The sequence below is a fragment of the Schistocerca gregaria genome, chromosome 4 (genome assembly GCF_023897955.1).
Source record: "Schistocerca gregaria isolate iqSchGreg1 chromosome 4, iqSchGreg1.2, whole genome shotgun sequence".
In the NCBI taxonomy this organism is placed as follows: Eukaryota; Metazoa; Arthropoda; class Insecta; order Orthoptera; family Acrididae; genus Schistocerca; species Schistocerca gregaria.
Genome location: NC_064923.1, coordinates 284,985,858 through 285,057,946, shown reverse-complemented (window position 1 = coordinate 285,057,946; position 72,089 = coordinate 284,985,858). Strand labels below are relative to the sequence as shown.

The 72,089-nt window shown below is 42.0% G+C and overlaps 1 protein-coding gene across 1 annotated transcript; it reads left to right on the top strand.

Moving 5' to 3' along the window:
- Window positions 1-32,414: 32,414 nt before the first annotated feature.
- LOC126267187 (uncharacterized) lies at window positions 32,415-68,671 on the top strand. The gene is made up of 5 exons (XM_049972155.1): window positions 32,415-32,489; window positions 46,363-46,482; window positions 50,657-50,949; window positions 56,550-56,732; window positions 68,353-68,671. Exons 1-5 carry the CDS (start codon window positions 32,454-32,456, stop codon window positions 68,393-68,395), a joined length of 675 nt encoding a protein of 224 aa, XP_049828112.1. The 5' UTR covers window positions 32,415-32,453; the 3' UTR covers window positions 68,396-68,671.
- The last annotated feature ends 3,418 nt before the right edge of the window (window positions 68,672-72,089 follow it).

The window sequence follows — 72,089 nt, the reverse complement described above, 5'->3', positions numbered from 1 at the left end:
CTGCTATCCGTGCCAAAGGTGGACATACAGTCTACTAGGTACACTGGCTGATCAGTCTATTTTCATGGTCTTTGATATATACTCAAAATTTGTCTGGACCTTACAGTGAAAACAAGGACGGGGAAGGTAATTGCACATGTACTTGATCAGCTGATGCAGATGGTAATCAGGCACATTCAGGCAGTCTTAAAACAGATTATGGTAGGAAATTTTATAGCAGATGGTAAGGGAGCAGTCGGGACTACACCACTACACAGGATGAAGGTAAGTATCACAGAACTTTTCAACGGTTATATAATAGCACAAATGTGGATGCGTATTTACCTTTCTGGTTCTTACAAATAGACTGTTGTTGTTGTGGACTTCAGTCCTGAGACTAGTATGATGCAGCTCTCCATACTACTCTATCCTGTGCAAGCTTCTTCATCTCCCAGTACATACTGCAACCTACATCCTTCTGAATCTGTTTAGCGTATTCGTCTCTTGGTCTCCCGCTACGATTTTTACCCTCTACGCTGCCCTCCAATACTAAATTGGTGATCCCTTGATGCCTCAGAACATGTCCTACCAACTGATCCCGTCTTCTAGTCCAGTTGTGCCACAAACTCCTAGTCTCCCTAATACTACTTAATACCTCCTCATTAGTTATGTGATCTACCCATCTAATATTCAGCATTCTTCTGTAGCACCACATTTCAAAAGCTTCTATTCTCTTCTTGTCCTAACTATTTATCGTCCACGTTTCACTTCCATACATGGCTACACTCCATACAAAAACTTTCAGAAACGACTTCCTGACACTTAAATCTATACTCGATGTTAACAAAATTCCCTTCTTCAGAAACGCTTTCCTTGCCATTGTCAGTCTACATTTTAAACCCTCTCTATTTCGACCATCATCAGTTATTTTGCTCCCCAAATAGCAAAACTCCTTTACTATTTTAAGTGTGTATCCCTCAGCATCACACGGCTTAATTCGACTACATTCCATTATCCTCGTTTTTCTTTTGTTGATGTCCATCTTATATCCTCCTTTCAAGGCACTGTTTATTCCATTCAACTGCTCTTCAAAGTCTTTTGCGGTCTCTGACAGGATAACAGTGTCATCGGCGAACCTCAAAGTTTCTATTTCTCCTCCATGGATTTTAATACCTACTCCGAATTTTTCTTTCGTTTTCTTTATTGCTTGCTCAATATACAGATCGAATAAAATCGGGGAGATCCGAATGTGGGACTATTTTACCTCCGGAATATTTTACCCAAGAGGACGCCATCATCATTTAATCATACAGTAAAGCTGCATGCCCTCGGGAAAAATTACGGCTGTAGTTTCCCCTTGTTTTCAGCCGTTCGCAGTACCAGAACAGCAAGGCCATTTTGGTTAGTGTTACAATGCCAGACCAGTGAATCATCCATACTGTTGCCCCCAAAACTACTGAAAAGGCTGCTGCCTCTCTTCAGGAACCACCTTGTCTGACCTCTCAACTGATACCCCTCCGTTGTGGCTGCGCTTACGGTACGGCTATCTGTATCGCTGAGGCACGTAAGCCTCCCCACCAACGACAAGGTCCATGGTTCAATGGGAGGAATAGGCTAATATCCTCCCGTAAATATTTAACAAGTATAATGGAACCCTGTATCACTCCCTTCCCAACCACTGCTTCCCTTTCATGTCGCTCTACTCTTGTGACTGCCATTTGGTTTCTATACAAATTGTAAATAGCCTTTCGTTCCCTGTATTTGACCCCTACCACCTTCAGAATTTGAAAGAGGGTATTCCAGTCAACATTGTCAAAAGCTTTCTCTAAGTCTAGAAATGATAGAAACGTAGGCTTGCCTTTCCTTAATCTATTTTCTAAGATAAGTCGTAGGGTGAGTATTGCCTCACGTGTTCCAACATTTCTACGGAATCCAAACTGATCTTCGCCGAGGTCGGCTTCTACCAGTTTTTCCATTCATCTGTAAAGAATTCGCGTTAGTATTTTGCAGCTGTCAGTTATTAAACAGATAGTTTGGTAATTTTCGCATCTGTCCACACCTGCTTTCTTTTGGATTGGAATAATTATATTCTTCTTTAAGTCTGAGGGTATTTCGCCTGTCTCATACATGTTGCTCAGCATATGGTCGAGTTTTGTCAGAACTGGCTCTCCCAAGGCTGCCAGTAGTTCTAAAGGAATGTTGACTACTCCCGGGGACTTATTTCGACTCAGGGCTTTCAGTGCTCTGTCAAACTCTTCACGCCGTATCGTATCTCCCATTTCATCCTCATGTACATCCTCTTCCATTTCCATAATATTGTCCTCAAGAAGATCGCCCTTGTATAGACCCTCTATATACTCCTTCAACCTTTCTGCTTTCTCTTCTTTGCTTAGAACTGAGTTTCCATCTGAGTTCTTGATACATAAAAGTAGTTCTCTTTTCTCTGAAGGTCTCTTTAATTTTTCTGTAGGTAGTATCTATCAACAAGATAATGCATCACGTTACAAGGCTTGGAATGTGATGGAGTGGTCCAAGGAACACAATGGCGAGCTCTAACTGATGTGCTGTGCTGCCCCTCCCCCCTCCCCCCCTCAACTCACCAGATCTGGGATGAAATTGCGGAATTAACGGGAATTAAGTCACTTTTATAAGCAGATGCGGTGCGAACTCCCTCCAGCACTTACCAAGGCCTCATTGCTTCTATGCCACGACGAGTCAATGCATCCTTACATTTGTTTTCTAGCCATCCCTGCTTAACCAGTTTGCACTTCCTGTCGATCTCATTTTTGAAACGTTTGTATTCCTTTTTGCCTGCTTCATTTACTGCATTTTTATATTTTCTCCTTTCATCAATTAAATTCAATATTTCTTCTGTTACCCAAGGGTTTCTACTAGCCCTCGTCTTTTTGCCTATTTGATCCTCTCCTGCCTTCACTATTTAATCCCTCAAAGCTACCCATTCCCCTTCTACTGCATTTCTTTCCCCCACTGCTATCAATTGTTCCCTTACGGTCTCATTGAAACTCTGTGCGACCTCTGTTTAGTCAATTTATCCAGGTCCCATCTCCTTAAATTCATACCTTTTTGCAGTTTCCTCAGTTTTAATCTACAGTTCATAACCAATAGGTTGTGGTCAGAGTCCACATCTGTCCCTGGAAATGTATTACAATTTAAAACCTTGTTCCGGAATCTCTGTCTTACCATTATATAATCTATCTGATTCCTTCTAGTATCTCCAGGCTTCTTCCATGTGTACGACCTTCTTGTATGATTCTTGAACCAAGTGTTAGCTATGATTAAGTTATGCCCCGTGCAAAATTGTACCAGGCAGCTTCCTCTTTCATTTCTTATCCCCAATCCATATTCACCTACTACGTTTCCTTCTCTTCTTTTTCCTACTATTGAGTTCCAGTCACCCATGAAAATTAAATTTTCATCTCCCTTCACTATCTGAATAATTTCCTTTATCTCATCACACATTTCATCAATTTCTTCGTCATCTGCAGATCTAGTTGGTATATAAACTTGTACTACTGTAGTAGGCGTGGGCTTCGTGTCTATCTTGGCCACAATGATGTTTAGTAGTTTAGTAGTTTACCCGCACTCCATTTTTTTTATTCCTTATTAAACCTACTCCTGCATTACCCCTATTTTATTTTGTATTTATAACCCTGTATTCATCTGGCCAAAAGTCTTGTTCCTTCTGCCACTGAACTTCACTAATTCCCACTATACCTAAATTTAACCTATCCATTTCCCTTTTTAAATTTCCTAACCTACCTGCCCGATTAAGGGGTCTGACAGTCCATGCTCCCATCCGTAGAACGCCAGTTTTCTTTCTCCTGATAACGACATCCTCTTGAGTAGTTCCCGCCCGGAGATCCGAATGTGGGACTATTTTACCTCCGGAATATTTTACCCAAGAGGACGCCATCATCATTTAATCATACAGTAAAGCTGCATGCCCTCGGGAAAAATTACGGCTGTAGTTTCCCCTTGTTTTCAGCCGTTCGCAGTACCAGAACAGCAAGGCCATTTTGGTTAGTGTTACAATGCCAGACCAGTGAATCATCCATACTGTTGCCCCCAAAACTACTGAAAAGGCTGCTGCCTCTCTTCAGGAACCACCTTGTCTGACCTCTCAACTGATACCCCTCCGTTGTGGCTGCGCTTACGGTACGGCTATCTGTATCGCTGAGGCACGTAAGCCTCCCCACCAACGACAAGGTCCATGGTTCAATGGGAGGAATAGGCTAATATCCTCCCGTAAATATTTAACAAGTATAATGGAACCGTGCACTGAAAAAAAAAAGACTTTTGTAACAGTGAGTTTCTAAATACCGTATAGAGTCATATTAAAATGGTAGAGTCACACAAACAGAACAGTAATTTAATGTAGGTGATTTATTATTATTTAACGTATGTATTTGGAGTTACCAAAGGGCAACGAACCAACAAAGGATAGCAGCAGTGGTGAATTAGTTGGTAAGTTTTGCACACAGGAATTACAGAGAAGCAGTGAATTGAACGACTTACTCGAAGGGTGTGTCATTAAGTTATGGGTGAATAAGGATCTTGTTCAATGAATTTCTGCCCTGCATCACATACAGTTGTGTGGATGCCATTGATTTACTGTATAACAAGGCACTAAAACCTCGAACTACTCAGTAGCATAACATGCATAATAGATAGTGCATCAACACAAGCCGTGATATTCCGACAAGTTACCTATGGAGCTTCACACCCCGACATATAACTATTGCAGCCTGGGTACAAAGCTTGAGAAACAACAAACATCTGGTGAAAATGGACTCAGTCTACCAGGCAAGGTCTGCAAAAACATGGTGTCATGTACGTAGCAAATTAGGACCTCTCCGGACATCATGCTACAGATCGAATTTTAGCCGGCACACCTGTGGAAATACTTTCAAGATGGGATACCAGTATTGCCGGGATACCAAAGTTATGTCAACAAAACTTAAATCAGATGTAAAGTTCAGTTTCAGTTGAGTAACAAATACAGTTCATCATACGCTGAAGCCGAAGAAGAAATAGCGGACGAAGGCCACGTCAGGGTGTTTGAAAAAATCCATTCAGCTGTCACTGGTGGCAGCTAAAATGGCCTCAAAAGTAAAACTGACTAAAGCGCCAATAGTCCTACCACTATCAACACACGGATGGAATCCTTCCTTTCACAATTCCAGTACTGACGGGACTTCCATTAACTGACTCTTTAGCTGGCAATATGTCAGTTGCCGCCAGAACAGTAAGAAATGTGGAAAACGCGCAACAGAAAATAGACGAAGTGAAGAGACGTAGTAGGTCCATGGGCATTGACTAATGGGTATGGACTGTATTTAAAAGCAGGAAAGGGCTGCGATTGTTCATCAAAAAAGTTACTATCTGTACTGCCAACAGAATGCTTACGAGTACTGATCTGATTAAGTTCATCAGAAAGTTCTTTATTCCAAGTTTTCGTGAGTGTGTATGCGGATTACACTACCTAACACTATGTGGAAATCTAAGGAATGTGGAATTGTAAATTTAGACATTGAGGGAGGATGTGGAACTCACTAGTCGGAATACGTAAAAGAAGAAACTGAAATAGCACCGACTATTTCGATTTATTTGGAGACTTTTAGCTACCATAAGAATTACACCGCTTCTTTACTAGTAATCATTTTGTTACAAATTTTCAATTCTTCCAAATAAATTCATACCTTTGTGGACACCTATGTCTCATGTTCCTCCTGGCACCTGACAGCTACAAGAGCAAGAAGGTATAAAAACAGTCAACAAGCACATCAGTTTGTAAGTTGAGCTTGGAGAGTCATGTCGTACAATTTGACTTTAAAGCAACTATCATCAGTAATAGGTGTGAATTACTTTCCACCAGTAGATTTAAACAAAGGGTACTAAAGTATTGCGTTGGTAGGGTTAGATCATAAAAATTATTCCTAATATCACAGCATCAAACTGCAGTCTACATCTGGTAAATGGCACAGTTGTGCAAATAGCCCATGGCGCATACGACGTCGCTGGTTTAAACGTATATACACTCCTGGAAATGGAAAAAAGAACACATTGACACCGCTGTGTCAGACCCACCACACTTGCTCCGGACACTGCGAGAGGGCTGTACAAGCAATGATCACACGCACGGCACAGCGGACACACCAGGAACCGCGGTGTTGGCCGTCGAATGGCGCTAGCTGCGCAGCATTTGTGCACCGCCGCCGTCAGTGTCAGCCAGTTTGCCGTGGCATACGGAACTCCATCGTAGTCTTTAACACTGATAGCATGCCGCGACAGCGTGGACGTGAACCGTATGTGCAGTTGACAGATTTTGAGCGAGGGCGTATAGTGGGCATGCGGGAGGCCGGGTGGACGTATTGCTCAACACGTGGGGCGTGAGGTCTCCACAGTACATCGATGTTGTCGCCAGTGGTCGGCGGAAGGTGCATGTGCCCGTCGACCTGAGACCGGACCGCAGCGACGCACGGATACACGCCAAGACCGTAGGATCCTACACAGTGCCGTAGGGGACCGCACCGCCACTTCCCAGCAAATTAGGGACACTGTTGCTCCTGGGGTATCGGCGAGGACCATTCGCAACCGTCTCCATGAAGCTGGGCTACGGTCCCGCACACCGTTAGGCCGTCTTACGCTCACGCCCCAACATCGTGCAGCCCGCCTCCAGTGGTGTCGCGACAGGCGTGAATGGAGGGACGAATGGAGACGTGTCGTCTTCAGCGATGAGAGTCGCTTCTGCCTTGGTGCCAATGATGGTCGTATGCGTGTTTGGTGCCGTGGAGGTGAGCGCCACAATCAGGACTGCATACGACAGAGGTACACAGGGCCAACACCCGGCATCATGGTGTGGGGAGCGATCTCCTACACTGGCCGTACACCTCTGGTGATCGTCGAGGGGACACTGAATAGTGCACGGTACATCCAAACCGTCATCGAACCCATCGTTCTACCATTCCTAGACCGGCAAGGGAGCTTGCTGTTCCAACAGGACAATGCACGTCCGCATGTATCCCGTGTCACCCAACGTGCTCTAAAAGGTGTAAGTCAACTACCCTGGCCAGCAAGATCTCCGGATCTGTCCCCCATTGAGCATGTTTGGGACTGGATGAAGCGTCGTCTCACGCGGTGTGCACGTCCAGCACGAACGCTGGTCCAACTGAGGCGCTAGGTGGAAATGGCATGGCAAGCCGTTCCACAGGACTACATTCAGCATCTCTACGATCGTCTCCATGGGAGAATAGCAGCCTGCATTGCTGCGAAAGGTGGATATACACTGTACTAGTGCCGACATTGTGCATGCTCTGTTGCCTGTGTCTATGTGCCTGTGGTTCTGTCAGTGTGATCATGTGATGTATCTGACCCCAGGAAAGTGTCAATAAAGTTTCCCCTTCCTGGGACAATGAATTCACGGTGTTCTTATTTCAATTTCCAGGAGTGTATCAAATGGGTTGTAGAACGTTTCGAGTTACATGTGAATGTCAGTATTATTAAAACGAAAGTAAGAATGACCAAGGAGGTTATAGGCTTTACACAGGAAAATTCAATCGAATAACTACGATGTTTCTCTAAGTATCAAATTCTGCAGAGGGATCAGAATAAATTTTACAAGCCAGCTCATTCTGAGAATATAGTACTGGGTGGCATAGTTCGAGCCAAAGTGCAATATTGTGGCGAATCCATATTTCAGTGATTAAATGACAAATTGACACAGTCTACAGATTCTACGCTACATATAGTCCAGTACATAAAATTGTAAGGAGCTAAGCAACGCCATTTAACTCCCAGTGAATGTTCAGGCATTAGATCACTTTGAGGTGAACTTTGTGGACGAAAATGGTCGTCTCATCATTTTTCTCGGTGAAGAAACCATGATATGGCTCAATTTGAAGCAGGAGGAGCCTACAATATAAAAAGAGCCCATTTAGCCAACAGCATGTCACTTTACAGCTAAAGAAATGACATGTTAACGCCAAAGAATCACGATTTTCTTCAATCACTAGTCTTGAATCCACAGAAGAAAGACGTCGTCACTCAACATAACCGCCCCAGTCAAGTATGACGAACGAATAACTCATCAGAAATACTTCTCGGATAAACTTTTTGCTCTACTGACATTCGGCAACAACGGCAAAATCCGAGTTGTGGTCCTGTACCAGTATACTCTGACTATTCCAAACAACAGTTTCCTAAATTTGGAGGTGAAATCGGTCAGAATATGGAGCTCCTACAGCAACATCCCATTTTACACCTAATGCATTCACTTTCCTGTTTCAGGAAACAATACACGAGCTGCATGGGGTTGAAATTTACTACACACATAGTGTAGGTCTCACATCAGCCTTAAAGACGTATGTTTCAGCGTCAAAATTGGGTTTGAACAGTTCAAAATGTGCAGGATTGTTTACAGAGAAAGTGGCATCAGCAGACAAATAGAGAAGATTTAGTCCATGTGAACCTCTTGAGATGCTGATGTGTTATTTTGAAGACATGAAATGCATTTCAGTTAATGTCAAGTAGAAATTTACTTTAGTGTGAAGTGAAATGTGCAGTGATGGATATATCCAATGAGTACGTGGGAATCCGGAAGAGAACAAGATCTGCTGTAGAAATTAGTTTAGAAAATCCCCCATATCTCAGTAACTGACAAGGAATACTTGAAATTCCAAAAAGACGTAAAGTTGGCATTCAGTTACCTTTAAATTTTAAATCATGGGAGATGTTTTAATATTCTCTACTTCCAAGCACACCCTGATGGTCGTGGACTCTTAAAACATCAGTTCAATTAGAAACACCACAGCTGATCACACTTGCATTTCTAAATGACAGGATTGCAAACCGGAAACACGATTTGAGTGAATGCTACAGTTTTAACTTTGACAAACACAACAATTTACATTTATTCAGAGTTCTATAAATATGACAACATACGACAAGATTGGGTTAACATCGTCTGCAGGGTTGAGCCATGCGTGACTCACGATTGTGACCTGTGTTTCTTGCAATCCTGAAACGGCGAGAATATTTTTTCAGTTTTCTGTTAATGTCTTCTGTCGCCGCTATCCTTGCCTACCCTCGCTGTCCGCGACTGGCAGCATCATCAGCGTTATCGATAGTAGGTTCGTGTTACCATCTGTGGAGAGACCGCGAGTGTTTTCTGGGTTTTGCTCTGTCAGGAAGGCGGTGTGACGGAGTCGGTGGAGTGAGTCGGTGCAGTGAGTCGGCAGAGTCACTCGGAAGGCAGACAGTTGCATGTTAGTCAGTCGGCTCTGAGTCTCAGCCCCCTTTGGATTGTGGATTGAGTCGGGTTCGTCGTTACTCGGCTGTTGGGCGAGTTGGCAGTCAGCAGCAAGCAGGTCCACACCGTGCTAGTACGCGCCGGGGCCGTGGTCGACCAGACGGAAGGCCGTTGGTCGGTCGGTCGGCTGGTCGTCGGATGGCGGCACGCGGTCTGCTGAGCAGTGACACCAGTGTCAGTCGGGAAGAGTTGGCAGCCAGCAACGATCGGGTCCGTATGATGTTAGTATTCGCCGGGGCCACTGTTGGCGAAAGAGGGCTGCCCTTGGTCGTTTGCTAGGCCGGTCGTCTCTCTCGACGACGTCTTGGCTCCCCAGGACAACATTTTCCGAGTAGGGATGTGGTTGGACCTTGTTGGTTCGTTGGAACTGAGAAGCGACGTAGTCTCCACAGTACGAAGCCAGGCCAGGGGTTTGGCGACGGGCACGCACTGTTGCATTTGGAGGCGCTAGCCATGTGAGCGATTTTTCGCTTTTCTCCGAAGCAGGATCCTCAAGTTGAGTAATTAGTTGCCTGTTCTTAAAACTCAACTGTTACGATTTCTTAGTTTTTGTGGATTGTTCTTTCCTCATCCGTTGGCGCATGTGATAACAAGTGGCGTGTGTTGTTGCCTAGAATCCGCAGCCTTCTTCCGTAGTGATTTGACAGTTGTGAATTGTGTTTTGTGTATTCTTTTAAACTTGTCTTGAGTGGTGTTTGATGCCTTGATATTGGTGAGGTCATGTCCGAAGCTATAGGTATCTTCGTTTACTCGTCATCGGCCGATATTTTCTATTATTTGTGCAGTTGGATCTGATAGTTGGAAATCGGTCAGATTGTCGGTCGGTCGTGACCGGGCCTAGCTTGTGCTGTCTTCTCTTATGTGACCTAAAGCCTAGACTGCCTGTCTCACCTAAGCGAACGTTAGTGTTTGAATTCCAAACCAACGTTTGGAAACATCTGAGCGCCGTTTGATGTGCTGTATTTTTCTTATTTGTTCTTGTTGTTTGTTTGTGTATGGCTTCTAGCCGATTTTGAATTAAAGTTGTTTTGCCCTTAAGGCGTGAGATTGTTTGGGCCTTCAGCCTAATTTAGAGGAATGTTTTAAGATGAGGCCTTTTGCCTTTTGAAATTCAAATTCTTCTTTTTGAGCCTTAAGTCATTGGCCTTCAGCCGGTTTTAAATTAAAGTTGTTTTGCCCTTGAGGCGTGAGATTGCAAGGCGCATTTAACCGGGAATTAAGTTCTAAAATTGATGTTTGGCTTGCTCTGTTTTTAATATTTTCTTTAGTCTTGTAATGTTTATCAAATCAATAAAGTAGTATGTTCGAGTGTAACTGACAGCCACTCATTTTGGCCCCTTTCCACAAATTAAACTAATTGTCCTGTCCTGCTGGTATAGCAGGAGATCTCAAGGATGTTATTCAATATATTGAATATATTGAATAACATATATTCAAGGTTTCATCAAGCGTATTATGAGAGTGAAGAAAATAATTATTGTCTGCTAACTCCAAAGCAATTTAGGAAGTTAGCTGTAATTATCATCATAGAGTGCTCAAAACACAACGAAAATGTGAAGGATGGAGCATTCTACATCTATACTGAATTTGAACTTTCCAGCAAACATAGCAGCATTCACATTAATACTAAAGACCGCATCATTAACTGTTCCCCACTTACTGGAACTGGGTAGAGACGTGTAAAAATTAGTAGGTGCAGTATTACATTTAAACAATTCCATAATGGTATCTCAAACATTATAATCGACATCTAAGGCCTCCATGATCTACATGTACAGTTTGTATTTAAAGACATTAACTTCATTGCCTCATGAATGATGGACGAGGTAGCACAAGAATTCTCTGCAATCGTTGCTTTGAGAAAATTTTTCGGAGACGTGAAATGTCTCAAAATGTCTCAAACTTTAAATTTTCATTCAGTGAACTGGAACAATGACGGAGATACTTTTGAAGGTATAGGGATTTTACTTCAAAATTTTGATCATACTGGCTCGATTGTTTACGTGAAAGGTAGTGGCAGATTGTTATGAATGTGTGATATTTACAAATAGCTAAAATATGAAATATGTGTACCCACTGCACACCCATAGACAGAAGACTAAGAAGACGTAGAATTGTCTTGTGTGTAGCGTAGATAATATAACATTCTTGTTAAATTGGGCGACAAATAAATGATTTTTATTTTAAACCAACCCATTATGTCTTATTATTTCACAAACGCATCCTCAGTGGTCGGCCTCACTCCTCCAGAAGCTCTCGTGTTACACGTCCACTCCATGTGGAAGGTGCACTACTACTGCCTGAAACCTACATAAAACATCTTCCCCCTGGTCTTGACTATGTACGGAGTCCTAGGAGGAATGATCAGTATTCAGTGATATGACAGGATTGTGCATTTGAAGCAAAAACTTCACATGGACACATACAACATTCCAAAATATTTACAAGATAGAACACATGCAAATCACGGGATAGGGCAAACATTTAATGTACAGGATGAGGCAGATAAAAGTAGCCTGGAGAACAGAGCTCCATGGTACAAAGAAACATGCAGAGGAAAGTAAATACAATACCAACTTAACTCTAGCTGTGCTGAAAGTGACAACCATTCATCTTCTGGCACTTTTGGGCCAGCAATTTGCTGAAGGATCGAAGCTGGACCACTTGAATTGCTGCAGTCTCGTCTAAAATGTTCTGCTGCAGTTCTTGAAGACTGTGGGGATTTTATCACTGGTTAAGCGAAAATCGTCATCTGCATCCATTAATACTATTCGCTGATGACGCCACATTTACCGGGAATGGAATCAACAACACACATAATAAACATCGATGGTCGCAGGAAACACAGTGGAAACCAATTTTCAAGTTCGATTTTCGATCAATGTTTGGTGTGAATGATCGGTAATATGTCCATAGGTCCAGACATTTTATAAGGACGCACTGAGGATGTCCATTTGGTCTCGCAAATTGTAATAACTTCTAGCAAGACGCAACTTTTCTACATTTTATCAGAGGTGTGAAGAAACATCTTCATCGCATTTAACCTAGTACCTGGATTCGTCGTGGTACGATTAATTAGCCACCAAGATTGCCACACTCTACACCATTAGATTTTGTTTGTCCTGTTAGAAAAATTCTAGGATTTACAAAAGGAGAGGTAAATACGAGAGTTGGACTGCTTCGTCGGATTATGGACACTGCTGCATTGATCAGGGCACCTTAGACTAGTATCACATCGGCTTCTTCCAAGAGTGCACAAACGCAGTGAAGCTGATGTTGAGTTATTTGATCATTTATTGTGAATTATACAACACTGCAATGTGATGTGTACGATCAAGCTTAGAAGTAAATGTGTTAAAATACGCATTTATCAACTGATACTTCGTATAATGCATGTTGTAATGTTTACTAGCTAATGTACATGTGTGCATGTGTAAACCTGACAATGTAATGAATACTACAGAAAATAAATAACAACTATGTGTCTTAGAAACCATCTGGAATAGGGCAATGCCCATATGAAGTTTTCGATTCAAGTGATGATTTATGTCTTATCCATGGATATTGACCATTCTTCTTGGGAACCTTGCTTAAGGAGCACTGTCTGGTCATATCTGACTTCAAACTACTCATCATAAGCAGCAGAATTATGAAATGATTCAGCAGCAGGAACAGTGGCAGTGGCACTGACAGCGGGTGTTTTCGTTTTGAGGGTGACAGGGATGATAGCATGATGAGGAAAAACTTGCACTATGAATGCAGCTGTTATTGAGGAGAATATTACATGTACGTCCAGTTATTTCTTCTAATTATATATGTGTCTCTTTTTTCATTCACACTTTACATATGGAGTGTGTTGTTGTTGTTTTAGGAATATAGGATGATAATGATTTGATAGAAGCTACTGTAGATGTGATTGATTTAACTGCATCGTATTAGTATCATTATGATGATGGTGATATGTATAATATAAGGAATATGTTTTTCTTCAGTCTCCGACCGGCATGAAATTAAAACAACAGCGAAAATCCTATTTATCTTTGTACAGATGTGTTGCGTAGTGGCTCTTGTATGCCCGTTGACGGCCTCATGTCGCAATTTAGAGTTCTGAGCACACAGTGAGCATGTAAATGTGGTTTAAAGAAGAGTGTCTCCCGCCAAATGTGAAGTTTCTGCTGGAAGGTTATGCCTGATTTCATGCAGCCTACAAAACGATACTGGCATGGATTTCCTTATTCGTGAGAGTGTTCGGGCACATACTGTAGGTGTTAAAAAGATTCTCCTGCATCGATTTCGATGGGAAGTGTTTGATCACCCACTTTACAGCCCAAATGTGGATCCTTTTGGACCGGTGGCTATGAGGACAGCATTATGGCACAGACAGCGAGCTGCAGACTGGGGTAGAGAACTGGCAGAAAGTACAAGCGAATTCTTCTATGAGAGGCTATTGCAGAGTCGGTACTACATTATGACATTTGTCTAAATCGTAGCGGCGACTACGCATAGGTCATACCACACACAGTTCATTGCATCGACAGTGCCAGAGGGCTGGCGCCTTGACATTAAGCTTTGAAGTTGCGATGCTGTCCAAGCCATCTCAAGGTGAGTATCATATATCTATATGCATGCTAGTGTCTGTATTTTTCCCATTGTTTTTTAGGTTCGATGAATGTTGATATTGTACCTCCCGATCCGTTCTTGGCTTTGTCAGCATCAGAAGGTTGTGACGTTACATTAATCCTTGCGTAGAGGTACTGGCCACACCTTGCCAAAACCCTGATAACGATGATGATGATTATGATGACAATGATGGTGTTTATTTTATTCTGTTGAATCATACAAAAGTCCTGCAGTTATGTCATGGATCGTTATAGCCCAGTGAACCAGTTCACATCTCGCCCGGACCCTTATGATGGTGATCTCACCACAGAAACACAGAGTCTTACCACCCATAATGAGATTGTGAACATAGTTCTAAATGAGATTAAGAGATCGGAAGCGAAATAGAGTGATTCATGCGAGGGAGAGTTTTTGAATAAGTGTCCGTATATGTGGAAGTGTATAAATCTTTCCGCATGATAGTGTTGTGCTGTGGGAAATGTTGTATGAAATTTTCTTGCCATCCCTATCTCTTTGACTTACACCCGAGCTTTCATGATCGGTTCTGATGATATTATCTGCAATTGCTGCCCAGGCCTGCATTGATGACATACTTACCCACACAGCCAGTCACCACGACACAACACGTGCCGAAACTACGGAACCAGCAGTGACGGTGTTAGTAATTCCCTGGCTGTTGCATACAGCACCATTGTCGCTGACACCAGGATCATTGTGCGCAGCAGAGTTGTCTCTGTGACCGGGAACAAGTATCTAGGTCACCTACTGGCTAGCACCTATCTGACAGCGAGGGGAAAGATGAACAGGTATGTCACACGGAATTGCCAACCCTGTGTTTCGAGGCGCACTTGCGGACAGCATATTGTTTTCCCGCATTGATAACATGGTCAGGTGTAATTATTTGAACTTGTGCCTACCCGTTTTGGATAGGGAACTCTCAAGATCGTGAACGATCCGCTTTTTCCCCTATTAAGGCATTGTTTTCACAAAGGCAGTACGGTATGTGATACGATGCAAGATTCAGATAACACTCGACAAGATTAAGAAGCAACACGAATCGGTGGAGTGCATGGAAAAATAGTTGAAGCAACATTACTGATTCACACTGTAGTGACAACGATACGACACTAACACAGACCTCTATCGTATCGGTTGACGCAATATGGAGTTCTGGTCCTCCGTGCAACTTGTGTCATGCGATACACGGCGAAGGAAATCTCAAGTCATCTGATGTGCTTCAAAATATTGTTTTATGTAGATGAAGCAAAGCTACATCAGTTTCTCCAGTTAGTTACTCAGTAATACTTCCACTTTTCATGTACTGTCAATCTCGAAACTATCGGAACGACCCCATTTGCGCCTGAATTCTATGCAGCCCACATAACGTTTCTGACTAGCGGGTCCTCTAACAACGTTTCGATACAGTCGCTTGACTATACAAAATGGTTAACACAAGTCACCAGTAGAAACGCAGCTCTGAGTGGCAATTACACTGAAGAGCCGAAAAAACTGGTACGCCTGCCAAATACCGTGCAGGGCCCCCGTGAGCACGCAGTGCCGCAAGTGGTGCTCTACTGGTTTTAAATCACGCAAGGAAAAAGGGAGAACTAGTTTATGGGTGCGTTATTATTTAAGTAAATATAATGCTTTACAAAATTAAACTCCTGCATTGGTGCTGGATAGAAACCTTTTCCAGAATTTTACCATAATGTTGAAACACGGTTTCGAATATTTTGTAGAAGCAAATGGTACGAGAATGGCTAAAACGATACAAATATGAGAGAGCGTATACCAACCACAACCCGGCTACCGATCACCCTATGTACGTCAGCATAGATACTCCGCAAGCAACTGTACGGTGCATGATGGAGGGCACCCTGTACCACTACTAGTCCTTTCCTGTTCCGCTCGCGAATAGAACGAGGGAAAAACAACTGTTGATATACCTCCGTATGAGCTCAACGTAGCATGAAATCGTCTAATGTCTGAAATAGTACCGGAGGGGACTGACTCCATGAATCTAACAAGGCTGTCCATAGGTCCTTAAGAATATGAGAGGTTGGAGATCTCTTCTGAACAGCATGTTGCAAGACATCTCAGATATGCTCAACAATGTTCATGTTTGGGAAGTTTGGTGGCCTGCGGAAGTGTTTAAACTCAGAAGAGTGTCCCTGTAGCCACTGTGTAGCAATTCAGGAAGTGTCGGGCGTCGCATTGTCCTGCTGGAATTGCCCAAGTACGTCGGAATGCACAATGAACATGAATGGACGCAGGTCACCAGACAGGCTCAGAGTCTTGTCTACACGTATCAGGGGTCCCATATCACTCCAACTGCACACGCCCCACACCATTACACAGCCTCCACCAGCTTGAACAGTCCCCTGCTGACATACAGGGTCCAGGGATTCATGAGGTTGTCTCTATACCACCCACTCGATACAATTTGAAACGTGTATCGTTCCACTCATCAACAGTCTAGGTGATGCTTAAAGCTTTGTGTCGTGCAGTCACAACGGATACAGGAGTGGACCTTCGGCTCCGAAACCCCATATCGATGATGTTTCATTGAATGGTTCGCACGTTGACGCTTGTTAATGACCGAGCATTGAAATATGCGGAAATTTGAGGAAGGATTGCTCTTCTGTCACGTTGAACGATTCTCTTCACTCGTCGTTCGTCCCGTTCTTGAAGGATCTTTTTCCGGCCGCAGTGATGTCGGACATTTGATGTTGTACCAGATTCTTGATATTCATGGTACACTCGTGAAATGGTCGCACGGGAAAAACTCCACTTCATCCCCACCTCGGAGGTGCCATGCTCCATCGCCCGTGCGTCGACTAAAACACCACGTTGAAACTCATTTAAATCTTGATGACCTGCCGTTTTAGCAGAAGTACAGAGCTATGTCCAAGGAATGGGGAGAAGATGATGGACAGTTAGAGGGGAGGATAGGAAGATAGACAAATGGAGGGGACAGGTCGAGAGGGGTAGAGAGGGGGTGGGGGGAGAAGGAGATTAGGACGTATATTCAGCTCCCATACATACCTAGCAATTGCGAAGTATTGCACTCACCAAGAGCGACGCTATTGCCATCTTATCGGCTACTATATGGAGTACGAACTGTATTGTCGGCTGCCGATACAAGCCGAAGCTGGAAATGGAAAACTTATTGAAATAAGGAGACATTGGGACTCATCAGCTGATAATGTTGACTATGTGTGCTCCCTGATTTCAGGAAATTTTGTGACTGGCAAGCTAAATTCCTCTTATTTCTGAATGAGCTGCTGGACGAAGTCGAGAAATGAACTTAGGAATTTTTCTTATCATATTTGACCTGTTCCATTTCTTGGAATAGATTGTCTGCCCCTACACAGCGTTCACCACCTTCTGCTGCACCATTGATGGTGACTGATCTCACTTAATATCCGGCATGTTTCTTCCGAATCCTTCCCAAGATGAGTAATATACTACTTTGCGAAACTGAACAGTTGTAGAAATACTACCGTAGATTTATTTATTTTTAAACATTATTTATACATGTATCACATTGAATGAAGTACCATAACTGGTGGCTTTAAAAAAATGGTAGCACATTTGTCACTCACCCACATTCATCAGCTTACCTTGTGCTGAATAGCTCCTAAGCAGAAGTAATAGCAAGTTGAAAATTTGTAACCTGCTTAGTGAAAATAGGTGAAACTAATTGTTCCAAAAAGTGGAAAGTATCTAGAGTCGTTCTGTAGAATTTATTGAATTTTTCGTATTGAGAGATCTCAAAAGAAACTATAGCTAATTAATGTGTGATAGTTATAGCACTGTTCAGGTGTAGCAAGTACTTCATTTTCTTTTCTAGTCTTTTGAGCCTTAAAGAACTATAAGCCAGAATAGTAAGTCACAATAACATCCTCTTCAGAAGAGCTCATGACTGAAACGGAAAGTGATTCGTCTGCCATGTTGCTTGCCATATGGCGAGTCGCTTCACGTGTTATATTGCATATCGCACGGAAGAAACACTATAATAATTATCTAGTACAAACTGTCGGCTTATGGAAAGATGTAGACAATTTCCCAGATTTTAGCGTTCAGGCTACCATGTAATCGTGATTTGAAAGTCTTTCACGCACACACATGTTGATAGAAATATTTTACCACGTCTGTAACCTCATTATGAAGACGTTGAAACTCTTTCCGAGGGAAACGACGTAGATCTCCTGTACAGTTTTAACGTAAAGAAGTTGTCTTTTAAACGGTAATTACATCGAAGATCGGTCTGTTCCATCAGCACGTGCATAGAGGCACTTCCAGTGGAGATAGCAAATGGTCTCGAAAACAACACGAAAACTGAAGTAGGACTGGCAGTGTCCTCAAACCGTTCAGAAAACTATCCTTGTAAATCCTTCAAGGCCACAATAAATTCTTCAAAACTCACATATTATTTGACGCCTGTGAGCTTAGGGAAACGGATGGCGTTTTCTGTCAGAATTTGTCTGTCCCACAACGCAATTTTCTCTTTAAATGTATTGCCATCAAATCGTAAATAAGCAGTTTCTCACCTCGCAGCTCTCATTGTGGGCACTGTGCAGTCAAATCCTCTGAAAATGTGAGATCTGTGATCAATTCTGGATGTTCTAATCTTCATTCCTGCTCTCTTTTTCCTGCATGAATTCAACAGTAGCCAATTAAAAAAACGAAAAATCGTTCCAGCAATGCCACCTGACTTAGCCAACGGCCTTCTCAGTAGTACACAGGCGGAAGAAAATAGCAAAACCAAGAAGGAACTGTGCGACATAAACGAAAGCTGGTACGCGTGTTTCAACATCTGGAAGATGATGTGTATTCAGATTTCGAGCTAGACGCACGAGTGTGGTGATAGTGGCGGCAATATGAGGATGCAAATTAGGTTTGCTTTAAATACACGCTGTCGCGGTAGTGAGCGTTACTCACCTTTGAGACTGGACGTAGGGAGTTGATGTTCGTCAAGAATGCCTTTAAGGCGACAAAGATGCCATTACCTGTAACAGTGCCACGAGAAGCTTGATGTTCCTTCTGCGCTACTGCAGTAACACTTGACAGGGGATGTAGTCACTGCACATGCCTCTTGGCAGATCACGAGAATGTAAGGTTGCAAGAAGATCGGGTTGTGGACAACCACGTGGCTTAACAACATGTTTGGCGTATGACTCTGGCACATCGTACTGCATCTGCAGTAGCAATTTGAGCAGCAGTTTGCACGACAGGGACACAACGAACTGTTACAAATCGGTTAGCTCCACGGCAGATATCCTGTAGCGTGCATTCCACTGACAACAAACCACCGCCGTTTGCAGCTTGAGTGGTGTCAGGCGAGAACACACAGCACTGGACCTACTCCTGGATTTATGGTCTGAGATGCGATTTCGTACGATAGCAGGAGCATTCTCGTGGTTATCCCACACACCCTGACTGCAAACTTGTACGTCAGTCTGGTGATTCGACCTGTTGTGCTACTATTCATGAACAGCGTTCCAGGAGTGCTTTCCAACAGAATAACGCTCGCCCACATACCACTGTTGTAATCCAACATTCTCTATAGAGTGTCGACATGTTGTCCTGGCCTGCTCGATAGCAAGATCTGTCTCTAATCGAGCCCATATGGAACATCATCGGATGACAACTCTATCATCATCCACAAACAGCAGTAACCGTCTCTGTATTAAATGACCAAATGCAATAGGCATGGAACTCCATCCCACAAACTGACATCCAGCATCTTTACAACACAATGGGTACGCGTCTGCATGCTTGCATTCAACATTCTTGTGGTTACGCCGGTTACTAACGTGCCATCATTTCACATTTGCAATGCCTAATCTCGCGCTTACGTTGATGTGAGCTTATTATGTTAATCACTTAAATATGTTACCTAGATAAATCTATTCCTGATATTTCAGTACTCTATAATAATAATTTTTTGGTTCTGTGACTTTTTTCCGTCAGTGTATATAAAGTCTCTGTACCATACGTTCAGTTCTCTCGAAGACTGAATAAAGTGGAATAAAGTGTGCAATTTCAGAATATTTGCTATTCAAACCATGTGTTCAATGCTTGGAAATTTAGCACAAAATGTTTCTTTATGTACAGAGCAGTGAATCCTCTCTGTCGACCGAAGGAAATTTTTGCCCTTTAAACGTCAACGAAATCTTTAAATTATTTCTGCTTGGTGTCATAGTGTCATTCCAGAGCAAATTTCCGGTACCCGTCGATCATGCGACTGTATATCACGTAACAGATGTTGAGAATGCTTATCCTTCTCTTTTGTTCTTCCCATTCGTTTTTAAAGCTTTGTGACGATAGATCATTAGGTTGCCTCTTTTTGTGCAAACAGCCACTGTAACTGTGAAATTCTTTTTACCACGAACAAATAGCGAAGTGGGGTGCTCGTACCACGATTCTGCTGAATTCAAGAAAGTCTTCTTGAGCAAAAAATGCGGCATCGATATGTTAAATAAAATGTCGCGTTCTACTAAGTATCTCCGAGAAGTACCGAGGAAGTACTGAGAAAGAGCCCCGACACATTTAAAGCTAAGTGGAGTGATAATGGCGTGATATCGTGTGACACCTCTATTGCTGAGAGTTTCAAGTACTTAAGCCTGAACCCATTGCAGGTCCGATTGTGGCAATTCCGAGAAAGAGATTCCAGGAAAGCTCTTCGTAGAGTCATGTAGTCGGACGTACACGTGCATTTGTTTGATGCAAGATGTGGCGGGCAGGTGGGGAGGGACTCCTCATATAAATCAGTTGATGTTATTTATCGCACCAACGGGTAACACGCAGGAAGACAGATATGTGTATGAGAATGCAGTTGATTGCGCTATTTGTGAGCGGCAATTAGCTAATAAAGCAGAAGCACTGTCTACGAATCATTGCCACCTAACCGGCAAATTCTGCGCTACTGCACACAATTCATGCATCTTGAATTACCGACTCCCACGACACGTACTCACGTTTATCAACATTTAAGCATTGTCCATTTCATCGTTAACCTTGGCCGATTTCACTCGCAACATAGATTCGATTAGTGTCTTTCCTGTCAGCACGAAGAAATATATTTCGTTCTGAAAGATTCACTATGAAAATTACTATGCACTTTCTGCAATCACTGAGGTTCATGCAGGCATCAGTACAGAGACTTGCTGAAACTATGTGTCAGTAGTACGTGCGATGCACGCATCCTTTCTATAAAGGAGGACGCTTTAATACTCCGTTGAAACATGATCAGCCACACTTTTTGTCAGACAGGATTTAATGTTCAGTAATATTGCCAGAGCTGGAACGGCCAGGTCGCAGTGGTGCTAAGGTCCGGTACAGCTCTGTCTGACATATGCAGGGGCAAAGGCGCTGTAATGTTGGACCCGAGGTTGAAGAGAAAAATATTCCTACCTTAAATGTTTAAAGATAGGGCAAATTAGCTCCGAACTTAGAATGGCAAGCTGCGACATTATTGGGGGGATTGTTTAGATCAGTGATCGTCAAAACATTTTTGCTCAGGTATTACTAGGGTCGGTCAAAAAGTAATGCCTCCCATTTTTTTCTACTTAAAAAAATTAAGTTAAGTGAAAAATTTGAATTTGGCGCCATTCCTCAAACCTTCTTCTGCAATCCACTGCAGTAGTAACTTTCTGTGTCAACAGGTGGCAGCACAGCAGAAGTTTGTAAGATGGCCGACATCGATGTTCGTTTGAGACAGCGTTGTGTGATTGAATTCTTGAATGCAGAAGGTGAAACGCCCATACGCATTCATGAAAGACTGAAGAAGGTGTATGGCGTTCTGACAGTGGATGTCAGCACTGTTAGACGATGGGTTCGTCGTTGTAAGGAAGCTGAAGGGCAAACACCGTTGACTGACGAAAAGCGGAGCGGCAGGCCGGTGAGTGCAGTGACTCCACACAACATTCAGCAAGTTGATGACATCATTCGTGGTGACCGTCGGGTGACTGCAGATGAAGTGTGTCGCATTATTTCTCTTAGTAAAGGCAGTGTGATCACGATTATTAAACAATTGGGGTACTCAAAAGTTTGTGCACGGTGGGTTCCAAGAATGTTAACCGATCAGAATAAAGAGACAAGGAAAACAATAGCCTCCCAACACTTGCAGCGCTTCCGTTTGGAGGGAGATGAGTTTCTGAAAAAAATTGTGACTGGGGACGAAACATGGGTGCATTTTTTTGAACCCGAATCAAAGAGGCAGTCAATGGAGTGGCGTCACACAAGCTCGCCGAGGAAGAAAAAATTCAAAACTGTGCGATCGGCAGGGAAAGTTATGGCAACAGTTTTCTGGGATACAGAGGGTGTGATTCTAGTTGATTTTTTGGAGCAGGGATGCACAATAAATTCTGTTCAATACGTCACAACCCTCAAAAAACTTAAAGCACGTCTTCAGCGAGTTCGCCCAACAAAATCAATGGCAGATGTTCTTCTTTTGCATGACAATGCAAGACCACACACCAGTCGTCACACCTCTGACGAGATTGTCAAAATTGGATGGGAAGTTTTGCCTCATCCCCCATACAGCCCTGACCTGGCACCATCAGACTTCCATCTGTTCGGGCCACTAAAAGAACCTCATCGTGGGATTCATTTTGAAGATGAGGAGGCCGTCAAAACATCCGTGCGTCAATGGCTTAGGAAGCAGAGCTGTGATTTTTACCGTGCTGGGATACATGCCCTTGTTCAAAGATGGACCAAAACTGTAGAGATGGGCGGAGATTACATTGAAAAATGACAAAATGATCCTCAATGTTGTGGTTTTCAACCTATGTAATTGCATTTAAATTTCCTGACAATTAAACGTAGAAAAAAAAAATAGGAGGCATTACTTTTTGACTGACCCTCGTATATACTGTGCTCCAAACGTACATTCCCAGAAATTTATTCCTCATAGTAAGACCAATGTTTGATAATAGTAAACTTCTCTTGACCAGGAATGCTCTTCTTACCAGTGCTAGTCTGCTTTTTATGTCCTCGTTGCAACGTCCATCACAGATTATTTTGCTGCCTAGGTAGCAGAATCTACTTCGGGATCACCAATTCAAATTTTTAGTTTCTCGGTTTTCTCATTTCTACTACTTCTAATCACCTTAGTTTTTCTTCGATTTACTCTCTATCTTCTGTACTTATTAGACTCTTCATTACATTCTACAGATCCTGTAATTGTTCTTCACTTTCACTGGGGACAGCAATGTCATCAGCTAATATTATCATTCATATACTATCACCTTGAATTTTAATCTCACTCCTGAACTTTCCTTTTGTTTCTGAAGTCGCTTCTTCGATGTATAGATTGACAACTAGAGGCGAAAGACTGCATCCTTCTCTTACAGCGTTTTCCACCTTAGCACTTCGTTTTGATCTTTCAATCTTATTTTTCCGCCGTGGTACACGTTGTTTATTAGCCGTCTTTCACTACAGCTTGCACCTACTTTTCTAAGAATTTCGATCATCTTGCACTATTTTACATTGCCGAACGATTTTTCCAGATCGACAAATCGTACGAAAGTGTCTTGATTTTTCTTAAGTCTCGCTATCATTATCAGAGCTGCTTCTCTGCTGCCTTTATCTTTTCTAGAGCCAAAATGATCGTTATCTAACGGATCCTGAATTTTCTTTTCCACTCTACTGTATAATTGTCAGCAACCTGGACGGTTGAGCTGTTAAGTTGACTGTTCGATAATTCTCGCACTGCTCGGTTCTTGCAATCTTGGACATTATGTGGATGATGTTTTTCCGAAAGTCTGATGATCAATCTTCAGTCTGATAGGACCTACACACTAACGTGAATGATCGTTTTCTTGCCACTTTACTCAATGACTTTAGAATTTCCGATGGAATATTTTGTATCCCTTCCGCCATATTTGACCTTAAGCCTTCCAAAGACCTTTAAAATCGTATTTCAATACTGGATCCCCCCACTCCCCCTCATCTCTTTCCTATCGACTTCTACTTCTTCTTATATCACGTGGTAGACAGGTCCTCCCCTCATAGAAACCTTCAAACCTTCAACGTACTCTTTCCACTTATCTACTTTGTCCTACGCATTTAAAAATGGAATTTCCATTGCACTCTTAATGTTAACGCCCTTGCTTTTAATTTCACTGAAGATTGTTTTGACTTTCCCTGCACTTGCTGTTATTTGATTCATATATGTATTTCTCCTGTATTCCCGAATTTCTGTAAACATGTTTGTACTTCTTTTTTTCCTTGATCAATTGAAGCAGTTCTTTTGTTACCCACCGGCCGCTGTGGCCGAGCGATTCTAGCCGCTTCAGTCAGTAACCGCGTGACCGCTATGGTCGCAGGTTCGAATCCTGCCTCGGGCTTGGATGTGTGTGTGATGTCCTTACTTTAGTTAGGTTTAAGTAGTTCTAAGTTCTAGGGGACTGATGACCTCAGATGTCAAGTCCCATAGTGCTCAGAGCCATTTGAACCATTTTTTTTTGTTACCCATAGTTACCTTGCAAGTAGCTTCCTCATACCTGTGGTTTTCTTCCCAACTGTTGTGACTATTGTTTTTAGAAATGTCCATTCCTCTTCAACAGAACTGCTTACTGATCTGTCCATTATAGCAGTATCTATAGCCTCTGAGAACTACAAGCACAACTCTAAATTCCTTAGTGCTTTCATATCCAACATCCTTGTGCACTGATTATTCATCTTCATTACTAAACTGTGATCTTTGTTTGTATCGGCTCCTCGGTATTCCTTACAATCCAATACCTGATTTCGGAATCTCTGCCTGACCACGATGTAATCTAACTGAAATCCTACCGTATCTACCGGACTTTTTCAAGTATACCTCCTCCTTCTGTCATTCTTAAACAGAGTATTCGCAATTACTAGCCGAAATTTACTGCAGAACTCAATTAGACTTTCTTCTCTCGCATTGATACTACCAATCCCATGTTCTTCCGTAACTCTCTACTCCTTTCCTTACTGCCACATTCCAGTCCTGACGACTAGAAGATTTTCGTAGTGAAGTACCTGCACGATATACTCATATACTTTCTCTACCTCTTCTTCCTTTGCTTGCGACCTCCCATGTGTACCTGAATTATTGTTGTCAGTGTTGGTCTGCTGTCGATGCTGATGAGAACAACCCTACCACTGAAATGATCACAGTACCTCACACTCTGCCCTATCTTCCCACTCATAACGAATCCGATTCCCATTATACAATTTTCTGCTCGTCTGACCGAAATCCTTTTCAAATTTTCTAGTTTCCTTACCATGTTCAAACTTCTGACATTCCACGCTCCGACTGGTAGAATGTTATCCATTCGTTGGGTATTCACTCTTTTTGTCATGATCGCCTCTCATTTGACAGTCTCTTTCCGGAAACCGAATTTGTGACTAGATCGATATCTTTCGTCAATGGAGAGATTAACGTGACAATTTTGAAACTACAGGCTACATGTTCTGTGGAAGCACATTGCCTGTCTTTAACGCAGTGCTTTCCATTGTCTACTGCAACCTCATGCTGTTGATCATTGCCGTTTCATCCACCTTTTAGGGCAGTTTCTCACCCCAAAGGCTAGAGAGTGCCCTGAACATGTGTCAGCTTCTCAGCCCTCATTGACAAGGCCGTTGTCGGAAAGAGCAGGCTTCTTCTGCCGGAAGTCTTCAGCCGCCATTACTGCAGATTTTTAGTGAAAATTTAAACAGTGACGGGATCCAAACCAGGGACTGGAGACATTCTAGATTGTTAGCCAAAGACGCTACCCCTACACCACTGGCGACGTCATTAAACGACGTATCTTGTTTTACTTCTGAAGCTTATACTACGACTGCAGTTTGCCATGTGAAGTTGTTATTTGCAATTCGTGTATAACTAAATCATTCCATGACTTTTGAATGTTTACTCTGTATTGTAAGAACTATCTATTAACTTTTATGCATCGTAAATGTCATTTTCTTCTTTTTCTTTTAGTAAAATCTGCCCTGACTACAAAAGGAAATGTCAATAAAAGACATTGCAACACGTAGTATTTGTTCTTCATTGCAAGATCCCATAATCTTCATCTGAAAAGTGTTCTGTGATCCATCTTCTACACTTAAAGACATGGTTTCTGGGGCATACCATTAATGAACTGTGTATTACCTGCACCATTGCATACTTGCATCTATCCTTAAAGAATAACCCACAATTAGTCGTTTTGAGCTGTAAATTATTAACTGTTCACTTCGCTTGTCGGCACCAAGGGTTAATATAGAAAACTAGTACCAGATGCTCAATCTTCATTAATCAGATTAGACACTTTTTTTTGAACATCGAAATCTGCACTTGTTTCATTGCTTACTTTACTACTCATGGCTTTCTTGCACCCTCGCTTGTTATCCCAAATGTTAATTTTATCAATGGTTTGCACGTACTCTGATTTCATCTGTTGCCGCTCTGTTCAGTGCTACCATCCAAATCACAATGATTTCGTCTCACTGCAGCCGGTTACATGCACTTCCATCGTACGCTGTGACTACACGATCCACGTACTGAGTTTGACAGTAACAAAATATATGCCTTTCAAATGATCGTCAGAGAAGAGCGATACTTATTTGGACAACTCCGTTTCTTTATGGTAATTACAAGCATATAATCAAACAGTTACCCTAAATTGGGGTGAGTGGGAACAAGGAGGTGAATAGAACCGAAACTTCCAAAAGTGTTCTATGCCATCGTATCTGCAGGCAAATGGGAATATAAGTCAAAGGTTTGTTAATCTGAGTTGACAGTGAACCAATCTAATGGGGAAATTATCAATTACCAAGTTGGATGAATAAGAATATAATTCAAAAGTTTGTTGATTCTGGTTGGTAGTGAACCAATGTACTACGATAATTATGACGGCACATTTGGCGACAGTATCAGTTGATGTTTTTCTCTCTGTGACTAATGTAGGATGTGGTGGTGCATTTGCTTATTCTGATCTTTATTTGTAACAACCAACAGTGTGTTGTTTTAATTTCAGTATATGGTAAGCAACTTTGTACTCCCATACATTGACAAAAAGTTGCTCTGAAAGCATCCTTAATTCGGACTTGTATTTCAAGTAATCGAAAACATAGGTTTATTCCGAAAACATAAACCTATGTTTTCGGAATTTGTGGGGTGCATAGAAGCAAGATTGTCAGTGTTTCTTCAGAAGACCAAAAATTTGACGGAAATGAAGAACCACCTGGTACTGTTCTCAGTCCAGGAGATTACGCAGCGATTATAGTAAATGGAAAAAAGGAGGCATTTAGACTGTATGCAGGTAAGTCATTTAAAGACGTTCATTTTAAAAGATCAGGAATCATTTAGTGAAGAAGATGTTGTTCGAAAGCTTTTCGTTAGTTCTGGGTTTACTATTTGTAGAATCCAAGACATCATGTTTAAAGATCAAGTCAGTGACTTAATGTATTAACAAACAAACCAAATTCATCAGTTTCATGTTAAAGCAATTAGAAATATAAGAACTTTTGTTTGGGAAACAGAATGGAAAAGGAAAAATCGTGCAATATTTTCATTATTTGAATAATATAAAACTATTTCAAATCAGATAAAATTTTGTTTATTATTATCGAAATTGCTAAAAGGTGGGAATTTAAGGGGATGGGACCTGGATAAACTGACTAAACCAGAGGTTGTACAGAGTTTCAGGGAGAGCATAAGGAAACAATTGAAAGGAATGGGGGAAAGAAATACAGTAGAAAAAGAATGGGTAGCTTTGAGGGATGAAGTAGTGAAAGCAGCAGAGGATCAAGTAGGTAAAAAGACGAAGCCTAGTAGAAATCCTTGGGTAAGAGAAGAAATATTGAATTTAATTCATGAAAGGAAAAAAAATTGCAGTAAATGAATCAGGCAAAAAGGAATCAAACGTTTCAAAAATGAGATCGACAGGTAGTTCAAAATGGCTAGGCAGGGGTGGCTAGAGGACAAATGTAAGGATGTAGAGGCTTATCTCACTAGGGGTAAGATAGATACTGCCTACAGGAAAATTAAAGAGACCTTTGGAGAAAAGAGAACCACTTGTATGAATAGCAAGAGCTCAGATCGAAACCCAGTTCTAAGGAAAGAAGGAAAAGCTGAAAGGTGGAAGGAGTACATAGACGGTATATACAAGGGCGATATTCTTGAGGATAATATTGTGGAAATGGAAGGGGATGTAGATGAAGAAGAAATGGGAGATACGATACGGCGTGAAGAGTTTGACAGAGCACTGAAAGACGTGAGTCGAAACAAGGCCCCGGGAGTAAACAACATTCCATTGGAACTACTGACGGCCTTGGGAGAGCCAGTCCTAACAAAACTCTACCATCTGGTGAGCAAGATGTATGAGACAGGCGGAATACCCTCAGACTTCAAGAAGAATATAATAATTCCAATCCCATAGAAAGCAGGTGTTGACAGATGTGAAAATTACCGAACTATGAGTTTAATAAATCACAGCTGCAAATTACTAACACGAATTCTTTACAGAAGAATGGAAAAACTAGTAGAAGCCGACCTCAGGCAAGATCAGTTTGGATTCGTAGAAATATTGGAACACGTGAGGCAATACTCACCCTACGACTTATCTTAGAAGCTAGATTAAGGCTAGGTAAACCTACGTTTCTAGCATTTGTAGACTTATAGAAAACGTTTGACAATACTGACTGGAATACTCTCTTTCAGTTTCTGAAGGTGGCAGGGGTAAAATACAGGGAGCGAAAGGCTATTTACAATTTGTATAGAAACCAAATGGCAGTTATAAGAGTTGAGAGGCATGAAAGGAAAGCAGTGGTTGGGAAGGGAGTGAGACAGGGTTGTAGCCTCTCCCCGATATTATTCCATCTGTATATTGAGCAACCAATGAAGGAAACGAAAGAAAAATTCGGAGTAGGTATTAAAATCCATGGAGAAGAAATACAGATTTTGATGTTCGCCGATGACATTGTAATTCTGTCAGAGAAAGCATAGGACTTGGAAGAGCAGTTGAACGGAATCGATAGTGTCTTGAAAGGAGGATATAAGATGAACATCAACAAAAGCAAAACGAGGATAATGGAATGTAGTCGAATTAAGTCGGGTGATGTTGAGGGTATTAGATTAGGAAATGAGACACTTAAAGTAGTAAAGGAGTTTTGCTAATTGGGGAGCAAAATAACTGATGATGGTCGTGGTAGAGAGTATATAGAATGTAGACTGGCAATGACAAGGAAAGCGTTTCTGAGGATGAGAGATTTGTTAACATCGAGTACAGATTTAAGTGTCAGGAAGTCGTTTCTGAATGTATTTGTATGGAGTGTAGCCATGTATGGAAGTGAAACATGGACGATAAATAGTTTGGACAAGAAGAGAATAGAAGCTTTCGAAATGTGGTGCTACAGAAGAATGCTGAAGATGAGATGGATAGATCACATAACTAATGAGGAAGTATTGAATAGGATTGGGAAGAAGAGAAGTTTGTGGTACAACTTTATTAGAAGAAGGGATCGATTGGTTGGACAAGTTCAAATGGTTCAAATGCCTCTGAGCACTATGGGACTCAACTGCTGTGGTCATTAGTCCCCTAGAACTTAGAACTACTTAAACCTAACTAACCTAAGGACATGACACACATCCATGCCCGAGGCACGATTCGAACCTGCGACCGTAGCAGTCGCACGGTTCCGGACTGCGCGCCTAGAACCGCGAGACCACCGCGGCCGGCGGTTGGACAAGTTCTTAGGCATCAAGGGATCACCAATTTAGTAATGGAGGGTAGCATGGAGGGTAAAAATCGTAGAGGGAGACCAAGAGATGATTACACCAAGCAGATTCAGAAGAATGTAGGTTGCAGTAGGTACTGGAAGATGAAGAAGCTTGCAAAGGATAGAGTAGCATGGAGAGCTGCATGAAACCAGTCTCAGGGCTGCAGGCCGCAACAACAACATTATCGTATATACAATACAGATTTTGACATGTCTCCGTTCAGCCCAAAGATCAATAAACAGAAAAAATGATAATATTAATGCGGCACTCTGCATAGTGACTGGAACCATCAATTTTTTTAGTGTCATAAAAGCATGAGCTAGGTCCCAAATTAAACTAGAAGTTTAAAAGTTAGGGACATAGCTATAATCTCAAAAAATTCAATTTTCGTATTTGTTTTTAAAGTAATAATTATTTTGCTTCGATTTGAAAATGGTTTATATTCATCCCATTTTAAGGTAATTATGATGTGTCAGTTCAACAGTATTCTCTGCCTTGTTGACTCCCTATGTTTTCAGCGTTGCGTGTATTCATGTTTTTACTCAATATTTTTGTAGAAACACTAAAGCCTGGAAGTGTATATTCGAACTTAGGAATTTGTATTTGTAAATGTGGTGTTTTGCTGTACTTACGTGTAATATGAATGTAGTATATATATCTTATGTTGAGAATAGCTATGCACGTTAGGATAAAATTAGTATGAATGCTTTTCTTTAAACCGAAGTGAGAGAAAGAGAGAAGATATTTAACGGCCTTTGCGCCTCATATTCAGCTGTTTGTGCACCCTTCATGCAGCTATGCAGATCCCGTGAATGTATTCCAGATACAATAATTTTTAACCCTCTAGCCGATGACACACGGCTTCTTGAATATTTTTTGACATGTTAAACCCTTTTGATTGAATTGTTCGAGCCCGTATTTCTCAAGCGGTGATCTCTAGGCTAAGTTATCCCAGCTTACTTCTGGAGCAAATCACAACTTCTTCAACTTTTTAATACTCTAAAGATAAACAATGATCCAAGAAAAGTAACGATGAGTTTCAGTGCAATAAAGCAAGACTGTTGCATGAGTACATGGGTGTGCATATTGTTTCCAGTCTTCACAGTGACGCTGGAAAAACTCTACATGAGTCCAGCTTCTGGGTGACTGCACTCTGATCGTATCGACGCTGCCAGGATTGTGCTTTCATGTTGGTTTTAATCTCGAGAGCAAGACGAAAATCACACAGAAATTCAGCAAATATCAGGTTTGATTAAGTATATAAATGTTATTTGAAAAAAATAGAATATTCGTGGAAAAATGTGTAGAACATGGAGCGTCAAAATGTCCACTTTGTTCGATCTGAAGCGATTCAGTGTTTTTCTGTTTCCGGTACTTTTTTAAAAGAAAATTGCTTGAGAATTTGTTCTGAAAGCAACAATAAAAAGAAAACAAATATCTCGAGAATGAGTTAGATATTGCAAATGATTCACACAAGTTACGAAATATGGATTATTTTTGATTCTGTCGATAATGTCTAGGAACACATTTGTCTCATCATCTTATTATTCAATTGAGCTGTTTAACAGTCTTAAGGCACACCTTTCTTAGCCTTTATTTCCAATAGCAGGAAAATGCTCCAGCGACTGAGCTATTCAGGGATGACTCACGACCCGTGGAAGGCAAAGGTTCCTCGTTTGATCCTGGTCTGGTACAAAGTTTAAATCTGCCCAGAACTTACAATCAGCGCACACTCCGTTGCAGAGTGAAACTTCTGTCAGCGAACAATAGGTACCATAAGCCGTGGGTAAGTCATTTTCTCCGTAATGTACATCCTTCCAGGAGTGCTGGTCCGTAAGGCAGCAGGAGAACCTCTGTGAGCTGGTAGAAGTAAAGCTGTGGTGGTGAGAGTTACAGAGTGCAGTCGTTGCTTCAGGAAAGAGACATACAGGACGAAATCATCTGCAACAGCCATCTACGGCGGTACTACACTGATCTGATTAAAAGCAAAACAGTGTATAACGATCTAATTCTTTATTATGCACACGATTAACGAAGCTGTGCATATCGGTCTGACAATGGTATAATTTGCTGAAAGCTAATTGTAGTCTTAAAAGGGCTTTGAAAAATAATTTTAAACTAAATATACTGTCATATATTATCTGTTGTCAAGGAACTTGTGAAAAATAAAGAAAATACCACTGTCTTTCCGCTACATAACAAACAATAATTTGAATGAATTACATGTTTGCTTATTCAAAGGCCAGTATTGATATTGTACAAAAGGAGAACAAAAGTTTGTTTGATAAACTAAGTGAAATAATGAAGAAGTGTCAGTATAATGAACTACTGGAGTAGTATTAATAATACTTCTCCCACAGATATTGTCGTGAAGATGACTTCTGTTATGAAGTAGGGACTGATGACCCCTTCGTTTGGTCTCTTGATACCTTAAACGAACCAACTTTTATGAAGTCTTCGACTCTGCTGTTGTGCAAGAGGCCTACTTGAGATGCATAAAACATTACATATCACTTCAGAGTGTGATATACCTGACGGTATACATCACTACTCTAGACTCATCTACTCCATATAATCAAATCCCACTTACGAATCTATGAAGATTCATAAACCCCTCCAACTTATACGACATCAAGTGATTCGATAACAGTTATCAGATCTTCAAAAGTGTCAGCAAGTATTTTTCTGATACCAACACTATCTCGTACATCCCTTGATAAACTCAAGATTAGTCATAACTATTTAAATAGCTAGTCCAGTACATCCGAAATCATTCAGGTCAATATGGAGCTGCTGACAGGTGTAAAGATAGCGTTTTTGGTAAGTGAGCTTCTATGTTTCTAGTTAAGTTGCACGTTCTCATCTACACCGTTAGAGGCGGAAAAATTGTACAATTATTCTAACATGAGAGGAAGAATAGTTCCAAAAGTATTTAAAACAAATGTCATAATAATTACTTAAAATGATGTTTGGGAACTACGCTCAGATGACAGAGTGGTCATGTGTCTGTTAGCGTCATATTTGTCTAAAATAATAATCCACTTACTTTGTATGTTACTACACAAATCATCTAATCGATTACTTTTGTCATATATATATATATATATATATATATATATATATATATATATGTATATATATATATATGATTGTAGTAACTGAATTGGGAAACGAGTTCGGAATACCTTACATAGAATTATTTTAATTAATACAAATTAATGAAAACACAATATGAAACAATTTATTTTCTTCCAATAAACTGTCTACACAAAATTTTATTGTAGCGTCATATTCTGCAGAGCAAATGGTATCGTTTGATATACATGAAAATGAAATAACAGTGAATTTTATTTTGATAATATCCTAGTAACTTTTGTATACTTACGTCTAGCACTATCGTTCTCATGTCAACCCGATTCAGTCATTATGTTACAAACGTGGTCCACATGTATATACATCCAGCACAATATGAAGGACTGCCTTTTACATTATGAATCAGTGAACTCTAACACAAGTTGGTTATCGCTGTAAATTAAGACTATATTAACTATTAATAGAGATACATGTCAAGGAGCAACTGTGACATATAGATGACAATGCACGATACACATTTTGTGTGACACAGATTTTACTTTGGCAACATATATTTGATCCTTTGAAACTGTAATAGAATGTCTGTACAAGGAACACACACACAGAATGTAGAAGTCCAGAACTTGTTTCTGATAACAGCTAAAACCATATTGGAACAGAGAGAGTACTTGTGCTAATTTCAATCCGTATATCCATGCCTTATGAGGGTACAGGTGTTTAATCATCCACTCCCGCACTTGTAACTTTTAAGGTCACCCCCTCCACCCTCCGACTTCTTCCCCCTTCTTTTCTACGCCATTTCGATGACAACCATGCGATATTCCTCTTTTGCTATTCTCCTATTGCCTGGGATATACTCGTGGAATCATTTATGATCCACTCCCTCACGTACCACTCTTAATGTCATCCACTTTCCCGCCCACCTATCTTCTAGGCCAATTAGTTATTGTATAATTAGCTGGCTGTTCTGCTGTTAGTTGGTGCAGTGATGAATGACTCATCACTTTCAGCCACATCCTCTCAGAACCACTTGTGCTGTTATTGCTGTAATTTATTACCCAATTAGTATAAATTATGACCCAAAGTCGCTATCAAAACTGCGGATGCGATAAGTGTTGCGTAAGTCCACATAAGGTCATGCCTATGATGTTACAGGGCAGGCAATTAAAATAATGTGCATACCAGTCTCACATGAAAAACTATGCTACAGAGCGCCTCAGGTGCGTTGATAATTAAAAATGCTTAGAAATTTAAAATATCAAAACTGAATTAAGTAAAAGTCTGTTAGGCTACGATAACTAGCTTGTTAAAACTATCGAAAACATGTTTTAACGCACTGCAGCTGTTATACTTGGAGCAGGAACGTCTTAATGTGTCAATGTCACATATCGTACCTTTTAAGGACCACAGATCGTGTTTTTTACACTTATTAGTAAATATTCATTCTATGATATATCTATTCGAGGATTATAACACTGAAGAAGGAAAGTTCAGTTTTCTTAACCCTCGGGAAATGAATGTTTTCACGTGTCTATTTCAAAAAACAAGTTCGTCAAGAGCAGACAATACATTGCGTATTTCTGGCGGCTTTGCAGATGTGACTGGATAGCTATATCCATCAACTCATACAGGTTGCCTAAAGAATTCCTTTGTGTGCATCTTCCACGAGATGAGCCACTGCCAGATATGCCACAGACACATGGGAGTGCAAGACGCTCCTCCCACGTCTCCTGTATGTGAGTGTGTCTGTACAGAAATACAAAGGAAGAAGATGTAAAACGATTGAGAAGGAGGTTGAGGAATTACCATTAGGTCAGAGCTAAACATCGAATGTTGCATGTTTAATTACTGTCCAATGCAATACGAATTCACAGTATTAATTTTAATAATTTATTCTTCCTTTCCCTAATCCGTGTTACCACGAATAACATATAACTATTTTCATCCGACTATAAATGCGGGCATGCGAGGGACTTGGGCGTATTGTACCACATCAGATTACAGATTCTGTTATACTCCACTAACCTGAGGTCATCTATAGAAGTCTTTGTTCAAGTGCAAATGTAATGCTGATGTCATACGTTCGTTGTTGTTGGGGTACGGCTGTAAAATAACTGCTGAGATGGCTAAGGGTATCAGATCTACGCAGTGCTCTGTGAAGTTCCAGATTTGTTATGCTAGATGCTTCATTTATTCACTCACAACACAGTACAGTTTGTTTTGAAGCATCAAACTGCATATAACATACGTTGTAAATATATGCCTGTAAGGCACATGATTCACAGATCATGTTAGAAACAATTACAAGTCTATTACATTAAAAATCTTAGAAAAATGAAGTTCACAAAAATAAACACTTCTCATCTATACTTCTCTGATTTGCGTGCAGAGTCTCGGTTACTGAATACAACTTCACAAGGCATGCAACCGAAATCTTGATTATCAGGCCTGCAACACAAACCATACTGTGCACCCCCTGTGCCTGGCTGACAAGGCAACCTGAATAACTTAGTGTGGTATCCGGCTTTTGGCGGGAGCCAAAGACTCACAAAGTGCTTAATCTTAATATCGTTATGCAAATGTCAAAAAGATTTGTTACAAAAATGAGTTCCGATTTAAGTATTTGATAGCGTACTATTGAGAGTGTATTCAGCATGATGTAAAACTAAATGAGAATTTTCCTTCATCAAATATTAGTAAATGTACCTTAGATATTTGGCACACGAGCTCCTGCTCCGGCAAACAGTCAGATTATCCTCCCACTAAATTGGACCAATTTATCACGAAATTGGTACTCACTTAACCATCTGTTGCCTGCCTCTAACACCATCGCGTCTCAGATACTGCAATCTCAACTAAATTATGGGCTGGTTCTTGGTGTGATATCTTATAGCTCGAAGCTATAAATGTCGCAGTGTATCTGTGTGTTCTTGTGTACAGATGTTCGAGCGGTTGTCAGCACAATAGGATCTTGAATGCATACATATTACATAAGGGTGAAAGAACTGTTATGGTGTGTTAGTAAACAGGCAGTTACTATTGTCCTTTTGTGTGAGACACATGCAGTGAGTATGAGTCACTCTAAAACAATCCTATTTGAATCATTTTAAGCCTTAGTCAAGGAATATTCAAGTAATAGAACGCAGTGCGTTATACTGGACGATGGCTTTCTCACATCTCAGTACAGATAAATGATTCAGGAGATTGGATCAGCAGTTTTCTACGATTGCTCGCTGACAATGATTCTGCTGTGAGAAAGAATCACAATTTTACAGTCGTTAGGAAACCGAGGAAAAATTTCCACTATGTATAATGAAAGATGCTAAATTTGAATATATGATAATGGTAATAAAAAAAAAAAGGAAAGCTATAACAAAGCGCCGGCCGCGGTGGTCTCGCGGTTCTAGGCGCTCAGTCCGGAACCGCGGGACTGCTACGGTCGCAGGTTCGAATCCTGCCTCGGGCATGGATGTGTGTGATGTCCTTAGGTTAGTTAGGTTTAATTAGTTCTAAGTTCTAGGCGACTGATGACTACAGATGTTAAGTCGCATAGTGCTCAGAGCCATTTGAACCATTTTTTTATAACAAAGCGGAATCTAATTAGCAAATTAGTGACGAACAAGGAAGAACAATAACCATGTATTGATAGGCTTTTAAATATGAGAATAATAAAATTTATGTTTTTTTAAAAAAGATAAAACATGCGTCTAATTTCTAACTAAGCATGATACCATATTTGCCTGTATTACTTTTAAAGATAAGAGATAATTCCACATCATTATTCCCCCCTGAGAACAGCATGAAAATATTCTTACTTAAAGCATGAGAACAGCTACATTCAGATGACTAGTGAAGAGATAGCGATACACATATATAGAGATGGCGGCAGTATCGCGTACACAAGGTTTAAAAGGGCAGTGCGTTGGCGAAGCTGCTGGTTGAACTCAGGTGATTCATGTGAAAATATTTCCAACGGGATTAAGGTCACACAACGGGAACTAACTGACTTTTAACGCAGAATGATAGTTGGAGAAAGGCGCATGGGACATTCCACTTCGGAAATCCTTAGAAAATCCGATATTCCGAGATCCACAGTGTCAAGAGTCAAATGCCAGGCATTATCTCTCACTGTGGACGATGTAGTGACCGACAGTCTTCACTTGACGACCGAGAACAGCGGCGGTTGCATGGAGTTGTCAGTGCAAACAGACAAGTAACACTGCGTGAAATAACCGCAGAAAACAATGTGGGACGTACGAGAAAAGTATGCGTTAGGACATTGCGGCGAAATCTGGAGTTAATGGTCTATGGCAGCAGACGACGGACCCGAGTGCTTTGCTAACAGCAAACAATTCTATTGCCTTTGCGTTGAAAGAACGGCAAAAGAACGTTTGTGACAATATTTTTGCACGTACCGAGCGCTGGTTAGCATCCCCTCCAGAAACACCAAAGGCGAGCGAGAGTTGTAGCTTATCGCACCCGAGACCATAACGCTTGGGCTGGGGCCAGTCTGTGTTGGACGAATGCACTCTGAGAAATAGAGCTCACCAGGTACGTCGTTCGCGGAAACGACAGTCACTTGTGTGCAGATAGAATCTGTTTTCATCGTTGAAGACCACGGCGCGCCATGCCATCTTCCAAGTGATGCTCTAACTACACCAGCCGAGCCGTGCACGTTGACGCTGTGGTGTTCATCTGTGGGTGTGAGAATGTTCACGTGATCACTGTTACCAGCAAATCCAACTTGTGTGGCAATTGTACAAAAGGACCATCCCACCACTCGGCACCCCACAATTTGGCATCTTGCAAGCTCACTCACATGTCTGTGGGAACGACGAGTGCGTCTGCGTTGCACGGTTACCTGCTTTCTTCACACGTTTGCACTATACTGAGCCTTCTGGCTGTGAGAGTTCCGCATTAAAGGACAGGCACAGAAGGCGTTCTGGTAGCTATACCGCTACGCTGTAAGTTGGCGGACAACAATGAAACCATTATCAATGCATGTGGTATCCACGCGATGGCATATGCCGTCATCAGATCAAAATCGACATCGTCTCTCTAAGTGTACTAATTAGGAGTAATCCATTGAATTACAGATCTGTACCATTAACGTTAATTTGCAGTAGGATTTTGGAACAATTACTGTGTTCGAACATTATGAATTACCCTGAAGAAAACGATTTATTAACAAATACTAACGTAAAGTAATGAGCGCTATCGTCAAGGGATCAGAAATTGACTCCATGTTTCCAGATTCCCTGAATACATTAGATACTGTGTGTTCATCAAAAGCGACCACTAATCAAATTTCGTGCTTACAGAGTATCGTCTCAGTTATGTGACTGGATTGACGATTTCCAGACAGAAAAGTCAGGCGATATCCTGTCACAAGGGTTCGCAATAATTGACAGAAAGTTAATGAGTAAAACATAAGTGATATCTGGCATTCCCAAGAGAAGTGTTATCGACCCATAACTGTTCATAATTTATATAAACAATTTTGAAAGGAATCTCCGCTACATGACAAAGTGCACAAATCTGAAGACTGTCAGTTCAACTAAATGATTAAGGATTAAAATTCCAAGTACCTTAAACTGCAACAGTTACATAGGTAATGTGATGGTTAAGGCTAAACAAACACCGTTTTATTGGTAGAACACTTAGAAGATGCAACATTACTAAAGAGACTGCCTAGACTTTGCTAGTCTGTCCTCTTCTGGAGTATTGCTGCACGGTATGAGATTGGCATCAGATGGGACTGGCATCAGATGGGTTCGACGGAGGAGATCGAAAAAGTTGAAATACGGGCAACTCACTTTTTATTATCGAGAAATAGGCAAGGGAGTGTCATAGATATGATATGCAAGCTGGGGTGGCAATCATTAAAACAAAGACGCTTTCCATTGGGGCGGAATCTTTTTCATGAAATTACAGTCACCAACCTTCTCCCTCAAATGCAAAAAATATTTGTTCGCACCCACTGACAAAGGGAGAAATGATCATTGTTATGAAACTAGGAAAGGTGCACTGTTCGAGAGTGGTATGGTAGAGAAATAGCTTGAATATCGTACAGGATATCCTCTGCCAGCCACTCAGTCGTGAACTGAATGGTAGTCACGTATATGTAGATGTAGAATATATCTGCAGGTATCATAAATAGCTGAAGAAAGTCACCACACGTTACAGTTTCATCCCTAACTAGGAGCTTCAGAGTGTGAATAACACTGTGTAAGCTAAAAGCACAGGTTTGTTGCCTATCGTAATACGCAAGTATGATTATAGATCTGTGATACTGAATGAAAATATTCAGTTACCCATCCAAAAATAAACATTGTCTGCATTATCTATCAAAATGCGCTAATCACGTGTATCAAGACTCTTGTACCTTTATTGTTCTACAGCAATGAAAAAATACGCATGATCCACATGTTGCCACTATTAGTATAACTTACAAGTACATGCAGGTGACAAAAATCATGGTATAGGAATATGCATACATGCAGATGGTGATAGTATCCCTCACACAAGGTATAAAAGAGCAGTTCATTGGTGTATCTGTTATTTATATTCAGACGATCCATGTGAAAAGGTGTCTAACTTCATTATAGCCACACGATTTTGGATATCGAATAGCAGTTGGAGCTAGATGCAGGGAGCATTCCATTTCGTAAATCGTCGGGGTATTCAATATTCCAAGCTCCAAAATGTCAAGAGTGTGCCGAGAATACCAAATTTCAGGGACTACCTCTCATCACAGACAACGCAGTGGCCGACAGTCTTCACTTAACAACCGAGAGCAGCAGCATTTTCGCAAGGGCTATCAGTGCCAACAGACGAGAAACACTGTGTGAAACAACTACAGAAATCAATGTAGGACATAATGAACGCGTATCCATTAAGGCAGTGATGGGCAATTTGGCTTTATCGGCCATGGCAGCAGATGACCGACGTGAATGCCTTTGCTGACAGCTTGAAAATGGCTGTAGCGCCTCTTCTGGGCTCCTGACCATATCGGTTACTCTAGACGACTGGAACATCGTGGCCTGTTCAGGTGAGCTCCAATTTCAGTCGGCGTGAGCTGACGGTAGAGTTAGGGCGTGGCACAGACCTTATGTTGTAAACAAGGCACTCTGTGAGTTGGTGGTGGCTCCAGAGTGGTGTGTGATGTGTTTACATAAAATGGACTGGGTATTGTGGTCCAGCCGAACCGATCATTGACTGAAGTGGTTATTTTTGGCTACTTGAGACCATCTGCAGCCATACGTAGACTTTATGTTCCCAATCAAAGATGGAATTTTTATGGATGACAATGCGTCATCCCACTGAGCTACAGTTGTTTGCAGTTGAAGAACATTCTGGGCAGTTCGAGCGAATGTTTTGGGCACGAGATAACCCAAAATGAATCCCATCGAACATTTATGGGACATAATCGAGAGATCAGTGCACAAAATCTTGTACTGACAACACTTTCGCAATTGTGGAAGGCTGTAGAGTCAACTTAGTGTTTGTGGAGAGCACTTCCAAGGGCTTGTTGAGTCCATGCTACATAGACTTTCTGCACTAACTAGGCAGAAGGAGGTCCGACATGATATTAGGATGTATCCCATGATTTTTGTCACCTCAGTGTACAGGTTGGCCATGACTTGTTGACAAGCTTCGCTTGATCTTTGTAGCACGCATCACTGCTAATTGTGACTGCAGCTGTTCTGATATTTGAAGTAACCTGGAGGTTGAAAATACCGCTTCAGTTTTAAATTTATTTTATTATCGCGACCGGTTTCGGGCTCTCATAAGCCCATCCTCAGGTGTCGCAACTGTACCGTGATCCCCGAGCGCCGCAGTGGACGTGTACTAGGCAGAGTTAGCAAACCGCTCCTCGTACACGTCCACCGCGGCTCTCTGGAGCCACAGCGAAGTTACGATACCTGAGGATGGGCTTCGTGATAAAAGAAATTCACACCTGAAGCGGTATTTTCATCTTTTAGTATAATGCTTAGTTGCGGATGTTCGCCCAACATGATTGTTTGATTTGAAGTAAGAATGCCTTTATGACTCTCTCAGGTTGTAATAATAACATGGAAATATGTCTCATCTATAAAAATATTACAGGGAAATGTGGTACTCTGCTTGATTGTAAATTAAACACATGTAATTATTTAAAGACAATGTTAATTTTATCTATCTCATACATATAACATAATCACATGATTATTCTTCTTCCTTGTTTGCCACTCATCTTCTGATCAGATACTACCAAGTCCTTCCTATTTGTTACAGCTGTTATCACATATTTGATGGTAGCATCTGCCATTACACATAGAGGAAATTTTGTTCTTGATTTTATGCAATTCCTTACGATTGTCCATTGATGATACTTTCCTCTACATAGCATCAACATTAGTGGGCAGTCATATAGTAATACTGATCTAGTCTGCTAAATCGTTTTTGTTGAGATGTGGGAAAGCGATCTTCCAGCAGAATGCACTGTGTTCCGTCACATAAGTATTCTGGGGGCCGGTTTCGAGCAAGTCTGGGGGCCCTTACAAGGTTCTATGTGTGACATTAAGGCATCAGTACGTTCCTGCTTCCTGTTTAACAATACAATATAACACATCAATAATAGTTTTAACAAGCAAACTATCTTGGACTGTTAGATTATTACATACACCATGATATTTTGAATTTCAGCCATTGTACTTAACAGTACAAGGGGTGCCTTAATGTATGGTTGTGATTGTGGTACTGGTATATGCATGTCGGAAACATTCCTAAAAATTCTGATTTTTAAATTTAACCACTATTGTAAGGATGTACCTGGGTGGACTCATACAACACATTTCCCATTCGATGTTCTGACATCCTGACTTGAGTCACAATTTACACTGGTAAATTGGGTAATAAATTATAGTGTTAATAGTGCAACTTGTCTACAAGGACATGCATTATTGCACCAGTATGTCCCAGCCAGTAAACAGATCAGCCTAAAATTGGTCAGGATGGGGAAGAGGATGAGCTGGAAAGTGACAGCCTCTGTACGTCCGTCTTATCAGAGATGGTGGCGGTACTCGACTGTTCGGCCATAACAAACAACTTTCAGCCATCCAATTTCCAAACTGTTATTTTACTGTTCTACTAGTTTTGTCGATATATTACGCCATCTACAGCCCCCTGACCGACGTGTACGAAGATCTCATCCTCGGTTCTGGTCAAAATATGTGCCAGCATTCGAATACTGATGTCTGTAGATATTTGCTAGATACAGCGATCCCTTTAAATATCATCTGCCGAGTGGGCAGATGTAGCTATGATGTGATCAGGAGAGCTCAAAATCTGTAAATTTCACAAGCAACGACAACTGATCCCTAAAGGTACGTGCAAACAAGACCAGAAATGGCAGCTTATGGTAATTGATGAAGAATTGCGTTCCACTATAAGAACAGGCCACACAGTCGAGGAAGCTACTATCGAACTACCAATAGAATCTAGCCTGACTAAGGAACAACGTTGCATTTCGTAAGCTTTCAAATCAGAAGTGGACCAAAGACTGAGCAAATAGCCCATGGTAAAACAACGTATCACCACTGAGGATCATCCATCAACTAGCCATTGTTTATACTGGATGTCGTTGGTGAATGATGTATCATCTTGGAGGAAGTGGAAAAGATGTTGCCATCACTGAACCTTCAGATAGCCGTTGGTCCTCTCCTTTGGTTCTTGTGAAGAAGAAGGACGGCACAAGACGTTTCTGCATCAAATACCGATGACTGAACGAAATCACGAAGGAAGACATCTGACCATTGACATTTCTTGGTGACATTCTAGACTGCCTGAAAGGAGAGTATTATTTCTCACTTATGTACATGCGCACAAGCTACGGACAGTTGAGGATGATGAGGCTGATCGGGAGAAGGCTGCCTTCATAATTCCTGACTTAATGATAGCCCATGTGGACAGTGTAATGCTGCGGCCACCTTCAAACATATAATGGACGACCTGCTTCAGCACCTTAAGTGAACTTTGCGTCTTTATTACTTAGATGACTTATTGTTATTTTGAAGAAATCTGGGAGAACATAAAAGCCTTTCGCCATCCGTTTTTTGACTGCAGGTCTGAATTCGAAAAATACATCTTCGTCTCCCAAGAAAGATATTCCTTGGGGTACCTAGTGAATGATGATGAAGTCTGATAATTAACTGAAACCCTCAGCTGCCGACAGGTGTTGTTGATAAACATCGATGGGGACAACTGAAAATGTGTGCCCCGGTCGGGTGTGTAACAACACCTGTCGGCAGCTGAGGGTTTCAGTTAATTATCATTTATTCTAGAGAAGCTGCACGGTCATCAGTGGTATCTGTTCTTCCGACAACAATTACTATCTTCATATATGATGAAGTCTGCTCAGTCCGCAGGAAATAACAGCAGTCACAGATTTTACGACTCCGCAGCACATACGTAATGCGGAAAGTTTTCTAGGATTATCTTGTACTACCTAAGATTCATATTAAGGAGGGGCTAAAATCTGCTCCTGTTCTAGCATTATGGGACGATAATGGCAAGCCAGAAATTCTCACCGATGCTAGTGGTTTTGGAAAAGAGGCAATTCTAGTACAAATGCAGAAAGGTGCTGCATAGACGGTAGCTTATGCTGCCAAATTAATCTCTTTAAGTCGAAGATGAACTACTGTGTAACCAAGATAGAGTTTCTTGCAATTGTCTGGACCTTTAACAAGAGATGGATGTATTTTCTTGGCAAACCGTTCGCTACTGTGACGGACCACCATTCTCTCTGCTGAGTGACTAGCCTAAAGCGTCCATCAGGTCGACTGGCAAAATGGGCACTTTGGGTCTGCGAATACTACGTCACAGTGGGATACGAAAGTGGACGCAAACGCAAGGAAGCTTACTGCTTTTTAAGGAATCATTTAGTAGAATACAACAGCATGGATGAAATCTCAGTAATTGCTCCATTACATGGCCATTGAACAAAGATCCAGCACTGCCGAAAACCTTGCAGGAGGAACTGACCAAAGGAGAATGCCTATTACTTAATGGAGGATTGCATAAGAGAAACTATGATCCAACGGGGCATAAATAGTTGCTCATCATCCAAGCTCATGTCTGGCTAGCTACCGTGAAGTTTCTCCATAACATTCCAAGATATGGTCACTTGCGATTCGTGAAGACTCTAGACAGAATCAGATGCAGGTTATCACAGGCGGGGTCGCTACGAAACCGTTAGACATTATGTAAGCCACTATAAGGAATGTCAACTATGGAAGCATACGCTGAAATTACGTCTCCAATATCGCTTACAAATCCCCATGCAGCAGCGCCCTTCCTTATCTTGCCCAAGTTGCCAAAGTCGACAAACCTGAATCGATGGATAGTAATCTGCAATGACTACCTCACCAGGTATGCTATTACTGAAGCTGAGCTGAGTGCCAAAGCTCTGGAAATTGGATAGTTTCTTGTAGAAGTCATTGTTTTGAATCATGGAGCTTGCTGCTTGTGGGAAAGTTTTCCTGTCTAGACTAGTACCAGGGGTAATTTCAGTTAGTGACATCGCCAGTGGACGACAATTGCCCACTATCCACAGACGAATTGCCTTACAGAACGCTTTAATAAAATACTGGCAGACATGGTCTCGATGTATGCTGATGTGGAGCAAAGACATAGGGACACAGCACTGCCCGTTAAAAGAGTCTCACAAAACACCGCGAAGCAAGACACTACAGCATAACACCGGCCTTTCTGCACCAAGGCCATAAGGCCAAAACGACGTGGATGCACCGTTTCCATTCCAATCGGATGATACTTAGTATGACTATGTGAAACATTCCATCACCAGCACCGAAGAAGCAAGACAGCTGATTTGTGTACAGACCCTGGACGCACAGTGAGTAGCAGCCTGAGCCTAGCGCCGAACAGTGAGACACAGCCCAGGCGACTTGATTTGGATTTTACGCATGTATGGAAATTCGCATTATCGGAAAAGTTAGTAACTCTGACGTATCGCATCATTTTCTCTTGTCAGACATCAGAAATGAAGTCGAGGATTATGATAATCAAGAAGACAAAAGACGTCGTCCATGTCTTCTGTATGAAGCCCCACTACAGTCCAGAGATGCAGATCGACGTTTGGAGGTTCAAGGAAACTGAAGACCTATTCGACAACTGCAAATCTTTGACGGGAGGGGCTACCTTCGATGCTCATCATAGTAACAACATGACCAAAACGGTGCTGGAAGGAGGACTGCTAACAATATCAAGTTCCACCAAAGAGAATTTTTGAATCAGCAAGTTGCTGTTTCTGCTGAAGAGGGGACAATGCCAAAAGCTTTGGCGTACACAAGGTGCCATAGTGGTTAGCATTGCTGGTTATCAGTTGCGAGTCGCCTCTTCAAACCAGACGTCCAACAATAATTTGTTATTTAGTATTTATCATTTCTGGAATTAACTTCAAATCTGTCTGTAATGTTTGTACATTCTGGAATAGTTGATATTTGTATAAATACGAGCATCATTGAATATTCCTTGGCTATAAGCTGCACACTCTGTCAACGAGTGCGGTTCTGTTCTGGCTTGAATTTTATCATCTTGAGAATACCGAAGGAGCGATCTGTTTTACTTGCTGAAAACATTCAACAGCTTAGATTTCATAATTACTTCTTTATTTAAGACATCCGGTTGCGACGGAATTTGCTGTCTTCTTCAGGTCTTAACAATCTTTCTGTTGTGAAACGTGTTCATTTTACGTTGGACCTCACGCCAAGTTGTCATGTTGGCGTGTGGTCCAACGTAAAATAAACACGTTTCACAACAAAAAGCGTTTTATGACCTGAAGATGACAACAAAGTCTGCCGAAACCAACTGTCTTAAATAAAGAAGTATTTATTCGATCTAGGCTGGTGAAGGTTTTTAATTTTTTCCAGCCGTACATTTGTGTCAGTGATAAACTTGCTTTCAGTTCTAAGTTACTGACAAACTAGCTTCGTATTTGGGCTTGATTGTGGTTTCAGCGTGAATATATCCACAACAGTCATGCATTTGACGATGTCCGAAGTTACATGCAGCCTTAAGAATAGGAGAGTTAATTAAATCTAAATGGTTCAAATGGCTCTGAGAACTATGGGACTTAACAGCTGTGGTCATCAGTCGCCTAGAACGTAGAACTACTTAAACCTAACTAACCTAAGGACATCACACACATCCATGCCCGAGGCAGGATTCGAACCTGCAACCGTAGCAGTCGCACGGTTCCGGACTGCGCGCCTAGAACCACGAGACCACCTCGGCTGGCAATTAAATCTAACTGCTACTTGTTTTTAATAACTTCAACATTTTGTATTTGTATAACAAGGAAATTTGAGGCTATTACAAATGAAAATGTAATCAGTCTGTGTACAAAGCAGTTAAATATAGCATGATGCATAGTTCATAGGCCTATAAAAACTAGGAATTTTTTTCCCAGTTGACAGTAACAAAAGGTATCGGAACCATACATTGAATATCATTTCAGTGACGGACCTGTCAACCATACTGCAATTGTTGTGGGTTGTTATGATACACAATGTAGACCTCCTACCATTCTTTGTTGCAGCTGCTGAGCGCCGCCTATGCCAGCCCGGACGTCACCAACGTGCCGACGTCGTACATATTCAATCCACAGGTAGTCTGCACAGCGCCTGCTAAGGTTATCTGCAGCACCGACTGTAAGCAGGTGAGTTTGGTTTTTCCGACGGTGTCGCAAGGGGTAAAAGTCCGCATAAAATAGCTTGGCCCACGTAGAGGGAGAGATTCTCGTTCTGAGCGCTGGGCGAGTCTATTCCGCTGTGTGAAAGGGGAGGCCGCGTCAATTACTTGTAGTCTTCTGCGCTATGGGACTCACGCGTTAGAAGTGGCCTCGTCAGTTCTTTTTGCGATGACACTACTAATTTGGGAAATCTGTATTTTCACATTATTAGTCATACTGACGTAAACTGGGGTGTAATACTTACCTGCTGTAGCTCGGTAGCTCAGTTCCGCGAGATAAGCATCTCTGCGATGGTTTTAGCTTTAGAATTGCATCTATCTCACAGCGCGATGGCCATTAGCAATGCCACGTGGAACAATATGGAGCAAACGTCATAGAATCTGCCAATTTCGGACCAACGATTTTGTACCGATGCATGGACGACGCATTTGTGGTGTGGCCACATGCAACGAAAAACCTTTACCAGCTCTAATATAAAATCTACGTGGTGATTTGAACAGACGGCCAGTTACATTTCCTCGGCATGTTAATTAACAGAAGAACACTTTGATCCCTGAGTCATAACTTATACAGAAAAATCACAGACGCTGACCTATGTCTCCACGTTTTCGCGCGAGCACAATCTGTGTATACTCTAAGGAATCTCGTAAAGTGTTACAGGACCAACGAATAGTATTCTGGAGCAATGGGTACTCATAGCGACGAACTGAGTGGGCGTCATAGTAAAAATTAACAACATCTGTGGAAGGAATTACTAAAAAAGGAGAAGCTAAGAATCGCTTATCTGTTTTATGACGACCAGATCTCTGAAAGATCTCTAGACTCCTATGTAAACATGGCTCACAATTTACTTTACTCTCGTCAAAAGGAAAAAAAAGCAAAATTCCTTCTCTGTAATGTTAAAGACGGTCTAGATCTCCGAAAGCCGGGTGTGTACACTATGATATGTGACGCACCATGTCTTACGTGACCCACACTGTTAGAACAAAAGAAGAGTGGTGCAAGGAACATCAGCGATATACCCAAACAAAAGAACCAAAGAAATCTGTGATCACCGGGCACTATCTGGATTTATTCATGAAAGTAAATACGAGGAGACGAGTATCGGGATGTAGAAGCCAAGATTCTCGGACAGCGTAAGTGAAGAGTGTATCGAAATACAAATATCAGAAAACCTGATATGCCGAGACGGGGATTTCCAGTGAAGCAGTGATAAGACCAGTTTCCATTTACAGCACTACTTTTTTAAGACCTTATGATGGCGGTAAAGCCGAAACCGATGAACTGTGACCATGATTGCAAATTCCTCAGTTTCTTTTTATATCAAGGTCAACGGGCTTCTAAAAACATAAGAGTATCCTCAATCTGAAAATAACGCAATACATTTTAACTTTTGTGTTCTTAATAGACCCATAATCCTATATAACTAGGGAAGAGTAGATTAGCACCCTCTGCTTCACTCTCGTAGACTGTGTGATCTGCACAGATTTCTTTTTTAATCGGATTTGTGAGTTTTTATGTTGCTCAGAAATTGCAACACCTTCTAAACTTTTCACGCTGAGTAAGGTCTTGAAGCATCGTCTTTTCCAACCAGAAAGCGACTGTGGTAACTGGAGACCAAGGTTTTTGTTAATCATGCCTTTTGCATTATTATGGTGATATTTGCATAGAAAATTTCACCCTCTAATGCATATTCTTTTATATCTAACGCAGAAGTGAAATACCAGTTTTCATAGATTTAGCTTCAAATATTTTTTAATGTAACGAAATATTTTCTCAGCATTTTTAATCCTCTATTTCACCCGCTTAGGGGGCGCTCTTCTAAAAACAGTGAAACAAGTATTTTGTAATATTTCTAACAGAGAACGCAAATATAAATTTTAATACATTTAGTTTTGAAAATACTTTCGTAATGAAGTAATTTCAGTCTCTGTCCATTATACCCCCGTTCGCTACTCAGAGTTTCCCACAGGAGGTCGGATGTATTTGTGTAGAGGGGATCCATTTCTCAGCTAGGCTTATCAGTTATATGAATGTGCGGTGTCTCTCCGGAAGAACAGACACCACGTAGAATTCGCACCTGTGAAACATTGTATGTAAATTGAGGGGTGATTAGTGCTGTCAGCCGCAACGGGAACCTGAGTTTCACAGCCATCACCGACAATGAGATCTGATCGAGTCCTTGAGAAAATTGAACATTTCTCAGCTTTCTTCTTAGCTCGAAAAATCAGTAGGACAGCAAATCAGATAAAGATAGAGCTTCCAAAAAATCACCTTGGTGCTCCTTTTCTAAATCTCTGATTTTTTTTCTCTTTGTAAGTACCAGTGTAATCGAAAAAATAAAACCAATGGCAACTCGTCCGTTGATCTAACTGTTTATATCCTTCATTTGCCTTTGTTAATGTTCTATTTTCTGCTGTTCATCCTTTATATGAAACTTGCAACAAAATCAAGTTCTAACTCAAGTTCCACAGGTGCATATACACAAAATAAAAATACAGGACTAACAATTAATCAGTTCCAGGAGACATCACACCGCTAACAGCTTGTAACACCGGCTCTAGCTTTGATAATGGCTTCAGCTGGGCAAGGAAGAAAGTTCACAAATTCCTTCAGTTATGCCATATTCAGCTGAAGACACTCATAGATGAATGGGTGCCATAATATGGTAGTTACGCGGACGTCGATTATTGCGCTAAACCATTTTACCGTACAGTCTCATATATATCTGTACGATTGAGAGTCCATCACGGTGGAGCCTGTATGTACGTCAGTTGAGGAACCAAAGTGTGCAGTCCTGTGAACACGGACGTTGTCCTAATGGAGGGGGACAGTATTCATAGCTTATTTATGTGTGTATGGCACTATTGGCCCGAAGTCCTCTTCTTGGCAGTTCGCCGTTCACAGAGACGGCAGCTCCTCTTCATTTTCAAAAAAGTACAGGTCGATTACTCCTCCTTCCTCAGAACTCACACCACACTGGTGTGGATATATCTCATCTTTCACAGTCACTCAAGGATTTTCATTACGCCAAATTCTGCAGTTCTGCTAGTTAACTGAGGTGGAAGTGCGGCTCATCGGAGAAAATTATTCTTTCTCTGGAGTTCTCGTTCTCCGATTGTCGACCCACGACCCTTTGAGCAAATCTGATGATTCGGCTGGAGCAGTAGTACGTCCGAGTATCACACGCAATTCACGAACGGTTTTTTAACAGCTTTTTATCGCCTGGTTACGTGCTCGGTTGTCATCTGCTCCATGACGAAGGTAAACATCAAACAACGATACTCACCACACAAAAGCTATCGGGCTACTAGCGGGAAGGATTGCAGATAAGAAACATCAATAAACCACGGCTACCAGCCGTCATGTGACAAAATGGGGCACAGTTCGAATAAGCCCTTACTTCCCAGACAACTGTTACGTCGATCACCAAAACAGTTGGATCTAGGACTGCTTCCTAATCAGCTGAACAAGACCAGGAGTTACAATGAAATGAACACCCTTAGCTGCTTACATACGTCAACAGGGACAGATGAAAATGTGTGCCCCGACCGGGACTCGAATCCGGGATCTCCTGTTTACATGGCAGACGCTCTATCCATCTTTTTTTAATTTTTTTTTATTTTTTTGTTTGTGGTCTCTGCTCGGGGCGGACGTCGCAAGACACCCGTTTCAGTTCGTCGTTGATCCGTTAACTCAGTTTTTTAATTACAGAGGGCAGCTAACCCTCTAATCGAACACGCAGAGCTACCGTGCCGGCCTCCATCTCAGCCACCGAGGACACAGAGGATAGCGCGACTGCAGGGATTTATCGCTGGCACGCCTCCCGTGAAACCCACATTCTCAACGTATTGTCCCGCACTACATTCGTAGTGCCCCCGCCCATTATACTCATTACTCGCGGCGCTTTCCGATTCCCGTAAGAGTTCGGGCACTGTTTTTGCATTCGTACAGAAGAAGAAGAAGGTCAAGTGGCCAGTGAGCCTTAAATGTGTTTACTAAGATGGTATATGTTATTTCGGTAAATCAATTTTGTTGTGCTGGTGTTTTGGAATATGTGCTTGTGCAAAACTAAGCAATAACTGCTACCACCTTCGCAATTAATTATGCTTCCTGAATGTTTGTCACTGTGTTTGCGCAGGTGATGGTGTGTTTAGGGAACACAACTGGTGGCTACACTCCTTCGGTGGTGGCGACGTGCCCCACCACCGGCAGTACGAGGTGCAGCGCCGAGCAGGCCGCCTGCGTCGCACAAGAGGACTCCGAGTGCCACCCTCCAGTCGCCGCAAGTAGGTTTCCGTGCAACAGCGTCGGATCCTTCCCGGACCCGTACGACTGCCAGACGTACCACATCTGCACTGCGGCCGGCGGAGTTTCTCAAACAGCTACATGTAGCGGCACTACGGCGTACAACCCTCTGAGAGCAGACTGCAGGTGAGCCACAGTATTTACGTTTCCCTCCAAGAGTACGACGTCTTTTCACAGTGGGTTCCAGGACTCATTTCGTGATTACCAAGCCTTTTGGTTACCTGGTTTGAGGCAACTCTCCGTGCTAGTTTAATGTCTACAAGCCTCTTCATGTCTGCAAATCTGCTGCAAACCTCATTCATTTGAATCTATTAAGCCTTCGTCTTCCTCCAAAAACCTTACCCCCAAATTTCCGTCCATTGCCAATTTGGCGATACTTTGAACTCTTAAGATATTTTCTGCTGATTGATCCATTATTTTGGACAAGTTATAAAAAATATTTCTTATCTCCTCATTTCGATTCAGTACCTCCTTTTCAGTTGTTCGATGTAGCAGGCATTCTTCTGTAGCCTTACATCTTTAAAGGCTGGTCTTCTTTTCTTGTCTGGATTGCTTAGTGTCCATTTATACTCCCGTACAAGATGGCACTCCAGACCCATCCCTTCAGAAAAGACTTCCCAACAAAATTATGTTGAGTGTTAACAAATTACTACTTTTGAGAAACGATTTTTTGCAATTGTTACTCTCCATTGTATACAGTCATTACAGTATGACCGAGAACTCTCCGTACCTCTGAGTGAAAAAGTGAACTGTACGTTGGAGTTCTTACATGTAAAAAGTATTCACCGAGGTGACAAAAGTCAATGCATACGGCGGTAATATCACTTACACGAGGTATAAAAGAGCAGTATATTGGCGGAGCTGTCATTTGTACTTAAGTGATTGATGTGAAAAGGTTTCCGACATGGTTATGGCCGCACTTCGGTAATTAGCGGACTTTGAACGCTGAATAGTAGTTAGAGCCAGACGCATAGGACGCCCCATTTCGGAGATCGTCAGGGAGTTCAATTCTCCGACATCCACAGTGTCAAGAAAGTGGCGAGAACAGCAAATTGCAGGCATTATCTCTCGCCACGGACATGGGAATGGTCGACGGCCTTCGCCAAACGATTGAGAGCAGCGGCATTTGCGTAGAGTTGTTACTGCTGAAAGACAACCAGCAGTGTTTGTAATAACTGCAAAAAAGGGGGATTACGACGAACCTATCCGTTACGACATTGCGACGTTGTTAATGGACTATGGCAGCAGGCGGTCGACACGAATGTCTTTGCTAACAGTACAACAACATCTCATGGGCACGTGACCAATTCGGTTGGACAATAGTTGACTGGAAAGCCGTGGCCTGGTGGAATAAGTCCCGATTTCAATTGGTAAGAACTGACTGCGCAGACCCCATGAAAGCATGGACCCACGTTGTCAACAAGGCACTGTGAAAGCTGTAGGCGGCTCCAAAATGGTGTCGGCGGTGTTTGTACCAAATGTGCTGAGTCCTCTGGTCTAGCTGAACCAATCATTGGCTGGAGGTTGTCATGTTCGTCTACTAGGAGACCATTTGCAGCAAACAACATGGGAATTTTTTTGGATGACAATGCATCATGTCAAAGGGCCGCGATGGATGTCGATTGGTTTGAAGAATATTGCGCACAATTCGAGTGAATGGTTTGGTCACCCATAACGCCAGACTTGAATCCCATAGAATATATATGGGACACAATCGGAAGGTCCATTTAGAGCACAAAATCCTGCACCGGCAACACTTTAGCTATTATGGACGGCTACAGAGGCAGCATGACTCAGTATTTCTGCGGGGGGACTTCCAACGACTTGTTGAGGCCATGACACCTCGAGCTGCTGCACCGGGAGAAAGGATATATGGGCAGGCATCCCGTGACTTTTGTCACCTCACTGTATATACAGTAAATCTGTACATGCATAGTCGTGCTTGACAGGGAGACGTAAATGCCTCCATATGCTCATTTACGTCTTGCCTAACATCTCAGAAGTTATATTTCGAAAGGCTTGCTCAATATTCTCGCGCTATTCATTACAGTTGTTCAGTGTTAAGACTTACTTATTCCCAGAATGAGTGGTCTCTCTTAGTAAGTCCTGGATTTCGTGGTGGCCGTTTTAACGGAACTGTCGATGTTTTTTTGTGACTCGATTCAGGCGAATATTTAGTCGTTTTCTTTTAGAAGCACATGACCGATGTTCTCATCCATCCTTCCGCGCACAGAGCTTGTGGCCTATGACTCCATCGTCGGCGGTACTTTAAACCCTGATTTTTCTTGCTTTAGAGTTCTGCCAAGCAAGTTGTAAAGGGGGAGGGAATTAGCTGACGCTGGGATCATGGCAGGTGGGTACAGTTCTTAGTAGTGTGCACCAGAGATCACAGGTGTCCAAGCAGTTTAGATATGAATCTCTTCTTGCAGAATTTCATTCAGAATATTTAATGAACTAATATTCGAGAAAGGTTCTGAGACGTTTCTCAATTGGGGATCACGAAAGTTAATTATGTATGTTTAAGTCTCATGAGGGGGGGGGGGGGGGACATTCAGGCGTTTATTTCGCCTTAAATTTATCCACGTTATAACGAATAGTTTCCGGTTTGTGATTGTACTACTAATTTATGATAAAATTTTCTCTGCTTCAGTCAGTTTTTACTAACATTCGCTGAGCACGACGGGTTTAGGCAGCATGCAGCAATGATCAGAAGCTTTACAATTACATATACACTACATTTTTCTGATAAGGTTTTGCTTACCAGGTGTGGAAATGAGGTCATGTACTGACATAATCGTGAACAGAAACACATATTTATTTTAGCGTGCACATTAGGTGAGGTGCATGTGTAAGTCATTTCATTAGTGTATTACTTACATTTTGACCGGGAATTTGTTCGTCTCGCGCAGAGCACAACAATAAACACATCAGCATCACTTAATACTTTCACATTCAAATGTTTAGATCATTCCATGGACTCTTGACTGTTAGGATGAACCTAATTCAGTTGCTAAGATATTATAAACAATGAAGGAGCAGTATTTCATAAACAGGGGGTTTATAAATTAGTTATGAAAAAGTAACCATTAATTGTGTAAAAGATAACTTACAGTAATGTCTGATACAGCACTGAATGCAGTTACAAGTGTTATTTACAAGTGGTCGGTGTGACTACCTCTTGTAACACGACAAGTAATCAATCTGTAACCAGTTTCCCGCCAAATCCTATGAAGCAAGTCGTGATGTATGGTGGCAAATGCTTTCGTTGTCCGTTGTCGCAGCTTCGATGTTTCCCTGAAGCAGAGGAATGATCACTTTGTCTTTAACTTAACCGCATACTCAGAAATCCATTGGGATTATCTGGATTCATGAAACCATAAACAACACTCTTTACACTCTGTACCGTTATATGACCCCATGGTGACTGTTGGAGTAACTCATTCGCAGGTGCCCCCTTGCAGGATCATCGGGAACTAACAGTGATAGGCGGTAATAGAACTAGAAGATGTATTGCATTCAGATCTGTATCAAACATTTCTTAATTTACTTACCCTTTTCATAATTAAAGGTTAATTTTGTACAACTGATTACTAAACACACTGTACAAGCATATTACTGTCACAGCATGCATTAAATATGTTGCGCATCGATTCTGTGATTCGGCAGTCGAACACCTGGGGCCGGGTCAGCAGAAAAATTTGGCCACAGACTGGGACAAGATGCCACAGCAAAGAGAAGAAGGGCGAAGCTATATGGGCATACTTTCGCAAGAAGCTACAAGTGGACTCTGCCAACGCAGCAAGAATTGCTGCCACTGGCATCATAGAAGCACGGAAGCAGATTGAGCCGCCTAGACCTGGATACGAAAAAGCTCCGTGCCTAGCGTGGAGCTACTTCTTTACTCTATGTGTCGTTGGCTGACAGACTGGTCGCCATAAATAATGCTTGTGTCAGCTATGGACCGCCTGAAGCGGTGTACGAGGTACTCCATGCCCGTCGTCGACCTGAAATGAGTCATCTAGCTGCTAATATTAGAGGCCGCCTTCTCTAGCTGCAGTGAGTGGCTAGGCCCGATGCCGTGTACGCCTAATGATGATAGCATGTTCCTTAAAAGTGTCGTGCTAGTAAAATTAGTAAAAAGCGACTGAAGCAGTAGAAATTACTTCATAGAAGTTGTTATTTCCTCGTCCCTTTTCTGAATGGAAGAGGACTAGGAGAAGCTAATTTGATAAAAAGTACCTCTCACCATGCACTTCGACTATATTCAGGTGATTCGATTTCCTTGTCGGTAAACTTACCTAAATCAAAAGGATATGCTTCAACTGGTAAATTTCAGGGCCATTTAACTTATTTAGTGTACATTCTACATTTCGGACGTCAGCTGATAGATATGTGGTTACTATTATTATTTTTGCTTTCCCCTTGTAAAATAGGAGAATTATAACATTATTCTAGTTCTGATGAGTTGTTTTGCCGACATTCTATAAATGACCATGCAAGCTCCACTGGCGTTCCCAAAAGCCATTGGTCGAAACGTTTGTTAACGTAATTTCATTATTAAATGTACGAAGATTAATTTCTTTAGTAAAATACATGTATTCACTAAATATGAACTGTACTTCATGTGAAAATTTGTTTCATATTTGCTAATTGCACAAATGTGACTTGCCACTTGTCTGCGACATGCAGTGTAAGAGAAACTAAAAGTAATCCACAGATTAGGAAAGGTATTGTATTAAGTCTAACACGGACTGTGCAAAACTGAAGTCAGTGTCTTCTTAATGTAACTGAGGACGAAGCTGTATATCAGCAAAGAGATTGTGACGTTCACTTTCAGCAAAGGGCTTAGGCAACAGAATCCGGGAGGATACGGCTATTGAAGGCAAAAACGCAAATAATCAAGAGAGATTACGTTTATTTAATAATGAAAGTAACGACTTTACAGTAGGTGTGCTATATGATGTAGCTAAAGCCAATAGAGATATGATGAAAGGTGAAAGAAAGGGAGATTAGTGTCTAGTTTTCGGTGGACGAGAAGGTACGCTAGCTGATGTAAATGAAGCCAGTTATGCGAAGAAACAAGAAAAAAAAGGAAGATAATGGTTAAAGTCTCGTGGACGATGACACAAGAGGTGGAGCAGAAGGTCGCTTTGAGGTAAGACGGGAAAAGAACTCAGCTTTTCAGAGGAACCCTCCTAAAGCAATGGGTACAGAAACCTGTAATTGGGTGGCTGATGTGATACCGAACTCCGGTTCTTCCAAATGCTGACTCACTGTCTTTAACTTTTTGAAAGAAGGAATGGTGCCAAAGGATGACAGTATTACACTGAAAATGGTTAAAGATGGAGGAATATTAACAGAAAACGAACTTAAAAACACTTCTGGGATGTTTGCGAAGGACACAGCAGCTCAGAAAAAAAATTGTATTTTAATCAGTCAAACGAACAAGCTCCGTTTAGAAATTGATATAACAGAACAATTTTACCAACTTTTGGGTCACTTCCATATTATGTATGGTAAGAGCTTTGATTTGCTATGGATGTAGTGATTCCTCGTTGAATACTGTCAAATCGCTTCAAAGTATAAAATATTTTGTTGTTAATGGTGCGTTTCGAACAATGTCCGCCGTACTTAAAGCGAACTGCTGTCTCACAGCTGCTAGCCTGTATTTCTGATGTGAAACGGTCAGGAACTCTTCTAATTCAAATCCTGTTTTTTGTTGTCAGCCTGTCGACATCCTACCTGGTGTGCACGAGAGGCCCCATCAAGCCTTGTTCTCAGCTGGGGCAGGTGGGCGTCGTCCCGGAGAACCAGGCCATCTACTACATCTGCACTCAGAACGGAGACGAAATCTTTCCAGAAATGTACAGGTGTACTGGCAACGAGATCTTCGACATTACCGTTGCTGCGTAAGTATCCACAGCAATTAACAATATGCAGTTTGGGGTTAGACGGTATTTTCGTTTACTGTCACACTACTTAGAATCTGCCGTGTAATTATTCGACCACTTACTGTACTGTACCGAGCGAGGTGACGCAGTGGTTAGACACTGGACTCGCATTCGGGAGGACAACGGTTCAATCCCGCGTCCGGCCATCCTGATTTAGGTTTTCCGTGATTTCCCTAAAATCACTTCAGGCAAATGCCGGGATGGTTCCTCTGAAAGGGCACGGCCGACTTCCTTCCCCATCCTTCCCTAATCCGATGAGACCGATGACCACGCTGTCTGGTCTCCTTCCCCAAAACAACCAACCAACCAACTTACTGTATTTACTGCACCATGTGATCAAAAGTACCCGGACACCCCAAAACATACGTTTTTCATATTAGCTACATTGTACTAATACCTACTGCTAGGTACTCCATATCAGCGACCTCAGTAGTCATTATACATCGTGAGAGAACGGAAGGGGGCACTCTGCGAAATTCACGGACTTCGAACGTGCAGGTGATTGGGTGCAACTTGTGTCATACGTTTGTACGCGAGATTTCCACTCTCCTAAAAATCCCTAGGCCCACTGTTTCCGATGCGATAATGAAGTGTATATGTGAAGGGACACGTAGAGCACAAAAGCTTACAGGCCGACCTCGTCTGTTGACTGACAGGGACCGCCGACAGTTGAAGAGGGTCGTAATAGGTAGACAGCTATCCAGACCATCACACAGGAATTCCAGATTGCATCAGGATCCACTGCAAGTAGTATGACAGTTAGGCGGGAGGTGAGAAAACTTGGATTTCATGGCCGAGCGGCTGCTCATAAGCCACACATCACGCCGGTAAATGCCAAACGACGCCTCCTTTGGTGTGAGGAAAGTAAATATTGGAAGATTTAACAGTGGAAAAACGTTGTATGGAATGACGAATGTGGCGATCCGATGGCAGGTTGTGGGTATAGCGAATGCCAGATGAACGTCATCTGCAAGCGTGTGTAGCGGGAAAATTCGGAGGCTGTGGTGTTATGATGTTGCGGTGTGGTCGTGTTTCGCATGGAGGAGGCTTCCACCCCTTGTTATTTTGCGTGGCACTATCACAGCACAGGCCTACATTGATGTTTTAAGCACCGTCTTGCTTCCCACTGTTGAAGAGCAACTCGGAGATCTCGATTGCATCTTTCAACACGATCTTTCAACAAGAAACCTTCCAGCACCTGGTTGAACGTATGCCTGCGAGAGTGGAAGCTGTGATCAAGGCTAAGGGCGGGGAAACACCGTACTGAATTCCAGCATTATCCATGGAGGGCGCCACGAACTTGTAAGTCATTTTGGGCCAGGTGTCCGGATACTTTTTATCACAAAGTGTATGTCACTGTTAAAATCGCTCTTCTTTCACCTGCCAATAGGAATGATTTTAGAGGCGGAGATTAGCCCGCTGGAATATAACCACTTATTGAGGAAACATCTGAGAATAATTTATGAAAACCACTCGTGAGGTACGCAAGGAAATGAAATCTTGCTTAAACATATCATTTTAATAATGGATGTGGCGTTTGCTTGTCTATATACTTCGTCAATAGTTTGCATTCGCACTTTATTATACGTCCACCAATGATATTAACTTGTGTTGTACTACCCGTTTTGTTATTCTCTGCCTGCCCCCCCCCCCCCCCCCATCTCTCCTCTCTCTCTCTCTCATGTGTATCCGTTTGTTGATCACCCATAATTCTCTTTTCTTCCCCCCCCCCCCCCCCACCTCTTGAGTGTGCGTGATCGTTTCTTGTTCACTATTAGTTTTTTATGCTTTGTATACCTTCTATTTAAAACGCTTATGTTGTCAAAATCTGTTTAGGAGGCGGTGAAATGTAGCACTATACGAGGGACGTACAGCAAGTAATGGAATACATATTTTTCTGAACGCACGTTGGTTTTATTCAGGATTCCAACACGACATACTATTCCCCATTCTTCTGGCTACAAAACCCTACTTTCCAACATAATCTCCGTCCAGTGTGACGACTTCAGCCACCTTATTGGGAGGACCTGTATGCCCACATGGTAACACTCTACTGGTCGAAGTCGGAGCCAACGTCTTGCGGCGTCACTAACCTCCCCATTATCCACTTACAGCTAACTGCGGACTGCATCCCCCATTACGCCAAACACATTTAAGCCGGAAGGTGCTGTACGTTGGATGAGAAAGAACAGCCCAACGAAGATTTGTGAGCTCCTCTCTGGTGTGCAGATTTCTGTGAGGCCTTGCATTGTCATGGAGAAATAGAAGTTCGTTTGCATTTTTGTGGCTAGGAACAACCTGAAGTCGTTTCTTCAGTTTCCTGAGGGTAGCACAACACACTTCAGACTTGATCACTGCACCATGAGGGAGTATAGGAAAGAGAATAACACATTCATAGTCCTAGAAGGTTGTCGCCATGACTTTAGCGGATGAGGGAACAGCTTTGAACTTTCCTGCGTTGGAGATGCGATGTGGCGCTATCCCACGGATTGGCGATTTTTTTCCGGTTCGAAGCGATGAACCCATCTCACTATCAGCCCCGTTACGCGCAAGGCGTTGCTACTCTGTTAGGCAGCGAGGAACCCAACAAGGGTACACCTTTGAGTACCTGAGCTGGTGGACGAGCGTGTCAGCACCACCGACGAAGACGTTCAGTTGAGTAGCGAGGTGTTTGACTGTGGTCCCTCGATCACCCCGAGTGAGAGTCTCCACATTGCCGGACTCACAGTCGGGCGCGACCGGTCGGCACCGGGGAGATCAGACAGGTTTGCGCGACCTTGCTGCGATGAGGACAGACGCCTCGCTCAAGGACTTACCGCGATCCTGTTCACTGCCAGGTCTCCAGAGGCATCCTGCAACAACCTATGATTATCTGCGATGCTATGGTTTTCCGCGAAAAGGAACTTAATGGCAGCTCTCTGCTCTGGAACGCATCTCCGTTAGAGCCCCATTTTGAAGGCTAAGTATAACGCCGCCAGCTGTCGGAACTTCATGAAACTATCTAGGAGTAATCCGCTGAAATACAGACCTCTATCACTAACATCGATTTCAATTAGGAATTTGCTACATATGTTCGAATATTATGAATTACCTAAAAAAGGTTTATTGACAAATAGTCAGCACGGATTCTGAAAATATCGTTCTTGTTAAACACACCGGTACTTTGTTCTCACGAAGTAATGAGTCCTATTGACAGGGGATGCCAAAGTGATTCCATGTTTTTAGCTTTCCAGAAAGCTTCTGACACCGTTCGTCGCAAGGGACTTCTAAACAGATTGCGGTCCTGTGGATTATCGTCTCAGTTGTGCGACTGCATTCGAGCTCCTGTCGGAAGGGTCACAGTTAATAGTAACGCACGAAAAGTCAACGAGTACAACTGATCGAATAGCTAGCGTTCCTCAAGTAAATTTTATAGATCCTGTGCTGGTACTGACCTACATAAACTACATAGGAGACAATCTGAGCAGCCCTGTTTGCAGATGCTGCTATCATTGTCCACCTTGTAAAATCGTCAGATGATCAAAAACAATTACAAAATGATTTGAAGAAGATATCGTATGGTGTGAAAAGTGGCAGTAGACTATAAATAATGAAAAATATGAAGTCACCCTCACGAGTACTAAAAATAATCGGCTAAATTTCTGTCAAGCGATAAATCACACAATCTTAGAGCTTCAAAGCCATCTAAATACTCAGGGATTACAATTACGAATAACTTAGAGTGGAACGATCACATAGGTAATGCTGCGGGGGAAACCAACCAAAGACTGCTATTTATTGGCAGAACACTAAAAAAATGCAACATGTCTGCTAAAGAGAATGCTTACTGCCGCAAGCCAAGACTGGTCATATGCACTGACTGTAAGCTTTTTGCCGGCCGCGGTGGTCTCGCGGTTCTAGGCGCGCGGTCCGGAACCGTGCGACTGCTACGGTCGCAGGTTCGAATCCTGCCTCGGGCATGGATGTGTGTGATGTCCTTAGGTTAGTTAGGTTTAAGTAGTTCTAAGTTCTAGGGGATTAATGACCACAGCAGTTGAGTCCCATAGTGCTCAGAGCCATTTGAACCATTTTTTTGTAAGCTTTTCATAACACAGCAAGTTTAAATTCGAAAACTATTCACTTAACGAAAAGCACTCCAGGCTGAGACGCTACCTAAAGGTTTTCTGCTGCTGAGTAGCCGCTCTCTAACCAGCAGTCCATGAGAAAAAAACCAGTTTTGACCTTGACTTGATGTTGCTCGCACTTTAGGTAGTTGAGCTGTGCAAGGCCCTGTTTAGACAAGAATAGCTCCATGTAGTCATAGGGGCGCACTGCGCACGTATGCTTTCAGGCCCAGCAGCTGACTGCAAATAACAATCTGCAGCCGTGATCTTGCAGTCAAATAATCTGCACATTGACTGGAATTGCGAAATTAATAAAATACACAGAAATATTTTTAAAATAAAAGTTAAATCAGTAATTTAATAAAAAAGACGTTTCTTCTAACTTCTGTAACTGATGTAGATGTCAAAGAATAATGCTGAATACTGTTGATTCAAGAAACTACACCTCAAATAACGAAAAGTGGTCCTACAATGTCCAGTTGAATTACAGACGGAACGTACTCTTATCAAGAGCAGTAAAGTTAGGTTGAGAGAGCTACGAGAATGTAGCAAAATCGCCAAACCAAATACTCACCAAAGACACGCGAAAACTAAGTCCATTTCGTGAACACAATACACGAAATATTCACAGCTCAAAACAATTCAGAGGCCAACACGATGATTTACAAATTAACACATGCGATACAAACAATAGTAACTCATACGCTGTCTATTCTCAATTCTGTAATGCAAGCGGAAAATGTTTAGAGTCCTACACTGGAGCACATTCAGAACTATAGTATCAGCCATTCACCGACCAGAATCAATCAGCTACACGGCCGAATAACAACCGTTACTACAAGAAGGTCCACCTTCTTCCAGAACTCATCTAAAACTGTCCCCATGAAGCTCTCAGTGAAGTGTCAAGAATCGCTTCTTTAATCGTACCACCCAAAAAGTTTGTCTCCACTTGACTCCAGTGGTGTTATAGCACTGCCTGGTTGAAAGAAGCGCCTTTTGGCACTCTTTTAATAGTGGTGGCAGCTAACACAACAGCCTGACCACTTCTTAAACTGCTATGATTTTGTGTTAGTAATCTTGATTAATACGGCTGCCTGCTTGTCCATTGGCTGAAGGCCATTCCCACCATACTAAATCGTTCTTAAGTTCTAAATACATGATTTGACTTAATTTGACCGTTTCCCGCACTGAACAAATATATTTCAACAATATTTAAATAAAGAAATCTTATAAACATTCAATGATACTCTGATCATTTACAGTAAATTATAAATAAAAATTTGCCGATAAATAAATAACCTAGTATTTTTGCACAAGTGCACTCCCATTAAACGACAACTAATTGTTGTTAAATATTGTTTAAACAGTTATTTATGCCTGCTTGAGAGAAGCGTTTTTTGGCCCTATGTTAATAGTGGTGTCTGGTAACACAAGTGATTGACGACTTCTTAAATTATCATGATTTTGTGTTAGCCATCTCAATTAATATTTAAATAAAATTACTGTCAAAATATTAAAATATTTATTAAGTAAATACACAAGTATGACCAGGCAAGAGGTATTTGTGCTCTATTCATTCGCTTTGTTATTGTAAGAGTGCGCTGTGCTGACAAACATCTCCGTAATGAAACAGGTATAAAAGACGTTGTACGTCAATATTTTCCCTTGAGGGTTGTAGCTAAAGTGCAAAGCTATCACCTGAGATACCGTTCGCTGAAATCGCTTGAAGCGTTTAGCAATGGTTAATTCCGGCGTTCGTTGTGAAAATGTTGAGTAGATATTAACTCCTATTGTTTTATTGTTATTTTCGTGCTGACCAACTATGATCACATAACAACCTCAATTACTCTTCAAACCTTGTTTTTTATTTCTTCAGTGGAGCTTCACTTCTCACTATTTCTTAATTCTTTTGAACTGGAAGCATTCTAAATTTAATATTTTACTCTTAAAAGGATTTTGATCTGGTATTTCCGATTCTTTGATACTGTTTCTTTCTAGATATTCCCTTATTTCTACATTCCATGCTATTATCAGTTTCTTCTTCCAGAAATACAGGAATATTTGTTTCGTGAGCCTGTTCTCATTCGTTCGGTAAAGGTGTCCAAGGAAAAAAGGAAAACATTAATCTTCTTTTAGCCATTACATCTGATACCTCCTCTATATTTTTGTAGATATCTTAATTACTTCTCATATTACAGCCATCTCTAGTTTGTATTGTCATATTGGAGTCATTATTTTTCTATCTGCCTTTCTAGTATATCTGTTCTGTTCATCTTATAGTTCATTATTAAGCATTTACATCCATAAATATTCTCTTCGTACTACTGTCGTTTATGTCAAACTATTTTCTCTCTCCCTTTCGTTAAAATTGCTAATATTGTTGCGTTATTGGATGCACCCCATTTATCTGAGGTCGCCAATGTATTCAGATTTGCTTTATTATCCGACTGTTACTTTTCGTAGAATTTCAAACACCTTTAAGTAGTCATATTTCAGTTTGTGGGATACTAGGCATTTCTGGAGCCCAGCAGGTCCACTTAATCGATCTAAGCCTTCTGCAAATTCCTCGTACCGCAATTTTCACGTTTCCAGCGAAGCCACTGTACCCGCCCCTGGGCTCGCCGGCAACGGTCGCTGCGGCTGGATCTGTCGTGGTGCTTTCGCGACCCTGCAGCTGCCCACAAGCGTTCAGCTCACTTCGTACCAATTGCCGATAATCTAGTCTACATACGAATAACGATACGACGTCATTCTTATGCTTTTGTTTATTTCTGTTGCTCTTTTTCGGTTTTTAGCTTGAACTGTGTGAAATACTCTGAAGCACCAAAGAAAGTCCTATAGGCAATGAGGTGCGGTCGCCAACGCCTATGTAAGCCAACAAGTATCTGGCGCAGTTATTAGATCGGTTACTGCTGCTACAATGGCAGATTATCAAGATTGAAGTGAGTTTGAACGTGGTGTTATAGAAAGCGTACGATTGGACACAGCAACTCCGAGGTAGCGATGATGTGTGTATTTTCCCGTTCAACCATTTCACGAGTGTGCTGTGGATATCAGAAATTGGGAAAAACATTTAAAATTCGCCGCGCGGGGTAGCCGTACTGTATGAAGCCCCTTCCCACGGTTCACGCTCCTATACCCGTCGGAGGTTCGAGTCCTCCCTCGGGAATGGGTGTGTTTTGTCCTTAGCGTAAGTTGAAGATAGATTATCTAGTGCGTCATCATAGGGACCGATTACCTCAGCAGTTTGGTCCCATAGTCCAAATCAAACATCCACCATCGCTGCGACCGGAAAAATATAGTGCAAGAACGTGACTAACGACGACTGGAGAAAACCGTTCACTGTGACAGGAGTGGAACCCTTCCACAAATTACTGCATCAACAAGTGTCAGCGTGCCAACCATTAGACAAAATATCATCGATATGGGCTTTTGGAGCAGAAGGACCACTCGTGTACCCTTGATGACTGCACGACACAAAGCCTTACGTCTCACCAGGGCCCCGTCAACACCGACATTGGACTGTAGATGACTGGAAACATGTTGCCTGGTCTGACGAGTCTCGTTTCAAATTGTATCGAGCGGATGGACGTGTACGGGTATGGAGACAACCTCATGAAGCCATGGACCCTGATGTTAGCAGGGGACTGTTCAAGCTGGTGGAGGCTCTGTAATGGTGTGGGGCGTGTGCAATTTGAGTGATAGAGGACCCCTGATACATCCAGATACGTTTCTGACAGGTGACACGTGCGTAAGCATCATGTCTGACCACCTGCATCCGTTCAAAACCATTGTGTATTCCGACGGACTTTGGCAGTGCGACATTCCACACGTCCAGTATTGCTACAGAGTGGCTCCAGGAAATCTATTCTGCGTTTAAACACTTCCGCTGGCCACCACACTCCCCAGAAATGAACATTATTGAGTATATCTGGGATGCCTTGCAACGTGCTGTTCAGAAGAGACCTCCACTTCCTCGTACTCTTACGGATTTATTGACAGCCCTGCAAGGTTATGGCGTCAGTTGCCTCCAGCACTACTTCAGACATTAGTCGAGTCCATGACACGTCGTGTTGCGCACTTCTGCGTGATCGTGGGGTCCCTACATTTATACTAGGCAGGTATATCGGTTTCCTTGGCTCTTCTGTGTATAAAGAATCGTTTCTATGTGTTGATTACTCATTAGTATAGACTCATTTTAACTGGTTCTTCAGCCCTGATTTCAAAATAACCGTCATTTGTCAACCCTCAATTTTATTTAGTGTTCGAATCTCGCCTGACCATTTATTTATTTATTTATTTATTTATGCATTTATTTTACCTGGCAAGATTAGGGCCTTCAGGCCCTCTCTTACACCTAACCAGGCATACTCAGATTGAACGAGTTACAGTTTCTACAAAACATTAAGGAAATATAGCCTATTATGCAGTATTGATGTTAAAGAAAAAAAATAGATATTATAACAGTAGTACAATGATAATTATTACAATAAAAATAATGATAACAATCAATAATAATAATAATAATAGTAATAATAATAATGACTATGTATATGTTCTGACTAACGTAAATTGTGTGAAAGCCTAGTGCCACATCTGTCACTACACAGGGAAACTACATCATAAGTACGACGTTGGTTATCTCCAATATAAAGACCAAACTTCGCTAAATGGACAGTATTTATATAGAGACGAAGAGACACGCATGTGACAGAGTCGCGTGGCCGACGGCATCTACCAGTCTTCATAACAATACGCTTACATTTTCAATAACAGGACATCCCCATTGGGTAAGAGTGTTCTAATTAGGCCTTCGTGCTACGTTTTGTCGCCTAACATCGCGTATACACAAACTGCGACATATAGGGTTCAGAGCAATATGACGCAACAGAAATTTACATTTTCCTCTGTTTCCCGCCACTGGGACGATTCTCTGATGAAGCACAGTCGATTCTGTTTCGCGCTTGTCTCCATCTGTGGTCATTGTTTCCCTGTTTTAATGATCTCGAACAACTCAAAGCCAAAATTCCGCATTCATTCCCATTACTGCCAGCAAAGTTATCATGTAGCCCGACACCGATTTCGCAGAAACACTAGCTTTTGGAATTGAGGAGTAGTATAATATCTCTTCCTGAAAACAGTCAATTTCTCAAGCCTGTTTTGTTCATAATTACATCGCAGACTTAACGTCTGCCTATGTGGCTTTTCTGTTCATTCAGTCTTAAAAAGTTTTAGATTGTGTTATATCAGTCACCTCAGTCACTACAGGCATATTTTTGCATTATTAATTCAGGATGACAATACGAGCTTCTAGGAAAATCGTGGTAGACGAAGAGGTGAATACTATATCGTTAAAACTTGGCACTTCTCTACGGAAACATATAAGTAACTGTATCTTTATCTAGAGTAAAGAATAACTAATTACTTACTCGTCATTTGCAACAATTTTATTTTTATTTCTTGAGAAAAAAATGGCTCTGAGCACTATGGGACTTATCATCTGTGGTCATCAGTCCCCTAGAACTTAGAACTACTTAAACTTAACTAACGTAAGGACATCACACACATCCATGCCGGGGGCAGGATTCGAACCTGCGACCGCAGTGGTCACGCGGTTCCAGACTGCAGCGCCTAGAACCGCACGGCCACATCGGCCGGCTCTTGAGAAAGAATGTTTCACATAATTATTTTCTGCACCTGCAGTAGTCTACAATGGGAATAATTATTGTAACAATTATTTTGAGTAGTTTGGTTTACATATGAAATGTTTTGTATGAACTCCTTACAAGCGTTACACCGTGGTGACAAATGTCAAGAGATAGCGATATACACTTATACAGATGGCGGTAGTATTGTCTACACAAGGTAGAAAAGGACAATACATTTGTCCTGGTTATATATGTGAAAAGGTTTCCGACGCGATTATGGCCGCACGATGGAAATTAACAGACTTTCAGCTCGGAATGGTAGTTGCAGCTAGAAGCGTGGGACATTATATTTCGGAAATCCTTAGGTAATTTAATATTCCGACATCCACAGCGTAAACCGTGGGCTGAGAAGACCAAATTTCAGGCTTTACCTCTCACCACGGACAACGCAGTGGCCGACTGCCTTCACTTAACGGCCGAGAGCAGTCGCGTTTGCGCAGAGTTGTCAGTGTTAACAGACAAGCAGTAATGCGTGAAATAACCGCAGGAATCAATGTGGGACGTACGATGAACGTATCCGTTAGGACAGTGTTGCGAAATCTGTCGTTCATGGGCCATAAGAGAAGGCGTGTCTTTGCTGACAGCGCGACGTCGCCTGCAGCACCTCACCCAAGGTGGGAACCATATCGTTTGGATCTTAGACGACTGGAAAACCGTTGAATGGTGAGATGAGTGCCGATTTCAATTCGTAAGAGGTGATAGTAGGATTAGAGTGGGACGCAGGCCCCACGAAACCATGAACCCAAGTAGTCAACAAGGCACTGTGTAAGTTGATGCTGGCTGAATAATGGTCTTGGCTGTGTTCACATGGAATGGATTGGGTCCTCGGTTATGTTGGCTACCTGGGAAACATTTGCAGCCGTTCATGGAAATTTTACGGATGACAATGTGCCATGCCACAGTTGTTCGCTTTTGGTCTGAAGAACCATCTGAATAATTCGAGCGAATGGTTTGGCCACCCAGATGGCTCGACATGAATCAAAGACATCAAGAGATCAGTTCATGCACGAAGTTGTGCACCGGCCATACCTGAGCAATTGTAGTCGGCTACACAGACAGAATGACTGGATATTTATGCACGGGACTTTCAAATACTTATTGAGTCTATTTCACATCCAATTGTTGCACTAAGCCGAGCAAAAGAAGGTATGACACGATATTAGGAGATATTCTATGACTTTTATAACTTCAGTGCATTTATAATTATACTATGTAGCTGATAATTTACTTTTATTCCTCATATGTTCTATATGTATCCGTTCCCTCATCTGTTACCACTTCTGGATCCAAACTTCGTCGTATAAACGTTTCTCAGCAACTTCACTATACCTCACTTTTAATACTGAAGTTGACACTGCTATAGCCGCAAAGTGGAGCTCAAAGACATCTATGCTAGCGCACTTTGGCGTTATATTTGGGATAAGCATACATAAATCTGTCTTTTTGGGGTCCTATTCATGTTGTTCACAGGGAAGTTTCGTATGACTACATATCTTCCATGAGCTACTGAATGCTGTAAAGAAATACCTCGTTCCAATGAAAATCGTATTTCTCCTTTTATTTCAGAACACCACTTTGAAATACTGAATTACTTATGAATCTTTGGGGGTGTTATCACTTGCGTACCGATGTAAATAGCATATATATTAATCTTTGTGCTGTGTAAGGATGTGACATGCACCGCTCCGCATGCTTATGCTCCGACGCACAGGCTTTTAAGTTTTCTGTGTCACCACTCAAGTTTTTTTTTCTTTCTTTTTCTTGCAGCTGTGTTGACCAATCCACAACTTTGAAGAAGATGCAACCTTAACCAGTAATGCAGACATGTGCAAGCAACTACGACACTGATGCAGAGCAGTAAACATGATGTCGTGGTCAGTTACGCCGGACGAGTGGATTCGCACCATGTACAGTGTTGTTCACGTCCCATACCCGCTGCAAGAGCGGTTTTCACTCACATAAAGCTTTTTGCCCGAACTACCGGTGTTTTTATTTACGTCTTTTTTTTCTTCCTGTAGCTGAAGTTACTAATTTAATAAAGGTGTACTACTTAAAATTTACAGAATAAAATTTTTCGTACTGTTTATATCTGTATTGGTTGTGTTTATAAATGTTTCTAGCAAATTTCAGAAATTAAAACTATTCTGTCGTAGTTTATTTCATCCTGCTAGAAACTGCTATTAAAATAATCAAAGATAATAAAATAAAAGCTAACCTAACCTCATATGAAATAGTCTGAGCAATAGAACACACAGAACCCAGTAAAGAATAACATGAAATGCAGTTAATCAATTTAAAAAATTTAGTTTGAATAGCGATCGAGTTTAAGCAGAAATTGTTGCAGCTGAATACAAGGAAATACGATAGACACTTGAAAAATTAAACAACGGCCTATAAAAGTTGCATCAGTACAATGGTGGTATGCAATATACGCCAGAACAGCGTGAAGAGGTCTATATCCTTGATACGGGGATGATCAGCATTTCAGCAGAATCGTACACACTAACTGGGCCTAATGTCATCTACATTTTGCATGCAAGGAAAGATTATGCAGTCGATTTATCATACAGAAAACGCATTTTAATGTTGCATGATTGGGAGCAAATCGTGTTAAGCCCCTTGTAAGGAGGATGAATGGCTACCAGCAAAGTTTGGAATCGTCAGTGACCTATCGAGGCAATCGTTCAACGATATTTCTGCTCGCTTTGTTAGGCAACTCATGACTATCAATCGAGTATAGAATCAATTGGTTCAAGTAGACCATAATTAACTTCATGCACGATCTCAATATCCTTACGTGATTAGCGCCTGAAAGGACAGACATGATGTTCACTCGTGCGTTGGGGTCGAACAGACACGGAACGTACCTTGAATCAGCGAATGGACATGTTTACAGTTAGATAAGTATCCGCATTGACAGCTCGGGGATATTTAAAGCGTAACGGATTGCCAGCATGGCGAATTTTGAAGACCTAACATTCCAAACGCCATGAGAACCAAAAGTAATATCTAGAGATAAAAAAGAAAAAGAAAAAAAATTGTGTGCGTAAGAAATTAGCACATACCTTTTTGTAGTCCTTTTTTCTTATCAGCCAATAAATATAAACTGTACTATAGACCAACAGAAAAATTGTTTTGAATTGTCCAAAAAAAGAAAATTTAAAACATTAGACAAGTGTCTCACAAATCGCTTTATTCAGACTTAATCTGCTTAGTCCAACAGAGATACACTGATCAGCCAGGACGTTAACACCTGTTATCGACATAAACCCGTCCAGACAATAGCAACGTCACATGGCGAGGAATGACTGCTAGTCAGACACCCGCACGGTACATGTAGTATCAGTGAGTCTGCTGTCCGTTTGTAGAATAGTGAAGGCAGGCGATGTATCTGTTTGACCGAGAGCGGATAGTGATTAAAAAATGTAGTGTGACGAGGGCCTCTCAGCGGGTAGACCTGATCGCCTGGTGCAAGTCTTTTGAGGTGACCGCCACTTCGGCAGGGACACTCAGTCCCCGAGAGGAGAAAGTCTCCAACCGAGCCGGGAACTGAACCCCCCGCTTGACAAGTCGGCGAGCTGTCCACTCAGCTACGGTGGCGGACGGCGGATTGTAATGGCCCGGAGGCTCGGCACGAGCATTTTGGAGACTGCATGACGTGCCGACTATTCGGTGAGTTCTATGGTGAGAGTCTTTATCGGGTGGCGAAAACAAGGTGAAACCACGTGCAGAAATCGTGGGGTTGGGCTGCCACCGTTGTACAGATGTCGGACGTCGTAGGCTGGTCAGACTGTTGAAACAGGAAAGGCGGTGAACTGTGGTGGAACTAATATCAGACATTAATACTGGGCAGCGTACAAGTATGTCCGAACACAAAGTGCGCCGAAAATTCCTAACGATGTGCCTTCGCAGCCGATGACCCAAGCATGTACCATGTTAACGACACGACATCGGCAAATAAGACTGAAACAGGCACGTGACCATCGGACTGAACACTGCCGCCATGGCAAAGCTTTACATTGTCTGATGACTCCCAATACCTCCTTCATCATGCCGATTGGAGGGTGCGAATACGTCGTCTTTCAGGGGAACAGCTACTTAACAACTGTACTTCGGGACGAAGACAAGCTAGTGGCGGCTCCATTACGCTCTGGGGAACATTCACGTGGGCATCCAAGGATACAGTGGAGCTCGTGCAAGGCACTATGACGGCCAAGAAGTATCGTACAATGGTTGCTGACCACGTACTCTCCTTCATGACTATTATGCTTCCCGACGGCACAGCATTTTTCAACAAGATAATGCTCCATCTCACAAGACTTGCAGCGTGATGGAGTGGTTCGAGGAACAGAGTGGTGAGTTCCAGTTGATGTACTGGCCCCTCAACTCCCCAGATCAGAACGCGGTCTAACGCATCTGGGATGTGATTGAATGTGGCGTCAGAGATCATCGCCTCCCCCCTTCACCCCCTCCCCCCGAAATTTGCCGGAATTAGGTGAGTTGAGTGTGCAGAAGTTTCGCCAACTCCTTGCAGCGATCTTCCGAGGCCTCATTGTTTCCATGTCATGATGCGTCGCTGTTCATTCCTAATGCGTACTCCCTGATAATTTGTGGAATTAACAGCTTCCAGTTGCTGACCTGCTATATTGTAGCTAAATGATAAGGGATCTTTCTTTCTATGTATTCGCAGCACATTACACTTGTCTACATTGAGATTCAATTGCCATTCCCTGCACCATGCGTCAATTCGCTGCAGATCCTCCTGCATTTCAGTACAATTTTCCATTGTTACAACCTCTCGATATACCACAGCATCATCCGCAAAAAGCCTCAGTGAACTTCCGATGTGATCCACAAGGTCATTTGTGTACATTGTGAATAGCAACGGTCCTACGACACTCCCCTGTGGCACACCTGAAATCACTCTTACTTCGGAAGACTTTTCTCCATTGAGAATTACATGCTGCCTTCTGTTATCTAGGAACTCTTCAATCCAATCACACAATTGGTCTGATAGTCCATATGCTCTTACTTTGTTCATTAAACGACTGTGGGGAACAGTATCGAACGCCTTGCGGAAGTCAAGAAACACGGCATCTACCTGGGAACCCGTGTCTGTGGCCCTCTGAGTCTCGTGGACGAATAGCGCGAGCTGGGTTTCACGCGATCATCTTTTTCGAAAGCGATGCTGATTCCTACAGAGTAGATTTCTAGTCTCCAGAAAAGTCATTATACTTGAACATAATGCCTGTTCCAAAATTCTACAACTGATCGACGTTAGAGTTATACGTCTATAGTTCTGCGCATCTGTTCGACGTCCCTTCTTGAAAACGGGGATGACCTGTGCCGTTTTCCAATCCTTTGGAACGCTACTCTCTTCTGGAAACCTACGGTACACTGTTGCAAGAAGGGGGGCAAGTTCCTTCGCGTACTCTGTGTAAAATTGAACTGGTATCCCATCAGGTCCAGCGGCCTTTCCTCTTTTGAGCGATTTTAATTGTTTC

Coding starts and splice junctions, on each gene's coding strand:
- LOC126267187 (XM_049972155.1), top strand. CDS start 32,454: ATGGAGCTGCTGACAGGTGTAAAGATAGCGTTTTTG. Junction 32,490..46,362: donor GTGTAAAGATAGCGTTTTTG/GTAAGTGAGCTT, acceptor TCTTTGTTGCAG/CTGCTGAGCGCCGCCTATGC. Junction 50,950..56,549: donor CCTCTGAGAGCAGACTGCAG/GTGAGCCACAGT, acceptor TTTTGTTGTCAG/CCTGTCGACATCCTACCTGG.